The 72,089-nt window shown below is 32.9% G+C and overlaps 2 protein-coding genes and 3 long non-coding RNA genes across 21 annotated transcripts; 2 read left to right on the forward strand and 3 right to left on the reverse strand.

Annotated features, from left to right (window-relative positions):
• Window positions 1-22,246: 22,246 nt before the first annotated feature.
• On the reverse strand, window positions 22,247-24,188 carry LOC128033798 (uncharacterized). The gene is made up of 4 exons (XR_008189870.1): window positions 23,643-24,188; window positions 23,477-23,552; window positions 22,968-23,379; window positions 22,247-22,382 (listed from the first exon to the last, which is right to left on the reverse strand). It is a non-coding gene; the product is annotated as an uncharacterized LOC128033798 (long non-coding RNA).
• Window positions 24,189-29,664: 5,476 nt separating this feature from the next.
• LOC128033797 (uncharacterized) lies at window positions 29,665-33,136 on the reverse strand. Its single transcript, XR_008189869.1, has 5 exons — window positions 32,518-33,136; window positions 31,336-31,446; window positions 31,170-31,245; window positions 30,663-31,072; window positions 29,665-30,082 (listed from the first exon to the last, which is right to left on the reverse strand). It is a non-coding gene; the product is annotated as an uncharacterized LOC128033797 (long non-coding RNA).
• Window positions 33,137-33,469: 333 nt separating this feature from the next.
• Window positions 33,470-35,682, reverse strand: LOC105778367 (transcription factor FAMA). Of its 2 annotated transcripts, XM_012602053.2 has the most exons (5): window positions 35,415-35,682; window positions 35,185-35,293; window positions 34,416-35,075; window positions 33,882-34,328; window positions 33,470-33,782 (listed from the first exon to the last, which is right to left on the reverse strand). In XM_012602053.2, the coding sequence occupies exons 2-5, from the start codon at window positions 35,206-35,208 to the stop codon at window positions 33,693-33,695; spliced, it is 1,221 nt and encodes a 406-aa protein (XP_012457507.2). In that variant the 5' UTR covers window positions 35,209-35,293; window positions 35,415-35,682; the 3' UTR covers window positions 33,470-33,692. The 2 variants fall into 2 exon arrangements, with proteins under 2 accessions (XP_012457507.2, XP_012457506.2); XM_012602052.2 differs by lacking the exon at window positions 35,415-35,682 and having other exon boundaries at window positions 34,416-35,292.
• Window positions 35,683-51,216: 15,534 nt separating this feature from the next.
• Window positions 51,217-53,089, forward strand: LOC105777210 (putative lysine-specific demethylase JMJ16). Of its 10 annotated transcripts, none has more exons than XR_008190015.1 (4): window positions 51,217-51,543; window positions 51,916-52,288; window positions 52,376-52,936; window positions 53,078-53,089. XR_008190015.1 is itself a non-coding variant. In XM_012600333.2 (4 exons), the coding sequence occupies exons 1-3, from the start codon at window positions 51,498-51,500 to the stop codon at window positions 52,558-52,560; spliced, it is 450 nt and encodes a 149-aa protein (XP_012455787.1). In that variant the 5' UTR covers window positions 51,219-51,497; the 3' UTR covers window positions 52,561-52,936; window positions 53,078-53,089. The 10 variants fall into 10 exon arrangements, 1 of the variants encoding a protein (XP_012455787.1); XR_008190014.1 differs by having other exon boundaries at window positions 51,217-51,534; XR_008190007.1 differs by having other exon boundaries at window positions 51,218-52,131; window positions 52,214-52,288.
• A 42-nt stretch (window positions 53,090-53,131) lies between these two features.
• On the forward strand, window positions 53,132-56,850 carry LOC105777211 (uncharacterized). Of its 7 annotated transcripts, none has more exons than XR_008190019.1 (7): window positions 53,132-53,826; window positions 53,973-54,051; window positions 54,215-54,366; window positions 54,980-55,594; window positions 55,710-55,787; window positions 56,194-56,346; window positions 56,579-56,850. It is a non-coding gene; the product is annotated as an uncharacterized LOC105777211 (long non-coding RNA). The 7 variants fall into 7 exon arrangements; XR_008190021.1 differs by having other exon boundaries at window positions 55,549-55,594; XR_008190022.1 differs by having other exon boundaries at window positions 55,549-55,589.
• The last annotated feature ends 15,239 nt before the right edge of the window (window positions 56,851-72,089 follow it).

The following is a 72,089-nucleotide window of genomic DNA, read 5'->3' on the forward strand; positions in this document are numbered from 1 at the left end:
GTTAATTTTGTCACTACCATTAAAAAAATTGATCAAACTAGTCACTCCACTGTTAAATGGTAACGAAATGATGACATGGAATTTTCACTTCTTTATTTTTCAATTTTCTTTAGTTTTTCTTTTTTATAATTCTTTTTAATTTTCATTATTTATTCTTCTCGCTTTCTCTTCTTTCTTCTTCTCTTCCCACAAACCCTAGTAGCTGCCCCTTTTATTGTTGCTATTGCTAGATTTTTATAGCCTAATTCCCTAGCCAATACTATCGCTCATCCCTTTTTCTCACTCTTGTCTTTCTCTTTTGTTTTTATTTCCTTCCTTTTTAATTAAACCCTCTAGTCGCCACTCATTTTTTTCTTATTGCTACAATTTCTTCATTCGTTGCTTTTTTCCATTTGACATCTTTAATTTCTTCTTCATATGTTATTGGATCACGTTCTGTCATTAAATAGAATAAGGAATAATCAAGTGTTGTTTCTATGGGTTCTTTGATATCATAAATATCGTGTAAACTACACATTTTTACAGGTGTGTCCTATGAGCAACTGCTAATACTGCTATTTGGTGATGACACTGTTGTAGGAGTTTTTGCAACATGACTCGGTGGAGGGCTTTAATGATCACTTTGTTCATCTTAATTGATGAAGTCATCATATTTATCATCACTGAAAATTAATCCTTCAATTTTCTTTTCACCTTCACTCCATCTCCAGTAATCAACTTCATTGAATTCAACATCTCTTGAAATAATAACTTTTTTGGTAAGAGGGTTGTCTAGTCTATATTCCTTGCTTATTTTATCATAACTAATGAAAATGCAATTCACTCTATTTCTATTGAGCTTCTTTCTTGTCTATTCAGGAACATGAGCATATGTGAGGCATCCAAAAATCTTGAGGTGTCCATCTCCTGGCTTTTGACTGCTCCAGGCTTCATTTGGCGTCTTGTACTTCACACTTTTTATTGGACTCCGGTTCAACAAATAAACAACACATTGAACAACTTCAAGCTAGAAAGTTTTTCGTAAATGCTTAACTTTAACCATACTTCTTATCATATCAAGAATAATATGGTTCTTTCTTTTAGCAACTCCATTTTGTTGTGGCATGTATGCAACTATCAACAAATGAATGATTTTGTGCTGCTTGTAGAAATTTCAAATAGTTTTGACGTATACTCACCTCCTCTATCAAATCTGAGTGTCTTAATATAATTTTCACTCTATTTTTCTACTATAGCTTTGAACTTGATAAACTTGTCAAGTGCTTTTGATTTTGTTTTAAGAAGATATATCCAACTTTTTTCTACTAAAATCATCAATAAAAGTAAGATAGTACCTATTTTTGCCAAGTGATGGTATATTAAAAGGACTGTTATGTCAAAGTGCACAATCTCTAATGGTCTCTTGGCTCATCGAGATTTTCCAACTTCAAAACTTTGTCTGTCTTGTTTTCCTTTAGTGCAAGCTTCACACAGTTGATTAGAAGGATTAATTTCTGGCAACCCATTCACCATCTTTGCTTTTGACAATAGCTTCAGGCCAGAAAATCCAATATGTTCGAACCTTAAATTCCACAACCATGAATTATCTTTGATCGCATTCTTCATACACTTCACTTCTTCATATTCAATGTCAATAGTGAACAGACGATTACATGTCATATCAACTTGGGAAATTAATTGACCACTATTATTTTTTAAGGTAAGCGTGCGATCCTTCATATGTAATTCATATCCTTTTTCTAGAAGCTGTCTGAGGCTGATGATGTTACTTTTCAAAGCTGGTACATAATAAACATCTGATATGTACTTCTTCTCTTCATTCTTTTGTATAATTGTAACTTTGCTTTACCTCTGATTGTGGCATGCAATTCATCTCTAGACATTACCTGTCCATGAATGTTCTCGTCCAACTCTGAAAACAAGTCTTTTCGGCCACACATGTGATTGTTGGCATAATTATCAAAACATCAAATATTTTTCTTTGATTTTTCACTTTCTTTTGTAAGAAATGAATACACTGCTACATGATTTCTCTCCTCTAACCTTGGGAGTTGATCTACACTCAGCTAAAATAACCATATTTATTGTAATTATTATAACACCCCATACTCGGTTCGTTGCCGAACCCGAGTTATGGAATGCCACATTAACCACTGAAGTGACTCTGCATTAACACCCAATCTAACATCCAACACACCACAAGTCAAAACATAAAGCATATGTAAATATAAGGAAACACAAATTTGCGAACTCGCCTTGCTTGATTCATGATATGCAGCAGAAATATTTTGTGAACCTACTTCGCTTGAAAATACTAAGATTTCTCTTTACCTAAAGTAATAAATATTTGGAGAAAGGAATTAAAAACATGCAAACCCTAAATTTTGCAAATCAAAGTACCTAACGGAGCACAGTGGTTCTGACATAGGGATTCGCACCCCTACTATCCTGCACAATCTAAGACCCTCATGGAGTAAGTTTTTATGACAGAGTAGATCTCACAAATTGCCCATAGTTCATAGAGTTTCTCGTGTTTTAAAAGTTATTAGGGGTTCGCAAATACCAATTCACCAAATGCAAGTTTCGCATTTAGTATAATTCGTAACCCTATTACTTCGTAGCAATTTTGGCGTACTCTACATAGATTATAAGTTTGAATACTTCATGTTATTGCTTGTGGCGAACACTATGTTATAAATTAATACATAAGAGTGGACTTGTATGTGTAAGAGAACATCAAACAAACTTTGGACTATATTTAAAATTCAAATGTGATTATAAAACATTACCAGTTTGCAATTATAAACATAAAGAAAAACATAAGAAAGCATAGAAAACTAAGTCCTAAACATTCGACGAAGTCAATAGAATTATGCCACTAAGACCAAGTAGAATTCCTACATTTCCTTTAATCCAAAGTTCACTTGTACTATTTTTACAGCATGCATACTTCATCTGGATCACTCACCTTGCCACTGCGCACGTTGTAATCTAGCTATTTGTAGTGAATGGAAGGGAGTGGGTGAGTTCTTGCGAACTCATTGAATATACAAGAAAGAATAACCACATAGAAAAAACATAAGTTAAACAAAATCTTTGGCAAAGTTACAGAACTTGCGAACACAGTTCGTCATACTTACGCAAAGTCTGGTTTGCGAATACTTACTATCAGATAGCTTAAAAATAGTAAAACACGTTATTTTAGAAAACATAAATTTATTTTCCTATTAGATAAGCGAGTCTCCTTATAATGTCTCAGAATGACTCAATGAGTCTCAACATGTCCCATAAATGTAGCATGAAGCTAAACACTCTCCAGCACACCAATATGTCTTAGTGAATGGAGCTTAGCTCGACGTTCCCTTATCTCTCCAACTTATTCCAAGACCTCTCACCCAAATCAAAATCACAATTATATGGCATGTCATTATATCCAACGGTTTTAGAAAAACATATTTCTCAAAACATATACTTAAAACATAGAGCTTGTACATTATGAGGAGCTCGCAGAGTATTGTTTATGTTGAGCTCCCAATAAGGAGTTCGCATGTCAATGTTCATAAAAACACCTATTCATAACTTAAACACAAAATCAGGGTTCTAGAGAAGGCTTATCCTAAGAACTTAGGTTAAAACTAAGGGTGAGCAAAATTCGATTCGATTCGAAAAAATCGAAAAAAATTTTAAATTTTGAATTATTCGAATCAAGTTAATCGAGTTATCGAATCAACTCAAATTTTTTTCGAATTTCGAGTTCGAGTCGAGTTGAATTTTCGAATTCGAATAACTCAAATAATTCGAATAAATCGAATATAAACTATATTTTTTTAATTTTTTAATAGGCTTTTACTTAATTACTTTTAAGTCTTTAACCCAATTGCCAAATTCCCCCAAGCCCGTCTGCCCATGCCCCAAAGATTTATTTTCCCAATTCCCAATTCCCAATTCCTCCCCCCAAATCCCCAGCAAATTCCATCGTCCAAACCCCTATTTATTTTTCTTTTTCTCTCTGTTTCCATTCCATTCAAAGTTCAAACCCTAAAATTTATTTTTCTCAAAAACCCCTAAAATAAACCCTTCTTCCTTCCTTCCTTCTTCTTCTTCTTAAAATAAACATTCAAATCAAAATCCTTACCTCCAAATCGAGTTGTTGTTCCTTCTGATCGAGGCAGTCTGTTCTCTTCTATTGTAAGCTCGAATTTTTTGCATCTTTAAAGTTTGTATTGAAATATATTTGAATTATTGAATGATTTTAGCTCTATTTGTATCTGTTTCGCTCTATTGAATGATTTTCTCTCTATTTTCCTTCTCCACTTACTTGTTTGTTGTTTTAGAACGGGGCACACTGGCACAGCACAATCATCATCGGGCTAATTTTTTAAAATGAAAGAATTTAACTTATTTTATTTGAGACTTTAAGTGCAGCTGCTGGAATCTCTTAGTAAAGCCATTTTTGGCTTTAAAATAATTATAAATGATACCTCCCCACTCAAATGAAACCTTTAGTTACATTGTTAAAATAATTAAAAATGAAACCTTTAATTGCTGTTTGTCTTTTTTTGTTTTGGAAGATGTAAAATTCTTTTTTTATTATTAATAACTAAGCAGGAAGCACAACCTAATATAAATATATAATATTAGTAATAATGTAATATTAATAGAGAAAAATGTTAGCCAATTAATTTCTCAAAGTAATAATGTAATATTAGTAATAATATAATATAAAATGTACTTCTTTTTAAAGGATTTTGCACTTGCTAATACAATTCGATAAAATAACATTAAATGATGAATAAAATATTGGATTATCATATTTAAATTAGAAATAAAATTAAAATATTAAATATTAAATACCGGACCTTATAAATAAAATAACACTCCACCAGACTTTTTTAAATACCATGTTAACTAATTTTAAAGTTTAAACTGTAGTTTAATAGACACTTAAATCTTTTAATAATAAATCTTTTGGCAAGTTAGATATAAAGAAAACTAGACTTCAATTAATTAATTTATGTTGTTGTACTATTATATTAATTTAGGCTTCAATTAACTAACTTTAAAGTTTAAACTATGGTTTAACAGACTTTTTTTGTTTAATTTATGCTATTGTACTATTATATTAATTTAGGTTTCAATTAACTAACTTTAAAGTTTAAACTATAGTTTAATATACTTTTTTTGTTTAATTTACCTTCGTTGTACTTGTACTATTATATTAATTTAGGCTTCAATTAACTAACTTTAAAGTTTAAATGATAACTTAACAGACTTTTTTTGTTTAATTTATGCAATTGTACTATTATATTAATTTAGGCTTCAATTAAATAACTTTAAAGTTTAAAATGTAGTTTAACAAACTTTTTTTGTTTAATTTATCATTGCAGTACTATTATATTAATTAATTTTTAATTTAATCGATTTATTAAGTTTGATTTTAAACCAATTTTTGGTCATGGTTAATGATTGTAACAAATGTTTACTTGTAGATGAGTGATCCAAAGTGAGATGGTTCAACTCAAAGTTCACAAAATTCTTTCGCAAGTAAAGATGATCAAACAACAACCAAGGAAAATGTTCGAAAAAAGATTACCCAAGGGTAGCTTGTTGGAACCATTTCACCAATTTTGTGACTGAAGAGGGGGAGAAGAGAGCAAGGTGCAATGCATGTGATGTTACTTACACAATGGAATCAACTTCGGGTTCTACAACGAATTTGAATAACCATTTGAAAGCATCCTAAAAAGACCTCGAAGTAATACTTCTAATCCGAAGCAATCAGAATTAACATTTGTGAAGGTTAGCCAAGAAACAATGGATTTATCAACTTGGGTGTTCGATAAAGATGCTATTAGAAAAGCATTGGTTCGTATGATAATTATGGATGAACTACCTTTTAAAATTGTAGAGGGAGAGGGTTTCAAATACTTTCTTTCTATAGCATGCCCACGGTTTAGTCTTCCATCTCGTTAGACAATTAGAAGGGATTGTCTTGATTTATTTAACTCCATGAAGAGTGTGATGAAGAATTGTTTTCAAAAAGATATAAGTAGAGTTTGTTTGACGAAAGACACTTGGACTTCATTGCAGAGGATATCTTATATGGTTTTAACAACACATTGGGTGGATGATGAGTGGAGGTTGCAAAAAAGGATTATAAATTTTTGCCCAATATTCGCTCATAGAGGTGAAAGCATAGGTCAAGCCATTGAAAAATGTCTTCGAGATTGAGGGATTGAGAGGGTCTTCACTATTACAGTTGATAATGCATCCGCCAATAGTGTAGCCATTGAATATTTGAGAAAAAAATTGAATCATCGAAATGCTTCTGTTACAAATGGAAAATTTATTCATATAAGATGTGTTGCACACATTCTTAATCTCATTGTGCAATACGGTATTAAGGATGCTTCTATGTCTGTGGATCGAGTTAGAGGTGTTGTGAGGTATATAAGAGCATCACCATCGAGGTTGACAAAATTCAACCAACGAGTAAAAGAAGAAATGATAGATAGTAAGACTCAATTGTGTTTAGATGTGCCTACTAGATGGAACTCAACATATATGATGTTAAAGGTGGCCGAAAAATATGAGCGTGCATTTGAATCATATGTACGTGATGACCATAATTTTTTTCTTGACCTTACTGCTAGAGATGGAGTTCCTACATTTGATGATTGGGAAATTGTTCGAAGAGTTATAAAAGTATTAGAGCCTTTTTATCATCTTACATTGAAGGTGTCTGGATCTTTGCATGTTACCTCTCATTCACTTTTTGAAGTATTGACGGATGTGCATTGTCTTTTTTATGGGTGGTAAGATTGTGGAGATCTAGACATAATTTCTATGACTTCCAAAATGAGAGAGATATATAATAAGTATTGCGGTGAAGGAAACAAGATCAACCTGCTAGTTTACTTGGCGGTCATCTTTGATCCGCGATGTAAATTGAGTTTTTTGGACTTTGGGGTCAACTTGCTTTTTCCTAATGTTGCTAATGACATTATGAAAATGATTGATAAATAATTGCATTGATTGTTCAATGAGTATTCTTCTAATGCCGGGATAATTGAATTGTTTGAAGGTAGATCTAATTCTTCAACAAATCTTTGCAGTTCAATGGAAATAGATCAGTCAGAAATGAAAACGGGCTTGGCCAAACAAAAATACCTTAAGAAGAAGAAACAAGTTGGATTAGAAAGCAAATCTGAGTTGGATAGATATTTGGGTGAGGATGAAGAAGTAAACAATTCAAGTTCATTTGATTTACTATTGTGGTGGAAAATGAACAATCCTAGAATCCCTATTCTTGCACAAATAGCTCGAGATATTCTTGCTATTCCTATCTCAATAGTTGCCTCAGAAAGTGCATTTAGCACAGGTGGACGTGTTCTCGATAGTTTTAGAAGTTCTCTAACTCCTCTCATGGTCGAAGCTTTGGTTTGCACACAAGATTGGCTTCGGAAATCTAATGATGCCATCAATCTTGAAGATTATGTTGATGAACTTCAAACCATGGAAGATGGTAATATATAAATTTTAATTTATAAAATAAGCTTTTGTATTCTTTATATTAGTAAGCATTCCCATAATTTAACTAGCACTTTTTTTTTAAAAATTTGCTAGACTTATCCAAAATACCCGAAGATCAAGAAGGTAACATACTTAGCATTAGTTTATAAAGTTAAATGTTTAATTAATTTATTTTTGCAAAATTTTTTTATTATTTAACTAACTCATTCAATACTTTTACTAGATGTTTCAAGATTATCAACGGTGTTTGAAGCACAAGTAAAAACTTAAACGTTTCTATAATGGTTTTTGAACTGATGTGTTATTGTTGTTGGTTAACTGGACTTTTGTTGTGTTCTTTTGGTGTAGGTTTCTATTGTATTTTGGACTTTTGCTCTTTTTTTTAATTATAATGTTGTTGTTTATTTCAACTCATGCTATTTACTTGGACTTTTACTTATGTTTTTATTATAATCTTGTTGTATTATTTTTGTTGTTTATTTGGAATCATGTTGTTTATTTGGGTTGATGTTGTGATGCTTTTATTTATTCACTTATTTACTTCAATTTTTGTTGTATGATCATGTTTAAAAACTTTAAAGAAAATTATTTTTGAAAAATTACATAAAAATAAACAACACTAATTTTAATTTTTTAAATTTAACTCAAACAAATATATTCGATTCGATTCAATTCGAATTTCATCTCACTCGAGTCGATTTGATAAAACTTCAAATAAAATTAGGATGATAAAATGAAAGTCAAAAACTCGATTAACTCAAAAATTTTCGATTCGATTTGATCAAATGCTCACCCCTAGTTAAAACCCTAAGCTCCTGGTTAACACTACAATTCACATATCCAAGTGGCAATCCTTAAACACTCACCAATTTGCTGAAAACTTTAGAAAAATTTTGTCTTTCCCTTGTCCTTGCTTGTAGATGGTTCTGTCAGTTTCTCAATTCTACAAATATACAAAAGTCACTAATAGACAAAACACATGAAAAATCATACATAATTACAAACGATCCTAGGTTCGCACATACCAATCTTTTGGCGAACCTAGTTTCCTTTGTTTGCGAACCTTTCCTTAATTACTTCTAAACATGACAGGGAAACAAAGTCTTACCTTAGATCCTAAGAGTTAAGTGTTGAGTTCTTAAAACTTGATAACAGAATAGTCGATGATGAATTTGAGAGAGTTTTGTTGCTTAAAAAAATATGAAATTTCTAATGGAGAGGGCTTAATTAATAAGCGCTGAGTGGTCTAATGCTCTTAGAATACCCTAGTTGTAGCAGAAGTAGAAAAGAAGTTACGTGCATGAATGATGTTCTAAAATAAGTTGACTTCCTAATTTTGGTATAGTTATCTTTCAACTACTCCTAGTTTTGACTCTCAGCCCAAAATAACTATCACAGTTTGCCAAGCCCACTGGCGATCCCAATTCACTAGGCCTACTGGCGATCCTTGCTTCGCCAAGCCTACTAGAGAACACCTACTCACCAGACTAACTATCGAACACTAGCTCGCCAATCCTATTGGTGTACACCATTACGCCAGTCTTTTTGGTTTAGACCATCTCGCTAGACCTATTGGCGTATACTAGCTCGCCAAGCCTTCTGGCGAACTCTAACTCGCCAAGCCTACTGGCGAACTCCAGCTCGCCAAGCCTACTGGCGATCACAGTTCACCAAATCTACTTGCGAACCCTAGTTCACCAAAGAAGTTGGCGACTTCTGTTCACCAAGCTCAAACTTCTAGGCCCTATATTGGGATGTTACAGCTATAACATTGTATCTGAGATTTATTTCCTTGTTGACATCTGTCTCTACCTCAGCCTCGAACTCCTCGTCCATGACTTGATGTTTGATACTCTTCACTTGTTTGACCTCTACCATATGATTGATTGCCTTGTCCATGTGTTCCTCATCCACCTCTATTTCTGCCTATGTATCTTTCACAGTATCCTACATGATTGCTTCTACCATGTCCAAAACTATTGCTAGCTTAAGTTTTGTTGAAGGACAACTTGCTTTGCAAGACTTACTCCAAATTTCTAGTATCATAATTTTGCTTCATTTTATGCTCATGAGCTTGGAGAGAACCCACAAGTTCGTCGATAGATATTTGTTATAGACCTTTTGATTCTTCGATGGAAACAAGTACATACTCAATTTTGTGTGTTAATGACTGTAAATTCTTTTCATTTTATTTATCACTGCTTTCACTCGAGTGACATAATCATCAATACTTTTTGAAACTTTCATTTTCAACGTCTCAAATTGGACTCTAAGCGCTTGTAAGCGTATTTTTTTGCCTTTTCGACTCATTAAAGGGGTTTTTGCAAAATTCCCCATGTTTCCTTTGATGTCTTCACATCTAAAATTTTTTCAAAGGTTGATCCGTTAACTCCTTGGAAAATAAAGAACAACACCCTTTTATCTTTTTTATGAACTTTTTTTAATGCTCTTTTCTCCTTGTTTGTAAAAGTCGCTTCTACAATTGTATTTTCGAGCTCGGCATAGCCTTTTTCAACAATATCCCAACAATCTTAAAAGTCGAGCAAAGCTTTCATTTGAATGCTCAATTGCCATATTTTGTCTTTGTTAATTTCAAAATCTGCGGTTGAATCATGTTTGTCATTATGATGTCAACACGAACCTAGCTTTGATACCACTTGTTGGAAGTGTGTGGACAATTAATACCTAAAAATAATTTTATCGTACACAAATATTACACAATACAAATAAAATTTCTTTCTCTCTATATCAATTGTTGCTAGTCTTCTATTAGACACACGCTTGTTATTTTCTTTTACTCTCAACACACACACTAATATTTTTTCACTTATATATATTACACTAACCTAAGGCCTTTGAACTTGAACTTGACAAATAGGTCCACTTTGGTACCAGTACTTTTTTTTATCCACTTTGGTCATTGAACTTTACAATTAGATTCATTTTGGTCCTTAAACTTGGATTTTGTTAAAATGAGATGATGTGATTAGTGTTACTGAAACAAGACTAGATCGGATGAATTGAGAATTTATCGATATAACAGTTCGAACAAAATGATGTGACTAGTGTTACTAGAACAAGACCAAATCAGACAGACCGAAAATTAATCGATATAACAATTTGAAAGAAGGGATTGAACCGATTCACTCAAGAACTACTTGAATTTGATAAAAATAAAAAAATTGGGACAAAAATAGATAGTTGAACAAGTTGAACCAGTTTAATAATTTTTTATAAATTTTTAATTATTTAATTAATTATTGTTGGTTCGACGGTCTGACCTGTTTAACCAATGGTCCAGTTATTAAACCATTAAATTTTCAAGTGATAATGTGGCATAATTTCAGAGTGTCTCATCACCAAACTTTTATATTTTTCAAGTTTTGGAATCAAAATGAACCTAATTGTCAAGTTCAAGTGCCAGAGTGGATAAAAAATTATATAGGTATCAAAGTGAATCAAGTTGTCAAATTCGAGGGTCAAAATTTATATCATCCCTATCATTAAATATATACTAGTACAAGATTACAAAAGATCACATTTAGGATTCCACGATTAGATTAATAAATTAATACATTGATCCCTCCCCAATCCAACTATTGAATTTATCAATTACTTGTTATGCATGTAAATTTTCGAATCGATATGATTTTTATCACATCGATTTGAAATATTGTCTTTGTTAATATATATATATATATATATATATATATATATATATATATATATATATATATATATATATATATAAACCAAATAGTTAAGAAATTATAATTTTACTCAAACTTGACATGTATAAATTGACCAATGTGTATTACGATCGATTGATAAAATATTAATTTTACAAAAGTTACACAAATGTGTAAAAGATGAATTGACTTACACTAGTATAAAAGTAAAGTAAATTTACACAATTCAATAAATTTTCATACAATTAGTTTTAACAATCTATTCATTAAACTGATCAACATAATTGTATATGATAATTTTTAATTGCTTAATATAAAATTGCTTCCTAAACTATACATGTTTTCTATTTTGGTACATAAATTTTTTTGGTCAAAAGAGATATAAATTATTTTTTCGAGATTGGTACTTTGGTCAATCAACTATTAGTGAACTATGTCAATGATAATGTGGCCCATTCACCAAGTGACACATGGTAAAAAATAACAATGCCACATCATTAATTTTATAGAATAATTTTAAAAAATAAATTAAAATTAGAAGAAAATATAAAATTTAAATAAAATAAATTTATTGAATTTTTATTATATAATGTATAATTAGAAAATGAAAATAATTATTTTTAATTTTTCTTTCCGTAAATTTTTTCTATTTCTTTTTTTTTACCCTTTCATTTTTTTCACGTTCTCCTTCCCCCCCTTTTTTTTCTTTCTTTCTTTCCCTCTTCTCTCTTTCCCGTCTTTCTCTCTTTTTCTTTTCTTTTTCTTTCTTCTTCTATCAAAAACCCCATCGCCGCCGCCGCCGCTGTTGACATGAGCCGCCACTCTCGTTGTTCTCAAACTTTCATCCATATCAGGAGAGCTGATCAATTGGAGAAATTTTGAAAGTTAGAGAGATAGGACAGAACTGTACAAGGAGACTTTCTAACATTATTTTGGGGGGCTTTTCCCTTCTTCCTTTCTTGGACTAACGATGGAGGAATGGGAATATGGTGGTGAACTCATGGGGCTGAGCATCAGTGTGGAATGGATGAGTGTTCAACAAAGAAAAATTTTATTTAATAGATTTGGGATAGTTCCTAAAATTTTGCAGAATTGACTAAGTGCTCATAAATAAATTTTCTGATTTTGGGGTTCTGATTGAATATTAAGAAAGTTTAATTTTGAGGTTCTGGGTTGTTTGGATAAATGATGGTGATGAAGCGTTTGGATGAATAAATTTCAAAAGAAGATGGTAATGAGACAGAAGTTTAAGGTGCACTAGAGGAGTATGAATTCCTTACCCAAACCTCAACATAAGATGCTATAGGTTTCATTTTGTTAGATAAATCTTAAAATTATATATGAATTTAATTTAGCGTAGACCAGATCATGGGTCAGGTCATTCAGTCTAGTGACTCGGCCCGAAAGCTCGTTTGAAATGTGAGAAGGTTTGGACAAAAATATAGTCCCGAAAAATAGAATTAGACAAAAAAATAAAGCTCGTTTAAAAAACGGGCCGGGCCTTGGATAAGACATTTTTGGCTTGGGTCCGGCTCGGCCCGGCCTGAATTCACTAAAGGACAAAAAGAATTTGCTCTTTTTTAATTTTTGAATGTTATTTTCTTGTTATTTTCTCCCTATTTTGCTATCATTTTACTATTGTTGCTACTATTTTGTTGTTATCGTTTGGATATTATATAAAACTTATTTTATTGTTAATTTTGTTACTATTTTAAAGGCATTTGTTAATTTTGTTATTATTTTAGAGACATTTGCTTGTTAAGTTACATTTATCTTAGTGTTATTTAAGTCTACATATTTTTTAAAATTTATTTTCAATTTGTTGGGAAATATTTATTTTGTTATTTTTAGTATTTTTGATATATTATATATATTTAAAAATTATATAAAAATAATATAAAAAATTAATACGGGCGGGCCGGGTTAGGCCCAGGTTGTAGCATTTTTATCCAGGTTGAGCTTTGGCAAAATTTTAGGCCCATTTTTTGGGCCGGGCCAGTAAATGGGCCTAAAATTTTAGTTGAACCCGGGCTGGCCCATGAGCACCTCTAATTTAGTGTATAATTATAATATATACATAAATTTTAATTTGATGTAATTATACACGTGAAGTTCTAGTTATGGTTCAAATGTATACTTGAAACTTTAATTTTAATTTAATCATACACATTTAAAAAAATAAATACATCAATTTATTTTTATATTAAATAATATAATTATTTATGTATGCAATATATAAATATAAAATAATGTTATATCAATAATTATATTAATAATTTACAAGAATCGAATTAACCAAAATTTCATGTATAAAATTACACAAAATAAAAAATATGTATACAATTACATATTGAATTATAATTCATGTATAGTTATTGATTTATATCCATTCTCTTTAAGAGTTAGAAAAGAAATATATATGATGATGATATTAGAACATAAATAAATAGAAAAATAAAGGAAAGAAAAAATAGTTTTCTTATTTTCTAATTATATATTATATTATAAAAATTTCATAAATTATTTTTTCTATTTTTCTTATTTTGGAATTATTTCATATGAACAATGATTTAACATTGTTTATGCGATTTTTATTATGTGCCACTTGATGATTGGATCATATCAGCATTAATTATAGTTAATTAGGGTTGATTAATGGATGTATTAATTTGAAAAAGAAAATTAATTTAATACCACTTTTAATAAAAAATTATATACTAAAATAAAAATATAGTATAATTTAATGGCAAATTCTATATAAAAAAATGAGGCAGAAGCTCCTAAAAAACCCTTACAATTCATTATTGAGATTAAACAATGACTTCCATAAAACTAATAATTACTTGAACAATTGCTAAAAACTCATGATGGATTGTTTGTCTCAAGTATAATTATATATATGAGAAATAAGATTGAGGAATCACATTATTTACCAACAACATAACTTATACTAATATTATGGTAAAAATATCACAATCATACCATAAATTAAGCAATATATGTGTGTTTAAAGAAGTTTGTCTTTTTGGGAAGTGTTTGTCTGTGGAGTCACGTTGACCTTCAATTACCAACTCTCAAGCTACTCATTTGAAAGACACAGAGATTTGAGGACTTTATTTAGCAAAACCCCACATGCCTAGTCTCATAATAAATTAACTAGCTAGTACAAATTATAAAATTTAAAATTTAAAAACAAAAATGCATGGCCAAATTTAACCTAAAGATTGTGGTTCATACAATCAGTATTGGGATTTTCAACTACTGATATCATTTTTAAATTTCTCCAAATTTCAATTATAAATTTTTAAATAATTTTATAATTTTTAACATTCTTTTAGGGAGGGTAAATACACTCTCAGCCTCCTTAGATTTGTCTCTATTCATTTTTAATATATAAGATGTGTTTTGTGAATAAAATTGTAGGGTTTAATAGAGGTACAAAATACCTTACAAAATGATATTGATTGTGATATTTAATATCATAAATGGATTTTTATTGGTAACCCAAAATTTTATTAAAAATTAGAGGATTAATGCTAGAAGGTAGCAATACAAGAAAAATGGGTTAGTAGCCAAATTTCACAAAGATATTTCATTTGCTGTGTAATACAATAATATTAATGATAGGTTTGGTTATTGGAATTGAATGGAATTGAATAGAACTCTAATTGTATTCTTGTGTTTGGTTGAATGAAATAGATGTTGTAATAGCATTAGGAAAAATTAAAATGACCAAGTATCCTGCAGAATTTTTTAAGTAGATAATTATTGTTATTGTTATTAAATTTTAATAGGATTATTATTAGAATAATTTAATAATAAATAATAAACAATGTAATCATATTTTAATATAATTATTATTAAATATAATTTAATAAAATAATAAAATATAATTTAATTACATTTTAATCTAATTATTTTATATTAAATTATATTTAAATATTTTAAATATTTTGTTTTTATATTTTCTAAGTCAAAATTTTAAAGGACTAATCTGAAATTAATTTTTTTTGTTATTTATGGTTACATGGAATAGCTGTTTTTTGGTGATACCAAAAAATAACTATTACGGGAAGATAAGTAATAAGGATGTAATGGTCACTCCATTGAATGTGTATTACATTCAACCAAACAAATGAATGGTTCACCGTTCAATAAGGGGGGAATGCTATTTCATTCCCCCAACCAAACATGGTGTAAATTAGACTTGATCATGGGTCGGGCCACCCGGCCAAGCCCAAAGGCTCGCTCGAAATGTGGGAGGGTTTGGGCAAAAATATAGGCCCGAAAAATGGGCTTAGACAAAAAAGACCAGTTTAAAAAATGGGCCGAGCCTCGGGTAAGGCATTTTTGGCCTGGGCCTGGCTCGACCCGTCCCGAATTCACTAAAGGACAAAAAAATCTGCTCTTTTTTTTTGTTTTTGAATGTTATTTTCTTATTGTTTTCTCCCTATTTTGCTACAATTTTACTATTATATTGCTACTGTTTTGTTGTTATTGTTTGGATATTGTATAAAACTTATTTTATTATTAATTTTGTTATTATTTTAAAGGCATTTGCTAATTTTGTTATTATTTTAGAGACATTTACTTGTTAAGTTGCATTTATCTTAGTGTTATTTAAATTTACATATATTTTTTAAAAATTTATTTTTAATTTGTTGGGAAATATTTATTTTGATGTTTTTAGTATATTTGATGTATTATATATGTTTAAAAATTATATAAAAATAATATAAAAATTAATACGAGCGGGCCGGGTTGGGCCCGAGTTTTAGCATTTTTATCCAGGTCGGGCTTGAGCAAAATTTTAGGCCTATTTTTTGGGTCGGGGCTGAGCTCGACCTAGTAAATGGGCCTAAAATTTTAGTTGAACCCAGCCCGGCCCATGAGCACCTCTAGTGTAAAATGTTATTGTGTAAAAGTGGATTTGCAATGGTTTTGTTGTTGTTAAATTTAATTTTTAAGATTCTAATCATAACAATTAGGTTTGTTATTGTGAATTTTTAATTTTATACGTAATGATAAAATAAACTATTGCTAAATATTATAATATTAGTGACGACTTTGAAATGTTGGTACATAATTTAATTTTTTGTCTATTAATTGTAACAACACAATTTGTCGTTGCAAAGTTTTAATAAAATCCATAGCGGAAAATAAATTATTGCTAAACATTAAAATATCAGCAACAACCTTATAATATCATTACGTAATTTAGTTTTATGCTTATTCATCGCATACGATTTGTCAATCACAATTCTTAATAAAATTTGTAACAACAAAGTAAGTTGTTGTTAAACCGAAAATATTAACAACCTTAAAATGTCACTACATAATTTATTTTTATACTTATTAATAAATATGACGCGATTTATCGTTGTGAATTATTAATAAAATTTATAATGAAAAAATGAGTTTTGTTAAACATTAAAATATTATCAGCAACCCTAAAATGTCGTTGTATATTTTAATTTTCTGCTTATTGATCACAACAACACAAGTAGTCATTGTGAATTCTTAATAAAGTTTGCAATGATAAAACAAGTTGTTAAACATTAGAATATTAACAACATTAAATTTACCAACAACAAGCTTGTAAGGATTTAGGGAATACCCAACTATCATTGGATGATACGATTCTAATCAAAATATTGCAAAGGCTTGACATTGTTGGAGACACGGTTCCTTCTGAAGTAGCAGAAGAGATACATGCACTGATGAATGTATCAAATTTTGATGAAGAACATGATGAAGAAATGTGACACCCCTTACCCGATCCGATCACCAGGTTCGAGCTACGGAGTATCACATTCGTTGTTGGAGCAACTACGATCAACTATATGCAAATTTCATAATTCAACATTCAAATATGAGCATTTCATGCATAAAACACGATATACAATCATTCCTGGGTCAAATACGAGCTTATGAAAGCTTAATAATATTTAGGGGTCGAATACGGACTAAACTGTAAAGTTTTCAAAATATCTCATATGGGTGTCGCGACTTTAAAGGCAAGTTTTCAAAATATCTCATATGGGTGTCGCGACTTTAAAGGCAGTAGCCAAGCTTCCCAACCTAAGGATCAAGGTATAAAGTTTTCATAACATAATAGAGTCGACTCATGACCTCAAACAGGGGACACCGAGACGTGATAACTTGATGTTGCGATATTTAGGGTGTGAAGTCACAACTCCACGAATAGTCCACTAAGTTCCCATTTCCCTTGACATCAACTTAGCATGAAACAACAATGTTTGGCTTTAAGAACCCATTCAACATTAATAAACATGATCGATATACAATTGTCAAACCATTGTAATCATTTCCATGCATTACCAAATCCATTTTCATATATTCACAACTTATTTACACAAACTTCACCATTTGCAACATTTAATAAGGTAATCTTAGGTATATGCCATTTGATCAAAATGGAAAGAGTTTTACAAACTTAGTTGAGTCGAAAACGACGGCCAGATGTTGACTTCACTTCCCAGTGCTTCGAGGATCACCTATACCACAACACGGGGTAAACAAACCATAGGTTGAGCAATAAAGCTTAACGGTACTTTAATGATTCAAGATATCATATCATACTCATTAGTTATATGACATTATGCACATATTCTCAATATCTACCAATACACATCTCATAATGCAACTCAATTTATCATATTATATAGATTTGAACCTACTTATAAATATGTCAATTCAAACTACTCAATATGGCATCATATTTAACCAATTCAATTGTTTTTCCCATTAGTTTATCATTAAGCTATTTGGCATTTATTATCAATCATGAATACAACATTTATACATACTTATCATTGATATTACATCATCCAAATTCCATGATCAAACCATATAATTCTCCTTTTTACTTACACCATTCAATCATTTTCTAGAGTCTATTGACTTATTCGCACTCGTTTCGGCCCCCAAAGCTTGTTTTTAATTGATTTGCACAATAGATTATATGTTTTCTCTATCTCAATTCACATATGCACACAAGTGAGTCCATATCATTAAACCATTTCATTCTGATACCATTTACCAACTTTACCATTTATAATCCCTGTTAACATGACTTGGATTCGGACGTATACATGGATCGTCCAACCAACACACCAATTGGCACCAAAGTACATCATCAGATAAATCGAAGTTAGGGAAACTAGCACATATAGCACATATTGGCACATAAAGTGCATCCTGACGCACAAAGCGCATACTGGCACACAAAATGCAATCTAGAGCATGAAGTGCATCTTGGCACATGAGATGCATCCTGACGCATAAGTGACTTACTTGTAAATGATGTCTAGGAACTTAACTTGTAAATGATGGTAGATTGTATAAGGGTTTTCAAAGCTTTTCTCTTTAGCTCTTCAATGGTGGACGATATGAATTTGGAGAAGATGATATCTTCTCCACTAACCGTTGGCTTATACAGTATGGTTTAGTTGTAGTTAAACATAATTTATTAGTTTAATCTTAATTAATTAAACACTAATCTTTAATTAACTTAAACTAATGGCATCCACCATCAAACTCCACTATTATTTATTTAAAATTTATTTATTAACTATTTTAGTCATTTGAATAATTGAAATCTAAGTCCTAAAGCCTCTTCCTAACTAAAAATTTATAGCGATTAAAATTTTACAATTTAGTCCCTATGCCTTAATTAACCACATTTTTTACTAAATTACTTAACCAAATTTTAGTATATTAATATAATAAATCCATAAATATCCCTAGTTAATATTTACGGGCTTAGTTATAGAAATGGGGTTCCAAAATCGCATTTTCTGACACCACTAAAAATTGGATCGTTACAATTCCCCATTAAGAAATTTAGTCCTCAAAATTTACCTAGAAAGAGGTGGGGATATCGGGATTCCATTGCTCCTTTCAGTTCCTAGGTCACCTCTTCAGTGCTATGACTATGCCATAGGACTTTCACCAATGACACACGTTTATTTCTCAACTCTTTCACCTCTCCAGCTAAGATGTCAACTAGTTTTTCTTCATATGACAGATCAGACTCAACTTTCCCTTGCAACGAAAGCCTAGGATCTTTTTCCATGGAGAAACCCTCAGGAATACCTTATCACCTATAACATATTTGATATTCTTCTATTTCAGATTAACATAAGATTTCTGTTTATCTGAGGCCACCTTCAATTTGTCTTTGATCAACTTAACCATATCTTCTACTTCCTGAATCAATTTTAGCCCAATGGTATTTTTCTCACTCAATTCAGACTAAGATAAGTGCGTTCTACACCATCGACCATATAATGCTTCATACGAAGCCATTTGAATGCTCGATTGGAAACTATCATTGTTCACAAATTCAACTAATGGTAAATAACGTTCCTAGCCAGATACAATTACAATAACGCAGACTCGTAGCATATCTTCCAACACTTGAATTACTCGCTCTGATTGACCATCAGACTGAGGATCGATTGAAGAGAGAATTCACACAAAGATCCTTGAAAATGTTGAAGCAAATCGAGTAGAACAAAAAGAATGTATTTAGAGGGAAATTAGACAACAAGTAACAAAAGAAATATGACAAATGTTGATGCATTCCCATATGAGTTTTCCTATATTTCATTCAACAGAGTCACAATCTTCAGTAATATTATTTTTAGTATTATTTACAAATTCATAATAAAATTTTAAAATACAATATTTTATTATAAAAATAATATAATATTGATCAAAATTCTAATCTTTATTGTATAATTTTCCAATTATTGGATAAAGTTTAACTAATGAAAAACTAATTGCATGTACATTGGTTCAAATTTCAAACTTTGATACTGTTTAGATGATGTAAACCTTTATTTTTCTTGCAATTAATTTTTATTAATACGTTGTTTGTTAATGATTTTAGTCTAGTTATGTTTTTATTATGATACAATATATATATATATATATATATGTATATAAGTAAACAATTTTCTGACTTTAAATTTTACAGGTTATTTCAGTTTTAGTTGTGGAATTATTTTATTACAATATTTCTTATAAATTTATTTAATTTATGTAAATTTTAATTTAATTTAATTAAAATAAATAATATTGTTTCTAAATAAATTAAGATTGTCGTTGAAAATTAATATTTCACAGTTATATAAATATCATTACGTAAAAGTATTAATAACTATATTATTATTGCATAAATTATTTGACAACCATGTTTTATGATTGTTAAAATAATTTTTTTACAATTGTTGGAAAAATTACATTTTATGGTAACTTTGAGGCGTATTCTCAATAGGTAAAGGTGGACAGTTGAATCATAATTTTATAGTTTCATATTCTACTCCACGAGACCTTTACAACGGTATATCATATGCTCAAAATGGTTGAGTGATGAATGAGAAATTGATGCTCAAAGTAAGCTACTTGGAAATATCGTTGAGGAAAAATAAAAGGCTTAGATCCTATATTGGTTAAATACCAAGTGTGGGATGTGTTTATATATGTAAACTCTTTTAAAAAATAATTGAATGACTAGGCTTGTAATCTTGCCTTATGCACAGGGGGTGCAGGTCTAAACTTAATAAGCTTGGGGTGCGCCTGCACTACGTGGGTGGCCCAAAATGGGCTTGCAAATAATTTAGTAGTCCAACACAAATTTATTTCCTCAGCTTATTTAATGGCAGATTTTGGGGATATTTTTCCATAATTACAATACTCTCCATGCCTATAAAAAGCCATGATTCTGAAGGGTTTTTCTGCACACTCTCATACTCTCTAACAATTTCTCTTGCCGAAATTCTGTTGTTTTCAAAAATCTCCTTTTTCATCTTTCGTGCTTTCTAAATATTCCAGTGATAGAAAAAGACATTGTTCGTTCGATTGATCATGGTAGAGGTGCTACTACTTCAATCACTGCTGTTGTTGTATCCTGGAAGACTTTCGACCAACGTTGCTCCAAGTGCCGTAGGAGCGGCCCGAATCTGTCTTAAGGAAATTGTGTTTCATGGGCCTCAGTGTTTATTATGGTTTTATTTGATTTTCATATTTGATAAATTAACTATAAATAATTTTGTTCATATTTTATTTTATATGTGTTTATTTTTATTTAATTATTTTGTTCGCCAACGTGTTTTGTCCAACAATGATATATAGCCATTTCGTAATGTCATACACAACCAATTAAAATATCATTACTATTTGACAACCAATAGTATTGTTGTTACGTAAACAATTTGGCAACCATATCTTATGATTGTTAAAACAATTTTTTGGAAATGACATTTAGTCGTAATGTAATACACAACCAACTAAAATGTCGTCACAAAGTAATATTCGCAACCATTATATTATATTTACGTAAAAGATTTAACATCTAAATTTACATTGTTATAAACTCTATTTTGCAACCAATATATTTACGAACTCTATTTTGCAACCAATATATTGTCGTCTAATTTTGTAACTGAATATTGTCGTTAATTTATAAATTTCAGAACCAATTTTATTGTAACTAAAACATTTTTATACAAATAAATTAAGTCGTGACTAAAAAAAGTATATTTAAAAATAAAAAAAAAATCAATGATATAATTAAAAACAACATTTTAATTTTCAAAGTTATTACATATACTTTAAATAATACAGATATACACAATAACTGCACTACGACTTTTTATCTGTAACACCCCAAACCCGGCCTGAACGTTACGGCCGAATCTGACAATGTCACAAGATAGTGTATTTGAAAACAGATGCTCGTGTTGAAAAATCGTAACTTTGCTTAAAACATTTTTCATTTAGATCTCGTCGTTATCTTTTATTAATCCTAGAGATTTTTATTCAATCGTTAGTTTGCAAAATGTTATACGTTGCGGAAGATTTTTAAAACAGTTTGTATTCTTGTGGGTATTTTGCTAAAACACATGCATTTCTTTTAAAAACTTTTGTTTTATCTACCTCTAGCAGATATAAAACATAAAGCAGTATAAAATCCAAATTTTAAGCAAAAACCCATAGCAGCTATTATTACAGAAAAATACCCCAAATAAAGCTTTAAAAAATAAACCTAATTAAATACAAAACAGTAAAAAGGAGTTGTGTGGGCACAGCTGAGTCCTTCGCCGCTCCGATCCGCCTAAGTCTGGGGATTACCTGAACAGATGAATTAGAAGGGTGAGTTTACGAAAACTCAGTGTGTAATCCCTGCATAAACAAGCAGACAGTATGAATCATAATTTAGGCCTAAGCCTATTTCGGCAACAATTTCAGTTTCAGTTTCAATTAGGGCCTTAGCCCATTACAATATAGAAGCAGTCATGCATTTAGGCCTTGGCCCATTACAGTATCAATACTCAGTACAGTAACAGATATGCAGTATCAAATCCTACCCAACCAGCCTCTACACTCCAACTCCGTCCAACCTTACACTCCATGTGGGGATATAATCAACCCACCCATCCCTACACTCTAAGTAGCATCGAATGCGGCACTAGACAGTAGTTTGCAGCTGAGCTGCTAGTAATTCAGGCTCGAGGCCTTTCAGTACACTTCCTCCGAACAATATAACCCCACCCTAATGCAATGCAATATACATATATAACATGCTAAAACATAATATCACGCATAAAATCAGGGCATACAGTATCAAACCAGTGAGACATTATCATGCTTAATAACATGCATAATCGTATCAGTCATACAATCACTTCAGTCAATTAGGAGTCTAGGTAAGCTTACCAACCCTACAGTAGGTCCATAGTCGACTCGGGTGACCGTGCAACATTAGCAGTCAAACAGAGAAAATGGGCCCACGGCCTATGTTGCATGCCCATGTGGGCCCACACGGCCCAAAATGACCTTGGTCGTGTGGATCTCACGGCTTGACCCAATATTCCCATACGTCTGTGTGGGGCCCACCCGCTCGTGCAGCTCACACGGCCCAATTCGGCCCAGCCCAAAAATTGAACATGGCCAGCCTTGTCGATCTCACGCCCATGTTCAATCACACGACCTACCACACGAGCGGTCCTATGCTTGTGTGGCGTTGTCAGTCCCATTTTTTAGTTTTTTCACCGACTAGCATTTTCAGTGATATGATTACACACCTGGTCTGTTTCTAACGTAAAAACACTTCCGAGATCCCCAGTACCTATGGTCAACAACCAAACCCCATAATCAGTCCTAATTCCTAGTTAACTCGAAACCAAAATATTAAAAATGATTCGTTCAATCTATGTGTTACTTACCTTCAAAACTGAGCAACCCCCACCTACGAATCCGTACGAGATAGGTCACCACTCCCACAATTCGCTGCTGAAAAATCTGAAAGACCCAATAAGACAACAATTCACATCTTCAAAGCTTAAAAGAATAGAAAAGCTTCCCCTAATTCACCAAACACAATCACCATACCTACTAAACGAGTAACGGTAGAACCACACAGCTCTAATGCTAACCGAATCGTTCTAGTCCTTAACCTTCATCAATGAAATAGTCGACCTATCACCAAAAATCCATAAACCAAATAACACCACAGTTACAAAACTTACCACAAACGCGCAAAGGCAAAATGGAGATGACAAATTGCGGCAACAATGATTTGAGAAGGAAATGGACTCCTAGAAAAACCAATGCAATGAGAGAAGGAAATTTTTAGTAGTAGTCAACAACAAACAAAAAGAGGAGAAAAGAAAGGCCAATGGCACAATTCGCAGAAAGAATAATAGCCAGGAAGAAAAAACTAGAGGAGGAAAAACAGTCGGCTGCAAGGGAGAGAAAAGAATCGACAAAAAAAATGAAGGGGAATGATGAAAAGAGGGAGAAGATTCAGCCAAGGGAGGAAGGGAGACGTTCGCTCACCTTTTTCTCTGAAAAGTAAAAATTTAGGAAGCACAGAATTCCACTCAATCACCACTACCCCCTAAATCCTTTAATTAACTCCCCCTATCCCTAATTTTACTCCCCAACCGTCTACTACAATCCCTTCAACCACCAAATTCAAACCCTACTCAAACTTTTCAAAATTTCGGTCAAACTACAACACCATCATGGCACAAGTAGTAAAAATAAATCCCATGTTTGCGCAAGGACTTGAACTCCAAACCTCTTGATCAATTGCACTCCACTTAACTACCAAACCAGCAGGTCCATTTTAACATATTTTACCAATATTTATTTATAAGCCTACTGACTAGAGATAGAGGTTTATTCATTTAAAAACCAAAATTTGCCCAAGCTAAGGCTTGAACTTGGGACCTCCCAAACACTCCCAGAACACATAACTACTAGAGCTGATAGATATTTGTGTCACAAACATACGAAAATAAATATATAAGGGATTTTTGGGGTGTTACAACTCTACCCACCTAAAAGAAAATTTTGGCTTCGAAATTTTACCTGATCAGAACAGATGAGGATACTGCTATCGCATCACACCCTCAAGCTCCCACGTGGCCTCTTAAGAGCTATGATTTCGCCAAAAAACCTTAACCAGTGGAATGGATTTTCTTTTTAGAACCTTTACATCACGCTTTAAAATCTGAACTGGCTTCTCCTCAAAGGTCAGATCTGGCCTAACCTCGATCTCCTCAACATTAACAATATGCGTGGGATAAGAGCGGTAGTGCCTCAACATATAGATGTGGAACATGTCATGAATCCGATCTAACTTTGGAGGTAACTCCAACTGATAGGCAACCAGTCCCACACGTTTCAGTATACGGTAAGACCCAATAAACCTAGGGCTCAACTTGCCCTTACGACCAAACCTCAATATTCTTCCATGGCGACACCTTGAGAAAAATAAAATCTCCCACAGAATACTTAATCTCTCGACGCTTTAGGTCGGCTTAGAACTTCTGCCTATCAGATGCCACTTTAAGTCAGTCTTGAATTAGTCTAACTTTATCCTTGGTATCAGAAACTAGTTCAGGGCCTAGAACACGCCGCTCGCCCAACTTAATCCAACATAAAGGTGTGCGACACCTACGACCATATAATGCCTCGTAGGGTGCCATCTGAATGCTAGACTGATAATTGTTGTTATAAACGAATTCTGCTAGCAGCAAGTAATCCTCCTAACTGCCTCGGGAGTCAATCACACAACTTCTCAACATATCCTCTAGTGTCTGAATCACCTTTTCTAACTGACCGTCAGTCTGATGATGGAACGCAGTATTGATGTCCAATCTTGTACCCAAAACTTCATGTAGCTTCTTCTAGAATCGAGGCGTGAAGCGAGGATCCCTATCAGATATTATCAAAATTGGTACCCCATGCAGTCTCACTATTTCAGACACATAAAGTTTAGTTAGCTGCTACAGAGAGTAGTTGGTACGAACTGGTATGAAGTGGGCGGACTTGATCAATCTATCCACGATAACCCATACAGAATCATTTTTAGTAGATGTGAGGGGTAACCCACTAACGAAGTCCATAGTCACTCTCTCCCACTTCCAAAGCGGAATTTTGACTGGCTGCAAAAAACCCGAAGGTAACTGATGCTCAGCCTTAACTTGATGGCAAGTCAGACACTTAGCCACAAATTCGGTAACTTCTCGCTTAAGACCTAACCACCAATATAACTAACGAAGGTCACGGTACATCTTATTTTCTCTAGAATACATAGCATAGGGGCTACTATGCGCCTCTCGTAGTATAGACAACCTTAACTCAGTATCTTTCGGTACACAGGTTCTCCCACAGAAACAGAGCACCCCTTTGCTATTCAATCCAAAATCCTCGGTATTCCCACTCTCAACCTATCAGAAACGAAGACTTAACAACTCATCCTTTATCTGTTTACCCTTAATCTGCTCTATCCACGTCGGTTTAACTTGAAGTTCGGACAACAGACTACCATCATCAAATAAACTGAGGCGAGCAAATATCGCCCTCAGGTTAGTCATAGCTCTATGGCTCAGTGCGTCGGCCACCATATTTGCCTTACTAGGGTGGTATTTAATAGTACAATCGTAGTCCTTAAGCAGCTCAATCCATCTACGCTGCCTAAGATTCAACTCCTTCTAAGTGAGAAGGTACTTGAGGCTCTTGTAATCGGTGTAAATGATACACTTCTTACCATACAAAAAATGCCTCCAGATTTTCAGTGCGAATACCACTGCGGCCAACTCATAGTCATGTGTTAGATAATTCGCCTCATTAGTCTTAAGCTGACGAAACGCATACGCTACCACCTTACCCTCTTGCATCAATACACATCCCAAACCGACATGTGATACATCGCTGTACACAGTAAACTCCTTTCCAGACTCTAGCTGTATTAGAATAAGAGCCTCTGTCAGTACAGTCTTGAGCTTCTCAAAGCTCTCTTATGAAGCATCAGTCCAGTTAAACGGCACATCCTTACGTAGTAACTTAGTTAAGGGTATAGCAATTAGAGAAAACCCTTCCACAAATAGTTGATAATACCCTGCCAGTCCTAGAAAACTACGGATCTTAGATACATTCTTAGGCTACTTCCAATCCAAAATAGCCACAATCTTTCGAGGATCGACTCTAATCCCCGCAGCAGAGACTACATGTCCCAAAAACATTACTTTATATAACCAGAACTCACATTTACTAAACTTGACGTACAATTGTTTCTCTCGCAGAATCTGTAGAACCACCTGAGGTGTTCATCATGTTCATCCTCAGTTTTCGAATACACTAGTATATCATCAGTAAATACCACTACGAACCGATCTAGAAAGGGTGGAACACTCGGTTCATCAGATCCACAAAAGCTATTTGTGCATTCATCGGCCCAAATGGCATTATTAAGAACTTGTAATATCCGTATCGAACCCTAAATGCTTTTTTGAATACATCATTCTACTTAACCCTCAACTGATGATACCCTGATCGGAGATCAATCTTGGAGAAAATCAAAGCCCCTTGGAACTGGTCAAACAGATCATCTATCCTCGGTAGGGGATACTTATTCTTGATGGTCAGCTTGTTCAGTTGACGGTAGTCAATACAGATATGCATGGATCCATAATTCTTTTTCACAAATAGTACTGGTGCTCCTCACAGAGACATACTAGGACAGATGAACCCATGATCTAGTAACTCTTGAATCTGGGCCTTAAGCTCCACAAGCTCTTTCGGTGCCATTCTATAAGGGGTGATGGACACCGGAGCTGTACCAGGAAGGAGCTCAATCTCAAATTCTACTTCACGATTCGGAGGTAACCTAGGTAGCTCTTCAGGAAAAACATCTGAAAACTTCTTAACTGTCCTAATATCCTTAACTGAAGAATCCCCTGAATTTGAAACACTGATGTAAGCCAGATACGCCTCACATACCTTACGAACCAACTTTTCAACCCTCAATGCAGAAATCACATTTAATAAGTAGTTCCGATGCTCCCCAATTACGACTACCTCGCTTTCTTCTGCAGTTTTTAGTACAACCCTTTTCGTGGCACAATCTAAGCTCACTCAGTGTTTAACCAACCAGTTTATTCCTAGTATCAGATTAAATTATCTAAAAGGCAGTTCCATCAGATCAGCCAAAAAGATAGCTCATTGAACCTCTAGAGGAACATCTCTAAAAGTTTGTTAACCCTTATTGACTACCCCAACAGACTTAGTACAGTAGCCTCACTCATAGTGCTCTCAACCAGGATACCCAAGTTCTCAGACATAGTATAAGCTATGTAAGAGTGAGTGGATCCTATATCTATCAGTGCAGTATAAGGTACATTATAATAAAGAACGTACCCGTAATGACGTCTAGAGCATCACCATCCTCTCAGTGACACGCAGCATAAACTAGAGCCGGCTACCTCACCTCAGTATGTCCAGTACCTCTGCCCGGTGCTCTCTGACCACTGCCCAAACCATTACCACCTCTGGCTTGACCTCGGCCTCTCAGTGGCTGATGAACTACTATTGGTGGTTATGCAATATTATTACCGAGAACTTGCATCTGATCGGACCTTCATGAACACTCTCTAATACGGTGCTCTAGAGAGCCGCACCTCAAACATGCCCTAGTTATTTTCCAACACTTGCCCTGATGGCGCCTACCACAGCCAGTACGCAACGGCTGTCCAGCACCAGCAATGGGAGCCCTAACTCTGATCAGCCCATCAATTTTAGCCTTTTTCTTAGGCCTCTGAACAGAACTCGAGGGCTCTGAATCCCTCTTATTCCTACCTCTCTCTATCACAATTCTGGCGCTCAGTGCGCTTCACTTTCTCGGCGATATTCGCTTATCAACCAATACAACAAAGTCTCCCTCCTTCTGTGGAGCTATCAGAACCCTCAGATTATCCCTAAGGCCATCATCGAAGCGAACACATCGCTTATACTCAGTCGCCACCATACCTCGCACACAGCGGCTCAATCTTAGAAATTTGGCCTTATACTCGGCCATCGATCTATCCCCCTAAGTCAAATTCAAGAACTCTCTCCTACGGGCATCCACATAACTGGCCCCCACATATTTCCCTTGGAAAGCGATCTTAAGAACTCTCAGGTCAGTCGATTAGGCTGAGTGCCCTCATTAACCGAGAGCTACCACTGATATGCCTTATCTTGTAGCAGCGATACAACACCCTTTAGTTCCTGCTCAGGAGTGCAGTCTAAATCGTCCATAATCCTCTCTGTGACCTCTATCCAGTACTCAGCCACATTAGGGGCAACTCTAGTAATGCCCCTAAAAAGCTCAGCTTCGTTAGATCGGAGTCGTTCTGTAACCAATCCACGGTTTCCAACTCCAGTATTGGGCCCAGCGACCTTCTCTAAAATCCTTAACATTTCTTGGGATAGTGCATCGTCCCTAGTCACACGATCATGAGACCCAGTTTCGATCATAGGTGAAGCCGGTGTCTCACTAGTTTCCAAATTAGGCAGATTGCCAGATGACGAAAACCCAGCTCGAACACCTCTACGGCCTCTACCACGACCTCTTGTACCCCGTCCGCGAGTACTTTTTGTGCTCATTGTCTATTTGCGTTTAATCTGTATTAACAGTTTTATGCATCAATTTACAATTTCAGTATTTATTAAAAAATATCTTATGAGAGGCAGTATTAGAAGTGTAAAGTTTGTTTTCGCCTAACGTAGTGTCTATCAGTGTCTATCGGTTTTACTATACTATTAGTATACACTAACTTGAGTGTTTTCTGTACAATCTACCTATAGTAGTCTCAATTTGTGCTATCTATAGTAGTTTCAGTATCAAGTTAATTTTAGTTTAAAACATATAAAGGTTTCAGAGAACTTACAAGATCGACGCCGGAGACTCGGTGTACCATACATTCAGTAAAAATGTTTCAAATCATTCAAAAATCAGTATTTTAAAAACCAAAATTTAAAACCTAAATCCACAGCCGAGTTTTGCAACCTGACTCTCATACCACTAAATGTAACACCCCAAACTTACGTTATGGCCGAATTTGGCGATGTCACATGATAGTGTGTTTGAAAACCAATGCTCGTGTTGAAAAACCGTAACTTTTCTTAAAATATTTTTTGTTTAGATCTCATCGTTATCTTTTATTAATCCTAAAATAGTGATTTTTATTCAGTCGTTAGTTTGCAAAATGTTATACATTACGGAAGCTTTTTAAAATAGTTTGTGTTCTTGTGGGTATTTTGCTAAAACACATGCATTTATTTTAAAAACCCATATTTTATCTACCTCTAGCAGATACAAAACATAAAGCAGTATTAAATCTAAATTTTACGTAAAAACTCATAGCGACCATTAATAAAGAAAAATACTACAAATAAAGCATTAAAAAAACAAACCTAATTAAATACGAAACAATAAAAAGGAGTCGTGTTGCCATAGCTGAGTCCTCCACCACTCCGATCTGCCTAAGTCTGGGGATTACCTGAACAGATAAATTAGAAGGGTGAGTTTACGAACACTCAGTATGTAATCCCTGCATAAACAAGCAGACAGTATGCAATCATAGTCTGGGCCTAAGCCCATTTCGATAACAGTTTCAGTTTCAGTTAGGGCCTTAACCCATTACAATACAGAAACAGTCATGCATTTAGGCCTTGGGCCATTACAGTACCAATACTCAGTACAGTAACAAATATGCAACATCAAATCCTACCCAGCCAACCTCTAGATTTTAACTCCGTCCAACCCTACATTCCATGTGGGGATATAATCAACCCACCCATTCCTACACTCCAAGTAGCATCGAATGCGGCACTAGACAGTAGTTTGCAGTTGAACTACCAGTAATTCAGGCTTGAGGCCTTTCAGTACACTTCCTTTGAACAATATAACCCAACCCCAATGAAATGCAATATACATATATGACATGCTAAAACATAATATCATGCATAAAATGAGGGCATATAGTACCAAACCAGTGGGATATTATCATGCTTAATAACATCCATAATCGTATCAGTCATACAGTCACTTCAGTCAATTAGGAGTTTAGGTAAGCTTACCAACCCTACAGTAGGTCCACAGTCGACTCCGGTGACCCGTGCAACAATAGCAGTCAAACAGTGAAAATGAGCCCACGACCCATGTTGAATGCCCATGTGAGCCCACACGTCCGTGTGGCCCACACGGCTTGGCCCAATATTTCCACATGCCTATGTGGTTCACCCGTATGGGCCACATGGGCATGTGGGCCCCATACGACCCAATTCGACCCGGCCCATGAATTGCACATGGCTAGCCTTGTCGATCACATGCCCATGTTCAATCACACGGTCTATCACACGAGCGGTCCCACGCTCGTGTGGCGTCATCAATCCTATTTTTTGGCTTTTTTTTCCGACTAACGTTTTCAGTGATGTGATTACACACCTGGTTTGTTTGAGATGTAAAACAATTCCGAGATCCCCAACACCTATGGTCAACAACCAAACCCCACAATCAGTCCTAATTCCTAGTTAACTCGAAACTAAAATATTGACAATGATTCGTTCAATCCATTCGTTACTTACCTTCAAAACTGAGCAACCCCCAACTACGGATCCAAACGAGATAGGTCACCACTCCCACAATTCGCTGCTAACAAATCTGAAAGACCCAATAAGACAACAATTCACATCTTCAAAGCTTAAAAGAATAGAAAAGCTTCCCCTAATTCACCAAACACAATCACCTTACCTGCTAAACGAGTAACGACAGAACCACACCGCTCTAATGCTAACCAAATCGTTCTAGTCCTTAACCTTCATCAATGAAACAGTCTTAACCTTCATCAATGAAATAGTCAACCTATCACCAAAAATCCATAAACCAAATAACACCACAGTTACAAAACTTACCACCAAAGCGCAAAGGCAAAACGAAGATGACAAATTGCGGCAATAAGGATTTGAGAAGGAAATGGACTACTAGAAAAACCAAAGCAGGGAGAGAAGAAAATTTTCAGTAGTAGTCGACAACAAACAAAAAAAGGAGAAAAGAAAGGCCCGACGACACAATCCCCAACCGTCCACCATAATCCCCTCAACCATCGAATTCAAACCTCACTCAAACTCTTCGGTCAAACTACAACACCCTCATGGCACAAGCAGTAAAAATAAATCCCATGTTTGCGCAAGGACTCAAACTCCAAACTTCCTGCTCAATTGCACTTCACTTAACTACCAAACCAACAGATCCATTCTAACATATTTTACTAATATTTATTTATAAGCCTATTGACTAGACTTGAACTTAAGACCTCCCAAACACTCCCAGAACACATAACCACTAGAGCTAACAAATATTTATGTCATAAATATACAAAAATAAATATATAAGGGATTTTTGGGACGTTACATTATCGGTACAATAAAATTTTAGCAGCAGTACTATAATATTTAGTAACAACTTTTAACATTGATAATACCCATTTTTGTTCTAGTGTAACAAAAGAAAACTAGCAAGAAAACAAGGCACACCGGACTATATGCCATTGAAAGTTACGAGTTATCCCTAAATGAAAGAAGATGTTATCACCTTAAAGAAAAAACATGAATCTAACATTAATCCCATATAAAGTACTAAATTTATGCGCAAAATTATAAGTTTGAAGTCAGTTTAAAAAGGTAAAAAGAAAATCAAAATTTAAGAAGAAAAAACAAAAGAAAAAAAGGGATGGAATAGGTGATATGAACCTTTCAGAAAACCAGATAGATAAAAAAAAAAGAAATTAGAAAGGTGAGGGACCCGAGAAGGGAATGGCAATAAGTGATGAATGTAATCAGTCCAATAATACAACAAAATCTTGATTTCTGACAAGTCAACCCAGTAAGTACTAGAATACAACAAAGGTAGGGGACCCCTCGTTGACCTTCTCACCTCTTAATCATCCTTCATATACACCATTACACATTATATGTGCACATCAACCATTGCCAAACATTTTAATTTCAACTCAGAATCTGTCTCACTTTTCCTCTATCTTCTTTCCCTTTCCACAACAACAGCTCCATGCATCCCTACATATATCACATGCCTTCATCAAAATCATAACCATAATCCATAATGCTTCCAATGCTCATCATTACCAATACCCAAACTTCTTTCTTAGTAAATTTCAAGTCTTCTATTATTGAAAACCAACAATATTTTTTAGATTATTATTATCGCTTTCTTTTCTTTTCATTCGTCCCTTGTCTTTTAGATTTGTTATGCTTGATACCATCCTATTAGATTTTTGCTAATAAACTAATGATTTAAACTTTGCATAAAGTCGTTAATTTTTATATTTTTGTCAATTTAATTTTTATTTTTATTTTGTTAAATTTTGATTCTTAACCTTTTAAAAGAGTTTAATTTGACTATCAACTTTTAAAAAAATCAAATTGTTGTTTTAAATTGAAATACGAGATAAAAACATTAAACTTTTACACAGATGCCCACATGACAATTCATGATTACTCCATGCTATTTAAAAAAAACAATTATGAAATTTTTATATTTTTGAAAATTGAATTTATTTTATTTTTGTATATTTTTTATAAATTTTAAATTATTTGTTGACGTGTCGTATAAAACAAATACTATCATGTCAACATAAAATGCAATGTGGACTACTATGAGATTACCATGCCAATATTATTAAAAAAATGTTTTAGTCAACATTTCCATTAAAAAGTTACCATTTAACTTTTTTGAAAAATTAATAGCCAAATTTATCTAAAATAAATGTATGAGCTAAATTGACAAAAAAATTATCATTATGCATTTAAATTTTAAAAACTCCGAAATGAAATCGTAATAATATAAAAAAATTGAAAATAAGCAAATCTTCAAATAAAAGACTTGTTAATTATAAAAGTTAATTTTACTTTTACAAGGGAAATTAAATATCAAAAGTAGTAAATTATGCTGAAAGTTTGCTGACAACTATTTTACATGTTTCTATTGCAAATCTAATATATAAATCCGTTGAAAAAAAAGGTTATTCAAATTTGAAAAGATCCAACAGAGAACTCATTTCCCTTCAACTTATCTTCTTGGGTTTCATTACATTACATGCTGCTATTTGCATGAATGAAACTGAATATTTGTTGAACTGAGCTCGCAATGTCTTCAGCGCTGAACCCAGATTCACTCGTAACCTGCATATCCACATAATTCTCTTTATTCTCTCTCCTCTTTTCTTTTCTTTTTTTTTTTGATAAAAATTAAGAAAGATAAAGATATGATCAATTGTATACCTTAACGTTGAAGGAATATAGAACTGTTTGTTCAATGGTGGTGATGTTGGTATGAAGGATATTGAGCTGCAAATCTTCGAGAGCTGCTATGGTTTTAACCAGTTGGCCTGGTCTTCTCCTACACAAGATCTTGATCATTGCATCAAACCCTAAAAGCTTCACTTCAACATCCGCCAAGCATGATTTGTTTTCGGCCGTTTCTTCGCGGAGTCCGGTTTCGTACTCCATTACCTTCATTTGATCGTTCGGGAGAGTAGACATCGGAGGAAACACCGGCTGTTGTTGTTGTTGCTGCTGCTGCTGAATAGCCGCCATTGATGTATCTCCCATCTGCCGTGAAGCTTCTCCATACAATCTTCTTCTTTTCTGAGATTCTAGACATTGAAGGAGTTGCTCTAATTCTCTCACAAACTCTATGGCTCCACCAATAATGGAGGCTTGATCTCCCTGAATTAATATTTTACCTCAACATCAATGGAAGAAAAGTACTAGAGATTGATTGATATGAAATAAAGGATTTGAGTTTGAGATTACCCTTTGAACGTAAGAGCCAGGCATGAGGGATCTCAACACTCGAAGATGCTCGTTCATTTGCTTCCTTCGATTCCTTTCAACAGCTATGTGAGTCATCCTCTGGCTTTCAACTTCTTCACTGGTTTTGATCGTTCTTGGCCTCTTTCGCTTGTTCTTAGCAGGATCTGTAGGTGCTATGGGGTTTCTGTTATGAACATCATCTTCTCCAAAGAAACGAAGTTGCGCCGCAGCATTATCAGAAACCCTAGCTTCATCTTCGCCATGCTTATCTTCCACCAATTCCTCAACGTTTTCAATCCCAGATGGAGGAACCATTAAAGACTCAGCCTCTAACTTGTCGTTTAAAACAGGAAACCTTAGGAAATAACCAGAAGGATCGATCCCAGTCTCGTCTTCAGGGATCCTTGTTTGGTTTAAAGCTAATTTAGGACCGAAATCTGCAAACTGCATCACATCAGCGAAGCTCAGTTTATCGAAAGATGCTGGAGTAGTGTAAAACCCTGATGAAGATGATATATGCTGGTGTTGTTGAGGATTATTCAACATATAATCAACCATCCCATTGTTGTTATCACCACAAGATTCACCAATCCGAGGCTGCTGATGTTGATGATGATGCTGATGATGGTCTAAAGAATAATCTGGCCCCACAAAATTTGCCTGAAGGAAATCAAGTTTGTAGCAGAATAACATGGCGATTGGTAATAAATCTAAAGGTTTTGAAAAAGAAAAAGAAAAAAGAAGATAAGAGTATATGTGCTGTTGGTACCGCGTAGTTTTCTTCTTTCTCCATTATTACTGTATATATATAGCGATAACCCTAAGTGAGGTCAATTCGTGTAAAGACAAACTCGACCCTAGTCAATATATCATTGAACCTGAAACACAGAGACAAAACCTTGTCAAGTTACGGCCATTAAACAAAATCATTTTGCATTTATGCATAAATAAAACAAGGAAACCGCCTTTGAAACATGTAATTAACATAAAAATTAATACCATAATAACGACATAAAACTTGCATCTATCTTAACATGTAGCCCTTGGAAATGATAAAGCTGATGATGATGGGATGGATATTGAACTCAGAGAGAAACAAAAAGGTAATAAGACAAAGAGTGAAACTTTTGGATGAGAGGTGGGGTAAGCATGGAAAAAGAGATGGATCGAGTGGTGTAAATGGGGCCAGCGGCAGGGAGCAGGGTTTGGCCTCTTAAGAGCTGGCTTTTGACTTGTGAATCGGTGGTGCTAAGGAAGAGAGAGGACGAAGAAGGAGCCTGTGGGGATTTATATATATATATATAAATATAATGTAAAGCTCATCACACAGTTGCACCTCCTTGATATTTATGGATTTCACAGGCTAACCCCAACGCTCTTCCCCTTGCTTTTTTTACCACCTCTTTTCATGACTCTAATTAAGTACGCTCTCAAACCCTTTCAAGTTTCATCTTTTGAACTTTCAACTTTTTTAAATATATTTTTATGTAGTTTTCTTTTAAATCTTATTAAATTATTTTGAAGCAATTTATATATAATTTAAAAATTCACTAATAATAAAAAAAAAACCCCAACTCTTCTAGAGATGTTAATTTTATACTTAAATTCGAATATGCACGTACTAGCATAAATATGTACGCTATTGGTAGATTTTAGTAGATTATGGATTTACAAGGGTTTAGATGCGTAATATTGGGTTAAGGAAGAATATATATATATATATATATATATATATATAAATGAAATGGATAAGACTCAATTAACTAATTGCATCGTTAAGATATTTTCCCGAACTATTTAATTACTAATATTATTTTGGTTAAAATTTATTGTTATTCTCTATACTTTGACAAAATTTGAGGTTTAGTTCCTATACTTTTATTTTTAAAATTTAGTCCTTTTACTTTTGATTTCAAAATTCATATCAAACTGTTAAGATTGTTAATTTTTTTGTTAAATTTATTGTATAGAATTTTGAAATTAAAAAGTACTCACTTGATAGCCATGTAATTAAAAATGACATTGTAATTAACTTGAATTTAACAAAAAATTTAAATGTGTTAATAGTTGAATATGAATTTTGAAATTTTAAAATTAGAGGGATTAAATTCTTGGAAATAAAATTATAGGGACTAAATATCAAATTCTGTTAAAGTACAAAGATTAGTAACATATCTTAACCTACTATTTTGGGTTTGTATTTGATTTTTTTTTTGTTCTCAGCCAGCATAAATGCATTAAAAAAGGAAAACTATTGGGAAAGAGAACCAATAGCCACCACAAGTTCAATTACAATAGCAAGGAACAAAATAGAAGAGCCATTTAACACTTCATCAATACAAGAGAGAGATGAATGGAAGTAGCAAAGATAGAATGTTCAAACAAAGATAATGTTGGTAAATGTGCTCATATTTTAGTAAACATGTAACTGTTTTCTATTTATTTGAATGATGAATAAATAAATAAATTTAATTTCACATTTCACTATTATGTCTTTTGTATTTTTTGTCTTTCATATTTTGCATGTGTAGCGAAATTGTAAGAAACAAATATTAGCTCATTGGTTGTCTAAGTTCAAAATGAAGATAAGTGGCATTGTAAGAGCGTTTACATTGCGAGAAAGACAACTTACTTCAGTAGATAATCTAAATGAATCTGTAATCCCGTAAAAGAATCAAAGTGAACATTTGATTCAAATATTGAGAAGGATTATTATGTCATTTTCAAATGGGGAGATGACTAGTCTTGGCTATCAGAACAATTGACTCCACGGGTAGAGACATAGATGTATTCATTGGTAGAATGATACATTAGACTGGACCGAAGATGAATTAATTCTGAATCATTTTTTGTATTAATTCACTTATGACGTTCATGGTGTGATTTACCTAAATCCTGAGTTAGTCATTGATCATGCATACACAACTCATGTGCTTTGATATAAGTAGAGGTTTATGCTCTAAAGATGATCAAGTCCATAGCCGGTATGTTGGGTACATGACTTGTGTATGGCATGACTTTACTAGCAACAGCGGAATTCATAACTCAATTAAAGAGATAATGATATCCTCTCATTGGCATTGTGTGGATTGATAAATAAGGAACGTGATCATAGGTTGCTTGTTCTCGAATGAGTAATTTATCATAGTCATTTCTTGATAGTGATCATATTAATCATTAAGAAGACACAATGGTGACAATGAGATAAAATAAGATTGTATTGAGTGAACGAATTTAACTCAAAGGAATTAAGGATATCATATGAGGGTAGCACACATATGACAAGGCCGTTGGACAAAACAGTTGGATGAATTGCTTTCCTAAAGAGTATACAATAAAGAGTTTTCAATCATGGTACTTCTTGTGGACTGACTCCATGATTAAGTAATTGCGAATTATCGGAATGATACTTTTGGACATAATTGCAATTACTAGAGCCTAATTGTATATGTTTGATTGGTCCCTCTGCTAGCTCAACAAAAGCTAGATCGGACTGCATTTGAATTAAAAGAAAATCCTATGACTTTGGAAATAATTTAATTGAGTTGATTTATTCAATGTGGAATTAAATTAGGTGGTCGTGAGAATTGTTCAACTAGAGAATTTTCTTGAAAAATTAATTTCAAAAATCTAAGTGATTTTTTGTAAAAATTAATTTTGATCAAATAAAATTAAATTAATCAAGTTAATTAAAATTAATATAATATTTTTAGAAATTAATTTTCAAGTCAGACAATTGGCCCAATGAGTAATTGAACTTGAAAATAGGACTTGAGATTGTAAATTGGGTCTAGAAGCCCAAAACTGAGGCCAAGACCTAAAAACTAGTTGAACCGGACCCGATATGTGAAATCGGCCTGATGGTCCAACTGGTGACTAAACCAAACCAGTCGAGTCGTCACTAATCCGGACCGAACTGGCAGCAGTCAAACTGGCCCAGGGTGCCGTAAGGGTGTTGCACCTGCATGACTGGACACAGCGGTGTCAGTGGCTGCGACAGTGGCGTTCTGGTGGCCGGCGATAGTTGGTCTTTGGTGGTTGAGCAGTGGAAGAGTTACATTCCTACTAGGACTCTACTAGAGAGTTTGATTTTAGATTAACTATTTCAAAAATAATATTATTTTAATAGTTTAATATTAAATTTAATTTAATACTTACCTTAATAGTATTTTATTAATTTAATATTAAAGTGATTAAGTTTAATCAGAGTTGAACTCATTAAACTCTCCCTATATAAAAAGAGCCTTGGGTCATTATTTTACACACACTTGAATTCAAGAGAAAGTTGTAGAGAGAAAATTCTCTGAAGAGATTATTTCAGAAAATTTCTAGAGATATTTTTCTGATTTACAACTTGACCTAAAAGTTTAGAGAAATTAAGAAATTACCCCACTGATAATTTTTGTGAAATTTTTTTTATTCGAAGCGAGCCCACACTTGGTAGACGTGAGCTGGAGGATAGTGGAGAAGACTACTCGATCGAAGCGCTCATCCTAGATGAATCGAAAAGGTACAATTTTGATTAAGTGTTTATTACTTTAGATATCACAACCAAGATCTTGTTTTGAAAATATTTTTAAAACTCCATTTTCCTAAATTTATTTTCCGTCGCATTTTCCAAATCTGATTATCCAACAAATAACATTAGGAAGAATGCACCAAAGAACGCAAAAAAAAAAATGTAAGAGATAAAAAAAAAGCTTTTCTTCAAATTGAAACCTGTCACTATCATACTTGGAATCTATACACATTATATTTGATGTACTTTTTACTTATACTGTTGAACAACTTTGCTTTTGGTCTAGATAAACATGGTGGTTAGAGGGTGTATCGGTGGTGGTTCAAGTGAGGATCAATGAACAAGATTCAGGGGACTCTGAATTCTTCTCAATGGAGTTTGATGATGAAGAGACGAGATGTGCAATGGAATATAATGGATGTAAATGGTTTTCATAATGGATAAATGAGTATTAATCACAACCATCATATTCCAAGGCTGAAGATAGGGAGATTGAATTCAATGTGTCTCTTTATGAAAATTACTTTTAGAGGAGTAACTTCATTATAGTGTACCATGGTATCTTTGGATTGCAAAATTGAATACTCGTTAGTGTCCATAATAGTTAAGTTGCCATTGTCACTAGTAGGGTGGAAATAATTTATGAGATGATTGAATTGAAGTGTGTAAAATTGATGGTCTTGATTAGGGTCTTTGAAAGTTTTAATCTAGTAATTATAGAATGCTAGGTGAGATAGAAGTTAAAATGTTTACCTTCAGAGGAAGATGGTAAACTATTGTCAGCTTCTAGTAGTGTAGCATCAAAAGAAGATAAGAAATCAAGCCAAGAAGAAGCTTATAGGACTAGATCAAGTGAAGTTGTTAAAGAAATAAGGTGTATAAATGAGATTGAGATGTGTAAGATTGATATTGGTTGAGGGGTAGATATGTCAAATTGGGTTTTATTAGGCCATGGAAGAAATGAGAATGTTTGATTGTAGAAAGGTTTGTCAGGAAAAAGAAGCTATATGAAATACCTAAAGAAATTATGACAATGATGATACAATCGGTGAAGAGAGTATCGTTTTGGAGAGTGTTGATAGGAATATATGGTTTGAGTTTAAGCTAGGGTTAGCATCCTAATATGGTTAAAGGGACAAATTTGGGTGAGGATAAGGTGGCAAATGGGTTAGAATTTGTTGGAACTATCAAGTCTCATGAGCTTAATGAAAATAGATAAGTTGAGCCACTAAATGATAATGCGGGTGGTTTGGCGTTGGGAAATTGTAACATTAATGAAATGATGAGTGCTGAAAAAAGAAAAAAAAGGGTGTTAAGTCAATTTTTGAAATTGAAAAATAATGCTAGGAGAAACTTGAGGAAAATTAAAAGAGTGGTATTAAAGGGAGAAAGTGGAGACAAACAAGGAGTTTTAAGCCAACACTCATTAGGGGGTAAAGATAACGGATAGGCTCCAAATGGCTCACTATCAGTGATGGCTTTTAAAATAGAAAATTGGTGGATTTAGAGAATTGGAGACCCATGAACTCTTATTGAGGTGACTTCATCTTTTCTTAATTTTTCATTAGTAGTTTTTTGGAGTATAGGGGTAAATATTTTGTCTTGAAAATTAGAAGGCTTGGTTGGGATGTGAAAAAAGGCTTAGTAAGAAGATTAGTTAGCCAATTTCAGTTATATATGATATACTCATTCAAAAGACAAAAATGAAGAGTTTATATGATAAAATGATGTTCTCGATTCAATATGGTGAAAATTATGAAAGAGAATGGGTTGCCTTAGTGTGTAAGTTGGGCGACTTGTTGATTATATGGAATATTGATTGCTTTAATCTATTAGGGTGTAGGAGCATCAAAACTTTTTATTAGTTGAGGGTTGTTGGGAGAAACATGAATTTAGCGTGGTGATTTGTAATGTATATGCACCATGTGAGGCTAATAAGAGTTAGGAGATCCAGAGTGACATTTTGATATCATGGCTAGTGTTAAGTCAAATTGGTGCATAGTTCGAGGATTTTAACACTATAAAATCTAACACTAGAAGGAGAGGTTGTTGTGGATCAAGGACTGGTGCAAGAGAGTTTAATGAGTTTGATAATGACGGTTACTTGTTGATCTTCCTTTATAGGGTAAAAATTTTAAATGGTTTTAGGGAAAGGAGTAATAGGACTTGCCCAGACTAATTTTAATCTTAGAAGAGTGGATTTTAAAGTTCAGGAATTTTGAGTAGATAAGGTATTAGATGTAATGTTTTGGATCATACATCGATTCTTCTAGTGGTAAGAGCTGCTAATTAGGGAGTTAAACCCTTTTATTTAATCAATTATTGGCTAAAACATAGGAATTTAATAAAGGATATTAGAGAGCAGTGGTGATGCTAGCATGGAAAGGTTAAATGTATTAAATTATTTTCACCAAAGTTAATGCTTTTCAAGTTTAGAACATCAGTCAACTTGCAACACATTTTTCGATGGGATCTAGATATTTTTGGGTGAGTTGTCATCATAGAGATCAAAAAACCGTCTCTTAGTTTCACAACGCACTTTGAAATGTCTTATTTTAAGTTCGAGAGCTCAAGTTGTGGCCATTTTAGTGTAGACTATGCAAACAAAAATTTTGAACATGATTAAAATGAGAATTGCGAGTTATGGACTTTTAATTAGTGCTTAAATCATATTGTGTTCAATTTTAAAGCTTAATTTTTATTATTTATAAGCTCAATAATGTATTTAATAAGTTAAATTTTAAGGATTTATTTATTACGAATTTTAGAGTATGTTTTTAGATTACTTCCTTTACATGAACAGGCTTTGTACAATCCGTTCTTTTTAGGACTTTTATTCAACTTAGAAATTTCAGAGTTTATGCCTATTTAAAGATGGCATATTCACCATTAGGAGGTAAAAGGTACTTTGATTTCATTCGTTAATAAAATAACTCTAATGAAGTTTTCGTTAATAAAAACTAGTTTTCCTGATGGGTTTTTAATAGTAATTTCTTCTTCAAATCTTCAAAAGTTATTTGAGAGAGTTCATCACACTTTAACTTGCCTAGTTTTCTTAAAGTAGGAGGGTTAATTAAAGGTCTTTAGAGTTCTTTGTTGAGGTACCATGATCATCACATTAAAGGAGACTTCGATCCAACTTAATTTGGCATCAATCTTTCATATTCATTAATTTAGTTTCATCAATCATTTCTTACCATTTTTTATTTAATTTAATTCTGGATTTTTTGTTCCAAATGTAATCATATTCTTATTGAAATTCTAACTTTTTTTTCAAGATTGTTTGGTTATATCATAACTTGCTTAGAGTTCAAAAAATAAGGATTTTTTTTGTTACTTTAAGTTGACTGTTTAGGCTTGAAAATTCAATCATAGGCTTCCCTTATCATTTGGTATTAGATTCAAGCATTCTTCGGTGTTCTAATCTCGTACTTAATTCATATATTGCTCATATGTTCAATATTGATAGCCTTATAAGCTTGTTTTTATCAAAATTGAATTAGTTTGCTTTCCATTCAAGAGAATTTTGAAATTTCTTCTTTCCCAAGTTTGTTTGTTGACTTTTCTTAATTAGCATTTAAGTTTATATCGTATTAAATATCGAAAAATAAAAATAAAATAAAATCTTAATTCTTTGAATTTCTTGCTCAAACTTTCTAGATCTTATTATTTATATTTACGAAGCAAATCTGCAATTTTTTTTATTTTTATCAAATCTAGAACACTTAGAATTAATGTTTCAAGATTAGTAGATAATTTTTCTTCGATTTGTCGAAGTTGCCTATTTCTTTGATTCTAGAGTTAGGGGGTCTTCTGATTTAGCTTTTGTTGATTCCAATATGCGTTCTAACACATTCTCTTTTTTTGTGTTATTAGGTTCGAAGAAGTTGCATTTTCCTTCCTACATGCGGCTTAATTCATTGAGTTTGTGCTTCCTTGGCCTCTTAGAGCTTTAGTTGCTTTTGTTTGTGAACAAACACCACATAATTTTAATTAAATTGAGGTAGAATATACTTTTAACTTTAACAAGTTACAGATTCTCAATTTATTTCTTTGATATTGGAGTGTTTATTTCTTTTTTAGAGCGTTAATAGTGAGAATTTCTTAACTTTTCTTTGCTATTTGAGTGTTATGAATTTCAAATTCTTAAATGGGGATTATCTATATGTTTCTTTTGCCCCAAACCAACTCTCAAGTAGTTTTTATGATGTCAATCAATTTTTTATTGCTTTATAGATTGCCAAAAGATACAGTGCAAAGCTGAGCATAAGATCAAGTTCCTGTAACACCTTTTACTTGGTCTAGAGGCTCAATCAGACAAGAAGCATTACATTGGCTGCTGAAACGGCAATGTTCAATCTATATTTTAAAAAATTCATATCTAAACATGAATTTTAATCATACAACATCATTCCAACCATCCATAAATCAATACAAATGAAAACTAGGTAAAAACAGTTAAAAACATCATTCGAATGCCTTTTAGGCAAACAACCAAGCATCAACCTAAGATGACATCTTTAGAGGATTATGAGAAGCACCAACAAGAAAAAAAAAACAAATTTCTAGTGATGGATCAAGTGGCCATACTCAGGCAAGAGGCGAAACAAATTAGGGAGTGCCTATTCCCTCATGCCCTATTTTGGCATTAAAAGCTGGCGAGTCTCAAGAACAATCTAAAATCATTCTTGCTAATGTTCTTGGTCCATCCAACTTTCAAGAGAATCATGTACCCCTAGAATCCACAATCCAAGAATCATCTCAAAATGCTCCCTCTAGAAGTGGCCTAAAATCCTTTCTCTAAAACCCTTTACTAAAAATTTGTCCCCTTCTCTAAATCTTGATTCTGTCTAAAAACAAAGGATTGGCTCTCTTATCCAAGCACTGACCAATTAAAAAGAAGAAGTCACCTCTCAAAATCCCACATTAGTTCTTTATGACACTTTTAAACCCTCATTCGCCGACTTAAGGAAATTTGATAATTTTACCACTAGCATCCTTGAACCAGCACTAGAAGAAGAAAAGATGTCTGAACAAGAGAAGAGTATGTATGAAGAATAAGCTACCGAAGTTCTTGATAATAAGACCTTGTTTGATATGGTCATGGTGACAAGAGAAGTGCTCACTCCCCCTAACACTATCTAATCCAGAAGGGTTAGAACAATGTCCATCATGACCAAAGAAATCAAATCTTTTACAAAGTCCAGAAAAGACAAAGACAGAGCTCTTATGTTTGAGAAGCCAAGCAGAAAAAAGATCTTAGTGAATAGTTCAACAGAGTCAGAGTCTTATTCAAGTAATTTCTCTTTCTCTAGGAATTTAGCACTATATGCAATGTTATAGCCAAGGATGAAGCAACCCAATGTTCCAAACTCAACTGCAAAATGAAATAAAAGACTAAAGAATGTGGGAGTCCTCAAGTTGTTATCTGAGGCTGCTAAATCATTGAGAAAACAAGAAGAGAGAATTGATGCTCAAAAAAAGAAAATGTTCTTGAATCTTGGTCGTTCTAAGAGATACTACAAGTTTATCTTAAAAGGTTTCATTCCTGATCAGAATATTAATGATATTTCTTTTGCTGATAATGGAAATGATGAAGTTTTGAAGAATGTCAGAGTTTTCGGTTCAATATGTCATGTGTAACCTTTTGTAAAAAGGGTAATTTATGAATTTTATTCCAATCTCAATCGAGGCATCACTGTTGAAACCAGAAAGTACTACCACAAGGTGTTTGAACGTGGTAAATGGTTTAAATTTGGACTTGAGCATATCTATAAGTTATTGGTTGTCTCACCACCAACAATTTTGAGTTGAATGAGTCTATAGGTGTTACTATTGCTACTTTGACCAATCATCTACATCTAACATGGTCAAAAAAAGGTAATCTTCGAGCCTCTTCTTTAAATCTAATGTATGCTACTCTTTTTGCTATTGCTACTAGGAACTGGGTTCCAAACAGCCAAAGAGATTTAGTAACTAAGAAAGTGGTTATGCGTTTGAGGAAAATAGTTGATATGGTGGAATTCGATTTAGGGTGGTTTATTTTTAATGAAATTTCTAAATTTGCTAAAGTTGACTATAAGAATTATCTGTTGCCCTATTTGTTCCTTTTCTTTCGAGTTCTCTTCTCCCAAGACTCAGAACTTGTTAGGTCTAAGGAGACCTACGAGAAGACTGTTTTTAAATTAAAATTTTATTGTAAATGGCTGGAGGGAAAACATGTTAACAATGAAATATACAAATTTCAATCCTATGGGACAAGATTGCTGAAGAAGAAGTAGGCGGTCTAGAAATGCCCTCTCCTGCAGGCACCATTCCTTTCACAAAGGGAATGAAGACTAGAGCTGTTGTAGACCTTCAAGCCTCAGTTGAATTTCTTCAGAAACATTGTGATAAGCTCGGGGTATAAGCCAAAGTTGTGAAAAAATAATCGATAGATAAAAGGCTTTGATTGTGTATCTTCAAGCTTTTGATGATGCAGTTTAGTTTAAAAATCTTGTGGAAAAAAGAGAGGGAGAGAGGATATCGATGATGTTGTTGTTGTAGTTTTTGTCTGCTTAATCGTTGGATTATTCTCGTGAGGGGGAGATGGTTTTAAACTTCTTTTGAACTTCTTTTATTTTAAGGTTTTTTGCATAACTATATGATGATATTGTTGCTACTTTGTTTTGCTAGTTTGTTATATTTGTTGTTTGTGATGAACTTGGAGTTCTTTTAGCTATGATATGAATTTCTTTTGATTTCTTAACTTGCGTAGTTATAATTATTGTTAGTTAGTTGATGATGCAAATTATCTTAGCATTGATGATTAATTATTTACTCATTTTCCAAGTTAAGTTAGGCTTCATTAATGTGTATATGTTGAGGGAGAGCTAATGTTGTTGATTGATTAAAGCTTCCTAGATTGTGTGTTTTGTTCAATAAATTACCAAAAGTGGAGAATGTTGAAAAATATGAAACTGGCAAATTGGTGCTAGGGGGAGTGCCCACTCCTTTGCCTACCAAATCTGTATGGAGATAGTGTTCATATGTGTTGACAATTTATTGAACCTTATTTTTGGGCTATGCTGATTACATGGTGAATATCTAGTCCATTACGGAAGATCATATTGCTTGGGAATTCAAATATTGGTGATTGATTTGGTTCAACATTTCCCAAAGTAATCCCTTGGATCATGGACTTTAGATTGGATCATGATTCTATTAGATGAGTAGTCAAGAGTCCATATTTACCTTATATGTTATTGTAATGTATTATTATGGTATTTTTATTTTAATGAGATTATATTAGATCTTTATTTTTAAGCAAGTTTCAGAGACTTGTTTAGGTAAATGTACTGAGAGTTAAGGACTTAATCTGTTCTTGTGAGAATAATTTTTTAAGAGTGTTATTTTGATAGTAAAACCTTTTGTTGTGGTTTTACTTACTATGTTTAGAAGGAGTGAATATAATGGTGAGAGTATTGTATCTTCAAAGTGCAAGGGTGAGGGAAAATGATCATGGTATGTGCGCTTGAGTAGATTCACATTGTAATTGTTGAAGAGAGTGCATATTTTTCATTGAGCTAGGCTCCGTAGGCGTAGGGAAAGCGAACTGTGTAATCCACTTCTTTTGTGTAGTGTGTTTGTTATTTTCCACTTAGTGTCTAGAGGACTGCCTACCATCTCAGGAACCAATTCAATAGTGCAGATTGTTTCTTAGAAATAACTTTTTCTTTTCAGTTGCTAATATTAAATAACAACGTTATGCCGAGGTTGGAAGTTTTTGATTTTTTCAAGGATCATTTCGAGAGTGTTGTGAATGTGAGATAGTGTAGATCTAATTTGGGACTAAGAATAATTGATGCTTTGGTGGATGAAAGGCTTGAAAAATTGTTTACTATTGAAGAATTAAAAGGGGTTATGTGGAATTGTGATAACTTCAAAGCTCTTGGGCCCGATGGTTTCAGTCTTAGTTTCTTCAAGGCTGTCTAGTAGTCGTTGAAAGAAAATATATGGATTTTTTTAATAATTTCCATAGAAGTGAGAAACTTGATGTTAGGTTTTATTCTTTCTTCTTGGTATTGATTCTGAAAAAGTGAAAATTTACTTGGTTTGAAGGAATATCACCTTATTGGCTCAATGAATTTTATTTATATACGATTTTGGTTAAACTTTTTGTTAGAAGGCTAAAGACAATATTAGCAATACATATACAACATTTGCTTTTAATTGTCAAATCCTTGATGGCATATTGATCACTAATGAGGTGATTCACTTGATTAAAAAATGAATAGCAGCAATGGGTTATAGATCTTGCTACTAAACTTTGAGAAGGCGTATGATAACAATAATTTGGTATTCATGATAATGTTATGGAGCCTATTGGTTCGAGGAGAAATGGAAAAATATAGATGAAAGAGTGCACATCTACTATAAGATTATTATTTTGGTTAATAGGCCACTTACTCCGGAGTTTTCGATGAGAAAAGGGTCGTAGGTAGGTGAACCCTGTCACATTTTTAATTATATTGGTGGTTAAGGCTTTGCATAGGATTATGAGGAAGGTAATCTTAATTTTATTGTGAGTATCAAATTTTTCAGTGATGGAAAGCCTATTACCCATCTGCAATTCGCAGATGATTCATTCATCTTTCTCGAACCTAAAAGGGAAATGGTGTGAATGGTGAAGTGAATTTTGAAGTGCTTTGAATTGTTTTCGAGTTTATGGATTAACTTTCAAAAGTTGAAGATTTATGTATTTGGATTTGAGGGGATAAGTGCTACTATAGGTTTGTAGATATCTTCGAATATTAAGTGGAGAAACTTTCAATTAATTATCTCAATGAGCTTGAGAAAAAAAAGTTGTGGAAGCCAATTATTAAAATGTTTGAAAAAAAATTGTCGAAATGGAAAAGGAAATCCTTATCTATTGGAGGAATGATTGTGTTGATCACTTAGACGACAACTTGTGTGTTCTCTTAAGTAGATTAAGATTTTGGGAGTAATTGATCTAAAAAACGTAATACAACTTTATTGGTGAAATAGTGGTGGAGGTTCGCTAATGAACCACTCTCTATGGAATAGAATTATTGTTTCAAAGTATGGAGAATGCGACCAAGAGTGGTTGTCAACCAATTAGAATATGAATAACCAATTAGGTCACTTTATTTTGGTGGGATAAGTGTTGAAGGATATGTTGGCATTAGATACACACATGAAAGTTTTCGAGTATTCTTTCAATGATAGTTTCAATCATTAGGTGCGGGGCAAAAATTTAGAAGAAACTTGTTCTCATGGGAAGGGGAATTATTTAAGAAGATGATTGATGAGATTGTTGGTTGCATTACATGGAAATTTGATTCAAAGGCAAGTTTTCTGTTAAAAAGGCAAAGAACATACTAAATAAATTTTCTATGGGGATTCTAAATTTTTAATTTGGGTAACTTGTTGGAAAAATTGTAATATTTTGGAAAATTTGAGGCATATTCTCTATTGGTAAAGGTGGAGAGTTGAATCATAAAATTATCGTTTCATATTCTACTTTATCAGACCTTTACAACGGTATATCATATGCTCAAAATGGTTGAGTGATGAATGAGAAATTGATGCTCAAAGTAAGCTGCTTGTGAATATTTGTTGAGGAAAAGAAAAGCTTAGATCCCACATTGGTTAAATACCAAGTGTGAGATGTGTATATATATGAGAACCCACTTAAAAGGTGATTGAATGAACAAACTTGAAACCTTGTCTCGCGCGTTGGAGGTGTAGATCCAAACTCATTGGTATTGGGGTGCACCTGCGCGACGAGGGCAACACAAAATGTTTGCACCGGTCGGGCCTAAAACGGGCCTATGGATATTTTAGCCTAACACAATAATATTCAAATTGATTTAGCTACTCCTTAATGCAGATTTTGTATCCTTATTCATGGATTTTTTAGACAATAACACTCTCACACATCGAGTTTATTTAGTTGATCACTATAGAGGTGCGATTGCTTCTATCATTGTGTTGTTGCATCATGGGAGACAGTCGACCAACATTTCTCGAAGTACTGTAGGAGTGGCTGAATCTGTCTTCAGGAAACTGTGTAAAACATGCCTCAACATCTAGTAAAACTTGATTTTTCTTTTCTATTTCTGGTTTTCGTTATGTTATTTATTAGTTTTTCATATTTGATAATTTAAATATAAATTATTCAATTTTATATTTTATTTTATATATAAATATTTATTTATTTATATTTATATATTTGTTCGCTAACATGTTTTGTCCAACATAATTTTAGAACATGAAACTCCCCCGACACCGAAGAACAAGCTTAGCTTGTGGTGTTGGATAGTGTTCCCACTAAACTTTTCTTAAAGAGGAGAGGGATTCTAGTGGTTGATGACTTCTGCTTATACTGATGCTGCAATTTAGAGGCAGAACATTTGAACACTACACCAAAACAGGCTTTTAGCGGCATTTTTAGTGGCGTTTAGGTAAAAAACGCCGTTAAAAATCGAGCATTAGCGGCGCTTTACATAAAACGCCGCTAAAGATCGACCATTCAGGGCTTTAGCGGCGTTTTTTAGAAAAAGCGCCGCTAATGCTTAGGGTTTTAGCGGTGTTTTTAGAAAAGCGCCGCTAATGCTCTGGTCTTTAGCGGCGTTTTTGGGGAAGCGCCGATAATGCTCTGGTCTTTAGCGGCGTTTTTGGAAAAGCGCCGCTAATGCTCTGGTCTTTAGCGGCGTTTTTGGGGAAGCGCCGCTAATGCTCTGGTCTTTAGCGGCGTTTTTGGGAAAGCGCCGCTAATGCTTTGGTCTTTAGCGGCGTTTTTGGAGAAGCGTCGCTAATGCTCTGGTCTTTAGCGGCGTTTTTGGAAAAGCGCCGCTAATGCTCTGGTCTTTAGCGGCGTTTTTGAGAAAGCGCCACAAAAACATTTTATCTGTCTAATTACTATTTAATTTGTTTATTTATATTAATTAAAATTCAATTTATTTTAATTGAATATTTGTTAAAAATGGATAAATTTGAAATAATGACACGTAGAAATAATTTGAAATAAAAAAATAGAAAAATATTTGTTAAAAATGAAAAAATTAAAATACTATTATTTAAAATAATTTTAAAGTTTTTTGGGTACATTACTGAGTGTTTTTTAATTTACATATTAAATAATTTCTTATATAATCGTAAAAGAGATAGTATTAATTTTAAAATATTGAATTAATTGTCTCTATAGTTTAAGGTTTTTTGTTTAGGGTATATGATTTAGAGTTTAAGGTTTAGAAGTTACTATTTTAAGGTTTATGGATTATGAGTTTAGAGGTTATGGTTTACAGTTTATGGTTTAAGATTTAGGGTTTAAGGGTTACGATTTATGGTTTAAAGGTATAGATTAAGGGTTGGGGTTTAAAGTTTAGGGGTTAAGGGTTAGGGGTTGAGGGTTAAGAGTTAAGAGTTAGGGGTTTAAGATTTAGGGTTTAGATTAATTAGTTTTTTAATTTATATATTAAATAATTTCTTATATAATTGTAAAAGAGATAATATTAAATTGATATATTAAAATTATGATTATAGTTTAAATTATTTATAAATAATTTATATATTAAATAATTTAATATATTAAAATAATGATTATAGTGTTCTTGGTACATGACTGATTGTTTTTAATTTATATAATCGTAAGATAGATAGTATTAATTTTAAAATATTGAATTAATTATGATTATAGTTTAGGTATATGGTTTAGGGTTTAAAGTTTAAGAGTTACTATTTTAAGGTTTATGGATTATGGGTTTAGGAATTACGGTTTATGGTTTATTGTTTAAGGGTTGGGATTTAAAGTTTAGGGTTAGGGTTTAGGATTTTAATTATATTTTATGATTTATGGTTTAGGGATAAGGGTTTAGGGTTTAGATTAATTAGTATTTTTAATTTATATATTAAATAATTTCTTATATAATTGTGAAAGATATAATATTAATTTTAATATATTAAAATTATGATTATAGTTTAAATTATTTAAGAGATAATCGATAAACTTTATATATATTAAATGGTTTAGGATTTAAGGTTTATTTGAGATTTGTTAAATGAAAAATTTTATACAATCAATTAATGCTTTTATATTTAAAATTTTTAATCTAAACCATTTGAAATATTTAAATATTAGATTTTAAAAATTAATAAATAAATAAAATCACTTAATTAATAATTTTAACAAATAAAATAAAAATTTTAACAAAGCAAAACGACATCGTTGTTTTCAAAAAAAAGCAGTAACGGCGTTTTTATAAAAACACCACAAAATTTATTTTACTTGAAAGAATTCGCGCTGATTTTTTCCCAAATTTCCCCCCTAAAACCCCTAACTTTATCATTTTTCTTCTTTCCTCTAGTACACGGGGCTTTGCACACGACGAACACCGTGAAACATCGACGGAGACGCTCCACCATTAAATCCATGTTTGGCAAACATCGAGCTTCGATAATTTTCAAATCAAGGTCGCCATGCAAAAATACAACAGGATCCGAAGCATCTTCCCCCATTGAATCAAATCGAGAAATAAAGAAAAATTATTCAAAGACGGTCAATGAGAAAAATGAAGATGATAAATAGCAATGTAAAAGGTAGGCAAGGTAGGTTATAGCAGCTTGAAAATAAAATTGTTTTTGTTTTTAGTAATTAATTAGTGTTCATATTGGTGTTGGCAATAACCGGAGAACAACAAAGTCACTGCCATGTAGGGACGTTGTTTTCGAAACATCAGAATCCCAGTTTGTTTTCTCCGACTAAAGTCAACGTCCATAACCGAAGGCTGTAACAGGGAGCGAAATTCCAGAAGTTTACGGTTTTGTTTCTTTTTGGCTAATGTGGTTCTGTTTATCATTCTTTGCCTTTGCCGGCTACTCTCTCAATTCTTCTTTATCATTCTTGTTTTGGGTTTTCATTTTTTTTCTAAATGACTGACAGCTTCGATGCGCCATTTTTTTGAACTATTCTTTTTGCAGCGATTGGGTTTAATGTAGAGGCTCTACAATACAACAACATCAAGTTTCAAGTTTCAAGTACGAGAGCCATGAGTAGCTAGTTCTCTATTTCCTTACTTGGAGATTGTAGTTCTTAGAGGAAAGAAAGATTGAAAAAGCTGTTTGATATTTGTTCAATTTTGACAATTTTGATAAACTGGTTTTCTTATGTTGTTAGATTAGGCTCTGGCTTTTAAGGTGGGTCTCTTTTGTATTAATTTGTTATCTATTCCTCGTGCAAAATTTAGTTTTTTGAATTGTCATCCATTGTCTTGTGTAGTAATACGGATAGGGATGGAACTTGTGAGAGTTTGTCTTGAAGAAAAGAATGATGATATTTCATCAGTTCCACCAGGTTTCGAGCCTCGTGCATTGTTTACCTTAAAGAGTAAGGCACAGGATACTAAAAGACATGAGCGTGATAATTTGATCTGTTGTTCAGCCTCTACTAGAGCCATTCTAGTTGAAAAGGGAACTGGGTTGGCCAATGATGAAAGTTCAAAGATTACAAGGTCAATGTCTATGAGGCGTCGACCTTGGATAAACTATGGTCAATATGATAACAGTTCAGAAGATGAACCCGATCATGGAAAGCTCAATCAAGTTAGTTTCTTCTTTCCTTGTTAAGTCGTTTGTTTTATCATTGTATAGCTGCAGCATCTTAAATGCATGAAATGACTTAGAAGTCCCTTATAGTTAAGGTTTTTTTGGTAGGATAACTTCATGTTTATTTTGTATTGTAGAGTTGCGTAATTCAGTGACTATAAAGTATATGGACTATGCTTTCTAGAATGTATAATTGATATGATGTTTTACTTTATTAACCATTGTCTTCAAATGTTACTTCTGAAAAATTTACATGAAGTTGAACAAGAGAATAGGACAAGCAAGCAAAGTTTTTGAAGTGGAACAAGTGTTGAAACAGGTAACTGCAAGATGGCGTCTAGAAGAGGCATGTCGGCCAGATATTGAGGATGTACCTGTGTTCTACCCAACAGACGAGGTACTTAATGTTGCTTACAATATTTTGAGTTGTTTAATTTTCTGAATTTTTCGTGCCATGCTTGTTACTTTTGCTTGTAAAATCTAGAGTTCTACTTTATAGAATTGAAGTATCTTAACTGGTTTCATTTTGTTTCTCCAGGAGTTTGAAGATACTTTGAAGTATATAGCCAGCATAAGACCAAGAGCAGAATAATATGGAATCTGTCGCATTGTTCCTCCATCTTCTAAAGTGAACAAAGAATGTGATACGATACTTGTTAATGAAGAATCCTACTTATGGCATCATAGTGCTTGTGAATTACAGTGTTTATAGTGATTAACACTTTTCTGCTCCACTGTTTTATCAGCATGCTGATCGGTTTAGCATCTGCACATCTGCTTGTTTACTTTGCCTGGTACAATTGTCAGCAGAGTTGAGTGGTTTTTAGTTTATTCATATAGAGAGTGGGCAATATTAGATGAAAAAATAACTTAATCACAACATAAAATATGACACGACATTGAACAATAACATGAATATGACTCAATTACAAAATTCATAGTAATATAAAATACCTTAAACAAGATTACGACACGGATACAAAAATTTCCGGGTCTATATGTATAGAAAATTTTACTTCAATTTGGGTCTGCGAAGAAATGAAATATATGCTTGAAGTAGAGGTCGTGAAGTACATATATTCCTGTAACTTGCTTCAATTTAATGGAGAAGGAATTCAATATCTCTAGTATTATGTTTCCTTTGATTTTGTATTTATCTATGCAGCATACTTATAATCTTTGACATTGCTTTTTATAGCTCAACTGCTGGGAACAACTCAAGATCACTTGCAAATATTTAACATAGAGATGAAAGCAAAAATGAAGTCACATCAAATGCCTGAACAGGTCAAATTCATTTGTTTTCTCAAATTTTCTTTGTAATGGTTCTATTACATTCTGCCATTAGCTTTTGGGTTCTCGACCTTTATTGTTTTCCTTGATGGTAAAGTTGATTGCATGAGCTTATCAAACCATCCTGGGGTCTTGTCCAGGTTGTATTTTGGAAATGGATTTCCCCAAAAATGCTTGGCCTAGTCACACAAACTTCTATGTATCATTGGTCAATTGAAGGTAAGGTGTTATTTTACAAGTCCAGAAACTTTGTTTTATTCATTGTGGATTAATTCCTTTTGATGCTTGCATACATGTATGCACTCCTTTGTGCTTTATTCTATTTTTGTTCTTAGATCTATTAAATCTAACTTAATTTTCATGCATTCTGTTGTGCAAGTAGATCATTCTTCTCTTATGTAGAAGCCATTCATTAGTATATTTCAAGGCTGCCAGATTCATTCCAGATAAAGTTTTCATGAAGCAAAAGAAATGGGCAGTTCTGAGAAGAAATTTGCTCGTAAACTCAGTGAGATCAACGTCGTTGATGAACAGGTATTTTGCCTCATTGAATCCCCATCTGGAAAAAAGCTTTTGTTTTTTTTATTCTTTTAAATTTTGTTGTTTTAAAATTGCTGGAACTTAGAGAAGCTTCAGCTAATATTGAACCAAAGCATCAAAACGACGTTGCAGATTTAATAAATAGTTACAAAAGTTTATACCCAAAATGGGTTTTTGATCTCAAGTAATTTAAAACTCTTATTTACTTAATGGTGTAATTTTGAATTTCATTGGAAACTTTAATTTTTTAGAATTTGATCCTCTTAATTTGCAAAAATTGGAAATTTGATCCTGTTTTTGGTGCATACATGCACTTGAACAGTTGGTTTTTGCTAATTTGTTTTGATCTCCGATAGTTTAAAACTCTTATTTACTTAATGGTGTAAGTCTGAATTTCATTGGAAACTTTAATTTGTTAGACTTCCATCCTCTTATTTTATAAAAATTGAAAATTTCATTGGTAAATACATGAACTTGAACCATTGATTTTTGTTAATTTGTTGCATATAAATCGTTATAGAAATCAAAGATTTAGCCCTATTGCCGGTAAATATATGAACTATAAATCGTTAATTTTAATTTATTTACTAACCTTGTGTTCGATTAGGTGAGGAAACCAAGTAGTTCATTTACAAGGCGTGGTTCAATGATATACACCAAGACCCCTTCAAGGGAATCCTTATCTGGAAATGCGAGATTATAATATATATACATTTGTTTCAATTTATTCTGTTGAGTTTACTTGAAAATTTGTGGAATTATGTATTACTTGCTTTATTTTTTTAATAGCTTATACTGTTAGTGAATTAGATAGATTTACTCCCTATTATACCTATATCTAAGTTGAAATTATATATGCCTTTGCATTCCAAATATGAAAAATTGGAAATTAGGCATAGCCTATTGAAATTGGTGTTTTGATATGAATGTGTTATGCTTCTGTTTGTGCAAATTTGTATCGTACCATGGTAGGATATTCAACATTTGAGTTTGTGTTGAACAAATATGCAATGGAAGTGTTTTGCAGGATTATCAAAGGAATTCATTTTTGAGATGGTTATAATGGGGGTTTTATTCTACCAATCAGTTGATGGGTCTTTTTTTTTGTCCTTTTTCATTTTCTGCTTTTTTTCTGGTTTTGTAATGGTGAATGCAGTATGGTTGATGGTTTTGCAGGGGAAGAAGTTCTATTAATGGGTATTTACAATTGAAGAGTGGTAAGGTTTGGAGCAAGTCATTTTACTAAGAGAGCAAGGGTTTTTATTATGAATTTATGATATATTTGTTTAGGTTTGTTGAAAAGAGTTTTAGATTCTGAAATCATGTTGTTATACCAGGATGGTAAGTCCCATGAAAGGAGTGGACAAGAGACAAATCAACAGATGTGAAATTATAAATACCAGCTTGAGCAAGAAGTAAGAGGATTCTAATTCTATTTCATTATTTGTTTTGGCGTATTTGTTCGAAAATCAGTTTCTCTAGAAAATTTTCCCTTTATTATGTTTTTGTCCCCCCAAAACGATAGAGATTGCAAGAAGTAAGGGTTTTTGAACTCATTTTTAGTCTACGAATCTACATCACTCTCACTCCTCGTCTTTATAAATCTTAAGCTTATCGAGGGTTGATTTGATGTATTCTACTAGGAAGCAAAGAAGCATCGGCATAACAGTAGACTTTTAAGGGGAGACATATGAAAACATGAAACAATTGTTTACTCGTTCAGAATTAACGGTTTTGCTAATGAATGACATGCCGTTATCATGATATACATGTTTTGATTTTCTTTTTTTTTTCTTACCGGTAACAGCCATCTTTGTGCAGGATTTATATCTCATTCTCATGCAACATGCTACCACTTGGGTGATACAGGTTAAAAAGTTGCAGGAAGAGACCGATTTGCACTTAGCTCTAGCAAGTGCTATTGAACATTGTGGTTCACCTTCTTCTAGTTCTCCAGGCAAGCTTCCGGATAAGGTCAGTCTCCTTCCGTGGGATTTCTGTTATTTTTTTATGTTCTTTTCTCAATTTCTGAAACTTGGATTTCCGGATAGTTGTTCTCGAGATTACCGTAGCAAAGTTAGATCAGGAATTTGTTTATAAATTTTCCCATCAAACATACCTTATTGAGGCACTTAAAATTTTTTATAGATTTCTGAAGAAATGTTCCTTATTTTTGGGTTTTTACTTGTTTTTTATTTGTTTACAGCAAGCATTACACCAGGGACTGTGTTGATTTTGTTGGCTGGAAGGTTTATGGGGAAGAGAGTTGTTTTCTTGAAGCAACTTACTTCTGGGCTCTTTTTGGTCACCGGTGGGCATTACATATTTTACTGCTATCCTTGTTTCGTCATTGATTTGCTTACTGCTTTAAAATATTGGATGTATGATATATGTTATTCAATTGCGAGCTGGATATATGAACATGTTTGTTAAAACCCTTGTTATTGATTTCTGCAGTATTACTTCCATAGTTTCTCACTTGGTTTATTTTCTAGAAGCATTATGCTGCTTTTATCTTATAGATAAGATTTGATGGTAGCAAACCAATTTAACATTTAATATGCCCGAGATTTAGTGATGCTATCTTGAAATTTAATGCTTCAGAAAAGGATAAACGTGGTGAAAAATATCGATTCACTATAAAATTGATTTGATTAAAAGTATATTAATTTAAATAATATTTTTTATTTATCCTTAAAAGTATATTTAAAGTTTAAATTTAACAAATAAAACATAATATAATATTTATTATAAAAAAATTATTTGATTAAAATAACTTTTTTTAAATGTTATGTTTTTAGTGGCGTTTTTGCAAGAAGCGTCACTAAAGGTTTGTTCTATAGCGGCGTTTGTGGTAAAAGCGCTGCTAAAGGTCTTTAGCTATAGCGGCGTTTGTGGGAAAAGTGCCGCTAAAGATCCTGCTCTATAGCGGCGTTTCTCGTAAAAGTGTCACTAAAGGTCAAGGTCTTTAGCGGCGTTTGTTGGAGAAGCGCCGCTAAAGATTAGGATTTTTAGCGGCGTTTTTGGAAAAGCGCCGCTAAAGGTCATAGCCTTTAGCGGCGTTTTTGGGAAAAGCGCCGCTAAAGGTCATGGTCTTTAGCGGTGTTTATTTCTAAAAACGCCGCTAAAGTTAGCGACGCTGTCATTAGCGGCATTTTTTGAGACGCTTTTCAAAGCGCCACAAATTCTTTTAGCGGCGCTTAAAGGCCTAAAAAAGCGCCGCTAAAAGCCTGTTTTGGTGTAGTGGAACTATGCACTATTTGGTGGGAGAGACTAGGGAAATAATTTTTATTATAAATTAATAAATAATTTTAAAGATAATTAAATATAGATATAATTATTATATTTTTATGAATGACTTTTTGTGGGATTTAATTTGTGATTTTTTTGAAAGATAATATATAAATTTAGGGAGGAATTTACTTACATTGATGTAAAACTTACGTGGTTTTACACCATTTTATAATTTTTATACCTTTAATATTTTAACAATCCAACTGTCATATTTCATATTTCAATTATGTAGATCATGTGTGTCAAGTTTAGCATAAATTAAAAATTTTAACTATTCATTTTATGTAAAAGCTTTCAACCGTTAAATATATATTAGCGTAGACAATATTTTAGACCGCATGATAGAAATATTAGATAAATTCAAAATTTACATGTATGACATGTATAAATATTTTGATAAATTTAATGGTTGAATTGTTAAAATATTTAACGATAAAAATTAAGAAAAATGTAAAACCATTTAAATTTTACACTAATATAAATAGATTCTTTCCGATAATTTTATATCAAATGTCTATTTATATGGTGAGCAACAAGATGGTGCCATTATTTATTTATATAATTTTTTGAGAATATATAGCATATTTATAAGCTGAATGTTTTAATTTTGTAATAATTTATAGATATTAAAGAAAAGAGGTAGAACTCAAACTTATGAAAATCAACCAGATTATCATTATTATGCGTCACTTCCAATAAAAAAACTAATTTGCCTTATGTCCTTCAATAATTTTGTTAAGGTAAATTCATATCGATGACATGTAGTTTTAAAATTTTACATTTTTTTAAAATTCTCTGTTCAATATATTTAATTAGCTTTGATTCTTGACCATGTTTTCTGTTTATATTTGCAAGGGTCAATATCTGTTAAACAACAATTTTAACTTTTGTTTTTGTTGAATAGAGGAAAGCTAACTACATGGCATATGTAATTCTAGAAGTAGTGTCTAACAAATCAACGAGTTCAGCTTTAAAAATTAATATGTATATTTTTAAATATTTTATTATATTCTATAAGACACTTGTAATCTTTTAATCTTTTTGTGAAGTCTAAAATTCTAATAATAGTGTATCAAATAATTTTTCAATAAATAATGTTAGGAGTAAATTACTTGTTTGGTTTAATCATTTAATTTTAAGCTATTATTATAAGATTAGGTTGGTTATACCAAAATTAAATGAGAATGAAAAATTAATTAATTTGGATTGAGAATTGAGTTTTAATTCAATGTTTGAAAATCAAAGGTAAGGAATTCACATGATACAAGTGATCCCTTTTAACTCACAACCGGAGGAGCTTATCAAACTTGTCTTCTATTTTATATCCCTATACCAAAAGAGGAAGACCAAGTAATGAGCATTACGTAAATAGTTTGATTAATCGAGTTTTTAAAATTATATTACAGGTGTTTTATTTGTTTTATCATTTAAATATACTCCCATTCAAGTTGAATGTGATATTTAAGTAAATTCTTTTAATAATATCGACTTTAAAACTTAAATTTGGTTCAAATGTTTTAATTTTTTAAAATCTTACTAATAAGAGTTATGCTGGTTTAGCTCTAAAACTATTAAAAGTGATTGGCTAAAATATATTTTTATATAAAAAATTAATTTTATTAAAACAATTCAAAATTTTTATATATAAAAATATTAAAATTTTAATTTAATATTTTAATGACTGAACTCCTTATATTATTAAACTACTTAAAGATCTATTTCATACTCTAAGACTATTAAAAGTGATTGACTAAAATATCCTTTTAAACAAAATAATAATTTTATTAAAATATTTCAAACTTTTTATATAAAAATTCTCTATTAAAATTTTATTGATTGAACTCCTTATGTTATTAAACTATTTAAAATAATCGATTTTCTATCCAATGGCGATCTAAAAATATGACATAGAGGGTAGGGTGAAGTCAAAATTTTTTAAGTCGAATTAAATTGTATATTTTATGATTCTAAAATACAATTTTACCATTTTAATAGCCTATATTTTTATAATTTTAGAGAATTAAATCAAATTTTTATCATTTTTGGAGCTAAAGTGTAATTTTATCATTATTAATTTAAAATTTTATAAACTATAAAGGACTTAAATAGAAAATTTTCTATCTTAAGGAGTGAACCTGCCAGCCCCTAGATCCACCTCTTTTCCTATTTTTCCATTGATATATAAAAATATTTTAAAAAATAATTTTATAAATTTTTAAAATTTTGATATACAAAAAGTTCTCTATTAAAAATTTAATTTAATATTTTAATTATTGAAACCCTTATGTTATTAAACCACTTAAAATAATTTATTTCCTATCTATCAACCAACTCTTCCATTACGTTTTCTTTGATTTTTTTAATTAATAAAATATTTTAAAACCTAATATAAACAAATTTCTCTATTAAAATTTAAAATTCAATTTAAAAATGAAAACCTAATAACTAATTCATCATAAAGTAGTAAATTATGGTAGATAACACAATAATTATAAATTTCATTATTAAAATTTTAAAATTTGATTATTAATATGAAATATTAGAATGTGAGATACTGAGAAAATACATTTCTATCTTACTTACAATTACAATCTGATCGTCAACACTTATACACAATAAATGGATCACTAACAAAATAGACAACTATCATAAACTACTTAACTAACAATGAACTGCTCATAACTATTTTACATCACTTAGTTACTGCTAATATTCCCCCTGCAGACTCGCTTTGAAAAATATTAGCAGCAAGGACATTCATCCTGTCACGACAAGATAAAAAAACACCCATGGTTAACGGTTTAGTAAGCACATCAACAACTTGATTAGTTCCAGGAACGTAATTAACCTGAAGTTGACCATTAAGCACCTTGTCACGCGCAAAATGTAAATCTAGCTCAATGTGCTTAACTCGAGCATGTAACACTGGATTTGTTGCCAAAGATACAGCGCTAGAGTTATCACAACAAATCACTGGTGTACCCTTAGGCCTTAACCTTCACACCTATTTCGTCCATAAGAGACCGAAACCATGTTACTTCAGATGTTGCATAAGCTAAACTTCGATACTCAGCTTTTGAAGTGGATCGAGATACTACACTTTGCTTCTTAGAGGTCCATCCATTGAGGTTGTTGCCAAGATACACACAAAACCCTGATGTTGACTTACGATCCTCAAGAGAACTAGCCCAATCAGCATCGGAAAAAAATTGTTAAGGAGACACTAGAAGGCTGAAACACCAGATCATGAGTCAGTGTACCACGAATATACCGTAGGATTCGTTTTATAGCTGTCCAATGAACATCATGTGGATGATGCATATACTGACTAACTTTGTTAACAACAAACGCTATGTCAGGTCGAGTCAGACACAAATACTGCAAACTACCAATAACCTGCCAATATTCAATGCCATCGTCAAGTTGTGAACCAGTTAATGAGGTGAGTGTAGTGGATTTGACCATAGGTGTATGTACTGGTTTAGCATTAGCCATATGAGCACGCTCCAAAATTTCTCGAGTATACTTCTGCTGAGACACATGCAAACAATCACCATTTCTATTCACTTCAAGACCAAGAAAGAAATTCAACTCTCCTAAATCCTTTAAGGAGAATGTCTGATTCAAACACAGAATCACTTCATCTAGGTCAAAGCATATATCACCTGTCACTATTATATCACCGACATATACAAGAAGAAAAATAGAACCATATATAGTTTGTTTGAAAAATAATGAGGAACCGGCTCGGGAAACCTGAAAATTCAGTTGTTGAACTAACAATTCCCTTAATTTTTCAAACCATGCTCTCAGAGCCAGCTTAAGACCATAGAGAGCTTTGTTTAGGCGACAAGCTAAAGGCTTCCCATTGACCTCCATGACCTCAAAACCAGGTGGTTGTCTCATGTATATATCTTCAGTCAAATCCCCATTTGGAAAAGCATTATTGACATCAACTTGTCGTAGTTTCCACTTTCTCGACACAGCTAGCGCCAGAATCATTCGAATCGTGTTTGCTTTGACCATTGGACTGAATGTCTCATGATAATCCAAACCTGCAGCTTGAGGAAAACCTTGAGCAACCAAACGAACTTTGTTTCGAGCCACACTGCCATCTGGGTTCTTTTTTACCTTAAACAACCATTTGAAACCCACAAGACATCGATCAGCTGGTGCTGGCACTAAATACCAAGTATTATTTTTGACAAGAGCTTGTAGTTCATCATGAATCCAATCCTTCCATTCTGGAATGGCCATAGCTTCATGAATATCAACTGGCTCAACAGGGCTAAGAGAAGCAGTGTAAACTCTTGGCTTGTAAACCCTAGCTTTACTCCGACTAACCATAGGATGAATATTGCTTTGAGTGGAACCTGGCAGCTCTGAATTGACAGGAGGAATTATACTCTGAGTACGCTGATTGTCCTCTAATTTAGTTATGGACAAGCCTGAAGTAATAGAGTACTGTGGAGGAGACGGTATAGAAGACTCAGAAGACAGTAATACAAAACCCACAAGATGAGGACTTACATATGAGGTCCTTATAGGTGAAGGAACCATAACTACTGGAAGCGTAGTACTAGTAGCGGGACTATCAGAAGTTGCAGCAGGCTTCGAGCTCAAACCATTGGCAAATGGGAAAACCCCTTCATCGAATCGAACATGACGAGAAATATACACTCGACCAGTCTTATCCAAACACTTATAACCTTTGTGATTTGGTGCATAGCCCAGGAATGTGCAAGGCGTGGACCTATATTGTAACTTGTGACGGTTGTATGGTCTCAGCAAAGGATAGCATAAACACCCAAACACACTAAGCACCTTATACTCAGGCTTCTGACCAAGAAGTTTTTCCATTAGAGAAATTCCACCTAACACCTTTGTAGGAAGCAAATTCGTGAGATACACAGTAGAATAAAAATCATCAAACCAATAAGACAAAGGTAATGATGCCTGAGCAAGCAGAACCAAACCAGTTTCCACAATTTGCCGATGACACCTTTCCACCATCCCATTTTGCTCAGACGTGTGCGAATACGTGAGTCGATAAGCTATACCACACCCATTAAGATATTAATCAAAGGTGCGAAACTCACCTCCCCCATCTGTCTGAAGTTGTTTGATCTTGACACCAAGTTGAAGTTCAACATGAGTTTTGAAGGTCAAAAACATTTGTAGTGCATTAGATTTCTTGCGAAGAAAATATATCAATGTGTGCCATGAAAAAGCATATACAAACGAAATGTAATATTGATAACCAGAAGAGTAGTAAGGTGCAAGACCCCATAAATCAACAACAAGAAGTTCAAGAGGAGCAGAATATACTGAATTAGTAGCCACAAATGGCAGGTTATGACTTTTAATTACCAAGAACACAAGCATTACATAAAGAAGGTGACTTATTTGTAGGAATTGAAACATTACAAGACACCAACACTTCTTTTATAACAGCAAAAGATGGATGACCAAGTCGTTGATGCCACCGAGTGAACCTGTAATCTGGACTAGAATTCTGACACACCTCATCAGCAGCCGTGTTTTCAACAGTCAATGCATGTTTGGGAGAAACAGAGGAAAACTGATACAATCCATTTTCCTCAGTGCCGCGAAGTGGTATCCAGCGTGATTCCAGATCCTTGATAAAGCAGGAAGTTGGATAAAATTTAAAAAACACACTGTTATCCTTAATAAACTTGGAAATAGAAAGATTTTTGTGGATGTCTGGAACATATAATAAATCTTTAAGAAGCAACAGATCAGACCCATGAGATAAATCAGACTCACCAATGCAAGAAATAGGAATAGATTGACCATTACTGAGAACAACTTTACCTGAGCCATTGTACAACTGACAGTCATTGAACTTGGTAGAGTCATTTGTCATGTGTGTCGTAGCTCCACTGTCAGGATACCACTAAATGACGAGCCCAATCTTCTAAACCCAGAGGAGTTCGATTGCCCAGACCTAACATTAGGGTTTAGGACATCATTATCATACGCCGAATCATATTTGTGATAACAGCGCCGGGCGACATGACCAACCTTGCCACAGATTTGACATTGAAGGCGCGTTCCACCATTAGATTGTCCACGCCCCCGACCGCGAAACTCGGTTGCTCGATTGGACCGAAACACTTGAGGTGGTGGTTGTCCAACATATGTAGGCATGACCATAGCAGACTGAGAACCCGACGACAACGATTTGTTCTCTATCGCAAGATATGCAGAAAACGTGACCTAAGACAGATGCACTTATTGGTGAGCTTCAACATCTAACAGCGCCGTCGTAATGCCTTATAAAGCAAAATGCGCTCGACTCGTCATTATTATAGAAACGACATGATCATATTCCAGAGGAAGACCATTAAGAATGGCTGATTGATCTCCGGAATATGATCATATTGAAAATCATGTCGTTTCTATAATAACAGCCAGATTTTAAATAGAGAGACCATCGACCCCAACAATTTCTTTTGGTGGTATACGAACCGTTCCATCAATAAAGAACTGCAATCTGTGAGTTTTGATGACCAGTAAAACAAATTACTCTGATACCATATTAGAATGTGAGAAATTGAGAAAATACATTTCTATCTCACTTGCAATTACAATATGATCTTCAACACTTATACACCAGCAATGGATTACTAACAGAATAGACAACTATCCTGAACTACTTAACTAACAATGAACTGCCCATAACTATTTTATTTCACTTAGTTACTGCTAATATGAAATTTTTTAATACATTTATAAATATCATCACTATTGTAATCTTAAGATTTTAGATTATATCAAAATTTCAAGTTACTCATATCTAAATTAAAATTAGACTAAATCAGGAGGTTGAACTGGTAGTTTAACCAGTTCCACTAGTGACATTGGGATAATAAATCGACAGTTAAATCAGTTTATTAAATTTTTAGTATTTTACTAATATTTTATAAATTTCAGTTGTGGTTGAACCGGTTGAATCGAAAACGGATGATTTGATTGGTTCGACCCAATTTTTAAAACATTTGTTTCATATAAATATAAGTATAGATAATTTAACCGCATGTTTCTAAAATTACAAACCTTTTGAAAATAAAATTATTTCTTCAATTTTTTATAATTAGAAATTAATAGAAAAAACGACTATTCATAGTAAATTTCAACATATAAAGATTAGTAATTATAAAATAATAATGCATAACGAATAAGAATAGTAGCAAATAGTGATATATGAAAATTTCTCAGTTAAAATTTAAAATTTAAATTTAAAATAATGAAAAACGTAATAGTTTATTCATAACAAAATAATAAATTATGATAGATAAACAATAATTATAAAATTCATCATTAAAATTTTAAAATTTGCATAAGCAATTAATATAAATAAAAGTTTTTGTACATTTACAAATATTAACATTATTATAACATAAAATTTATATTTTAAATTATATCAAAATTTCAAATTACTCAAAATGATATCTAAACTAAATCAAACTGACAAGTTGAATCAGTGGTTTAATCGATTCCATAACTGACATTGGGATAAAAAATTGACTGTTGAGCTGGTTTATAAATTTTTAATTGTGTATTCAATTTTTATTGAACTGAGGTCAAATTCGTTAAATCGAAAACTAATAATCTAATTAACTGGACTAATGATCCAATTTTGAAAACATTCATTATTGATAAGTATAGATCATTAAATTACATGTTTCTAAAATTACAAATCTTTCGAAAACAAAATTATTACTTCTGTTTTGATAATTTACAGTTAATAGAAAACGATTATTCATAGTAATTTTCATAATATAACGGTTAATAATTGTAAAGTAATAATGCATAATGAATAATAGTAGCAAATCATTTATTAAATAGTTATATATAATTGATAAAAAGATAAAATATAAATATGTTCACCCATTATTTAAAATGATTTATTTTACTATCCAACTTAAAAACAATAATAAAATTTTACTTTCAGTCACTCAATTTTTAAAATTGTATTTAGTTAACTTCATAAATTATAGATTAGAAACTTATATTTGAAAATGATGAATATTTTATCTTTACACTATGGAAATCTTTATATTCCATTTATAATTTCTTGATTAACTTTAATATATATTATATAAATAAGGTCTTAATTTATTATATTTATTTCTCAAGAATTTAAATTTAAATGTTATAATGTTTAAAAAACTTGAGTCTGCTTTGATAGCACGTTATCATTTGCTCAATTGGCAAGTCCAAATTTTTTTTCTTAGGGTTTGCTTTAGCTGACAAGAACTTTTCTATATTCAAGAAAATCAGGAGACTACAAATCGATAATAGAAAAGATTGTGATTTTGTCTGTTCTACAACCAAGTCGGTGAAAAGAAAGAAGTTGGCGTGCGAAGGAGTTTCGTCAATGGAGAAAGATATGGCGCATTTATGCCTCGACGATGAGGAAAAAGAAGTCGTGAAATTTGGGGTGGAGCCTAATCTGCAAAAATTAGGCTATGATCTTTGTTTGGTAGGGTGTTGTCTTACAGTAAGCGTGGTCCACTTCCTTGCCATGAAAAATACTATGGCTAATTTGTGGCATATATTGGGAGGAATTTAGATATCAGATTTCGGAGAAAAACACTATTTTTTTGTTTCTTCCACGAAGTTGATGTGGAATGTGGAATGTGGAATGTGGAATGTGTTATGTTCCTCTAGTGTTCACGGACTTTTGGGTACAAGTGCATGATCTTTCGCCAGGTTTTTTCTCAGATAATGTGGCAAAACAACTTGAGAATTTTGTGGGTAAATTCCTGGAATATGATACAAGACAATTAAATCAGAGTTATAAAAATTTTATACGTAGTAGGGTTTAGTTGGATGTACGAAAATCGCTAAAAAGGAGGGAAAATTTATGGCATCACAATCAAATTTTGTTTACGTTAAATTTAGATATGAAAAATTCTCTATTTTGTTTCTTGTGTGGTTGTTTAAGGCATGGGGATAGATTATGTCGAAAAAGAATAAATATTGGGATGATGGAAGTAAAGTGTAGGTAGGACTTGTCTCTGAAGGCACAACCAAGAAGAGCGACGATTACACTTAGTGTTTGGCTGAGGGAGGATAATAATGGGGATAATTTTGGGTAATCTATCGGAAAACAAAATGAAGGAAGGAGTGGAAGGTCGGTAGGAAATTTTGACCTACGACAAAACCACAACTTCATGAGATCTATTTTAAGTTTCAATTTGGAAGGAGGGACTCAAGATAAAGGGAAATGAATCAAAACTTCTGAAAGGATGGGGAGAGCAGATATGGAGGATGATAGGGAAGAGCTTCCACTAGTGAATAGCGAGGGAAAAATAAGGCCTAGGTTAGATAAACAAATTCTAGAGAGATCTTTTTGTACACTCATGGCTGAAGGGAGTGAGAGATGTGAGGAAATTTGCAAAAAATAGATATCAGCGCATGCCAATAGGTAAGCCAACCTGATGTAATAAAAATATTAACCTAGAATGTGCGTGGATTAGGGAGTCTATAGAGCGTTAGGAGGCTTCAGCTCATGCAGAAGCAACGTAACCCCCTTGCCTTCCTCATGGAGACAAAGTTGGGCATTAAGCGAATGGAGAGAGTGCGACGACAATGTGGGTTCCATAATGGTATTGATGTGTTAGATTTATTCTGTAAGCTTAAGAATTTATTCTATCAACCATATTGATGTTAATATCGAAGAAGATGAAGGTGGTGAAAAGTGGTGGTTGACTAGTTTCTATGGGGCCCTAAAAGCCCGAGGAAGGAATAGAGCATGCGACCTTTTAAGAAGGTTAGGAAGAGAGCAGATTAACCCATGACTGGTTTGTGGGGATTTTAATGAGATTCGTTAATCTTTTAAAAAAGCAGGTTTGCCAAGGGAAGAAGGACGCATGGAGGAATTTAGGGCAATTCTAGAAGACTGTCATCTTGAAGACATAGGGTATACAGGGCGTTGGTTTACGTGGGAAAAGGGGACCTTTCCGGAGACAAATACCAAAGAACATATTGACAGAGGGGTGGTGAATTTGGAATGAATTAATTTATTTCCTGAATACACAATTCGACACTTGTCACATTATTTTTCTGATCATTTCCCTTTATTGGTTAAAACCAAATTTGAAAAGGTGATCGTGAAAAGGTCTAACTTTAGATTTGAAGCATGATGAGCTATGAAAGATTCTTGTGAAGAGGAGGTGAAACGAATATGGGAGCAAATTAGGGGGAGTATGGTGGAGTGATCAGCAGTTTTAGGGAAAGGTTTACAAAGATGGGCAATGGGAATTAAAAAAAATTAATAAAGGAGTTATCAATGAGATTGCTCACGAAATTAGAAGAACTTGATGGGTTGGAAAGAACAGATGAAAATTTAGCAGATTTAATTGACATAAATATACAATTAAATTTGGAAATTGAAAACGAAGAAATATATTGGGAGCAAAGGGCTAGGGTAAATAGGTTAAAGATGGGATGATACATGCACGGATTTGGTGAAATTTATAAAATTTCATTTATCGAAGCTGCCAATTTTAAAGTTTCGTAAATTAGAAGACTTACGATGACATTTTGGATGGGATCCAAACATTTTTAGGTTGAGATGTCTCTTAGCGTTCGAAGATCTATCTCTTAGCTTTTAAACTCACTTTGAATCACTGAATTTTAAGTTCAGGAGCTCAAGTTATGATCATTTAGCAAAGACCATGCGAGCAGAATTTCTGGAGAGGATTATAATGGGAATTACAAGTTTCGGGCTTTTAATTCGAGTTTAAATCATATTGGGTTCGGTTTTTTGGCTAAATTTTTATTATATATGAGCACAATATTATATTTATCAGCTCTTATTATTTTATTATTCCAAATTTTTAAGAATTATTAAGTAGTTTAAGTTATTTAAGAGTTTTATGTCAACAAGAAAATTTAGATGAAAACTACTTGTTTGGATTAATTAGTATTCTAGTATACTTAAAGAGTTTTATTTAGATTTGTTTAGTTAGTCTATATATAGGCCTTTACATTGTACACAAATCAATCAATTCATTATTATTCAACTTCTCTTTTGAGTCAATAAATTCTCTTTGAGTTTTCTTTTCAAGAATTTCTCTTTAGTTTCTTTTAGAAAAATTTTAACAATCTTTTTAGAGCCGTTTGAAGGGGGTTGTGTAACACCTCTAACCCTTATCCGTCACCGGAACAAGGTTACAAAGCATTACCGAACTTTACGAATTAAATACGTGCATTTCACAAACTTTGTTACACATTTTAAGAATCAATCATATAACACTCACATTGTCCCTTAGATGGGCCCTAGAGGCCCAATATACATTTTAGAAATGAATAGGGACTAAATTGGATATTCAGGGAACTTTTCCCAAAATCTCAAAAATTTTCTTAGGAGCAAGGGACATACACACCTGTGTGGCTCACACGGTTAGGATACACACCCGTGTCTTAGGCTGTGTGGGCATTCGATATGAGGCACACGGCCATGTCCCAGCCCGTGTCCTTACCCGTGTAACTCTCCGACTTGGGTCACACGGCCAACCACACGCCCGTGTGCTAGGTCGTGTACAAGGTGCAGGGGTTACACGGCCAAGCCACACACCTGTGTGCTAGGCCGTGTGTAAAATCTTGGGCATTCTGTTTTGAAATTTTAAGGTGCAGGGGACACACGGCCAGGCCACACGTCCATGTGTCAGGCCATGTGTCACACACGGCTGAGACACACGCTCGTGTCTCTGCTCGTGTGGACAAAAATAGGCCATTTTAAGGCCACTTTTCTCATCCTTTTTTATACCAACCTATACACGACATTTCAATACATCAAATAGCCCAAATCAAACAATCAACACAAGCCAAAAATCATGTTTTAAACATAATATATCATCACAAAACTCAATTGCCTAAACTTACCAAAGTAACTCCATTGATTTACCAAAATCTACTACTAAATACATGCATACTAACATATATATATGTCATTCACAACCATACTTCAAATTTAGCTCTTTTCCAATCCAGCCCTATACATGACATATAAACTATAAAATGTATAACAAAATCTATCGGAGCAAACTAAATAGTGTGGCTCGATGTGTTGATCTGATCCTTCGAACTTCTTAAAAATCTACAAAGAACATTAAACGAAACAGTAAGCTTAATGAAGCTTAGTAAGTTAGCTTTAAATATAAATCTTACCTAACATACTATAATAATTCATTTAGGTAAATCATTTCACAAACATTTCCTGCCAATCACAACTTCGATTGATGAATTCACTTATTTGAGCTCAATATCAATAATAACTTAAATTCTTCCACATTAATTCCATATGGCACTTACCAATCATTGTCAAATCAGAGAACGTCTTACGGATTTGAGTACATCGTAAACAAAAGCCTAAAGTCTACACTAAAGTACATAAGTGCTAAACGGAAACCCGTAAAGGTTAAATGAAAGCTCATAGGAGCTAAACGAAAACCTATAAGGGTTAATCTGAAGCTCAGAAGAGCTAAACTGAAACCCATTAGGGTTAAACTGAAGCTCAAAAGAGCTGAACTGAAACCTAGAAGAGTTAAACTGAAACTCATATGAGTTAACTGAAGCTCATGAGAGCTAAACGGAAAGAAAAAATGGAAGTTAGCAACAAATGCTGAACCCTGATTTACTTGGGTAATTTGCCGTCAATTCCTCTTTTGCACTGAACGATTGTACTCAATTTCGCGTTCTGTTCACTTCATATATTCAATTCAATTTTCATAACTTTAACATTAATTTTATTTTCACAAATGATGTGAATAAATTTATAATACCATTCATTAATTTAACATATAACATTTAAAATTTAACCAGACGAACTTACCTAGGTTAAATTGTAAGTTTGTAGTAGTTAGGGACTATTCTGCTAATTTTCCTTTTTCTCGTTGATCTACCGGCTCTTGATCTAAAATATAAAATTATTCATTCATTAGCATATTTTTCAATGCTAATTCACTTCACAATTAATAGCCTTAAATTTTTGAAATTACACAATTACCCTAACTTTTACACTTTTTACAATTTAGTCCCTTACCAATTATCCTATCAATTGAGTAAATTTTCTCAATTGACAATTTATCTAACTATTCTAGGCTATCTTACAGCCTTTGATAAACTGAATCTAATATCAAACCCTAAGATTTAATCTTTTCACAATTTAGTCCTAAAATCAACTTCTATTAAAATTGCTTGATAAAATCATCATATAACAAAATTAAAGCTTCAATTCCATGTTAGTTCATCATAAACATCCAGCACCCATCATTGGTAACTTTCAAAATTACCCATAAAATCAAAAACTAATGAATATAGTTAGACCTAATTACAAAAGTCTTAAAAACACAAAAAATTCAAGAAAAGAGCAAGAATTGAACTCACATGTAGCAAAATATGAAAACCAGCTTCTTAAGGGTTCTTCAATGGTGTTTTTGGCTGAGAATTGTGAAGAAATGTCTAGATATTCAATTAAATCCTATTTTAACTATTAAGTTTTTTTCATTTCCAATTTTACCCCTTGTTCACACTAATTTCATAATTTTCCTACACTCATGCCGTCCAGCCTCTTATTTTAGGCTTATTTACCCTTCAAGTCCTTCCTCATTTAACATTTAGGCTATTTTATCACTCTGGCAAGTTTTGCACCTTTTTCAATTTAGTCTTTTTTAATTAATTAACTATCAAAACGTTAAAATTTTCTAACGAAACTTTAATACTAACTTAATGAAACTCCGTAAATATTTATAAAAATATTTACAGCTCGGTTTTTGAAACCGAGGTCTTGATACCTCATTTTCGGAACCACTTAACCTGATAGATTTTTTTAAAACACAAATCACAAATCACAAATTACTAATTCAAAAATCTTTCTAAAATCACACTTAACTTATAAATAATAAATAATAAAATTTTCAAACTCACTCATCGGATTAGTGGTCTCGAACCATTGTTTTCGACACGACCGAAAATTGGGCTGTTACAGGTTGTGGATTCTTCATGTTTCCAAGGCTTCTTAGGGCTTTTACATATCACGGTCTATCTTTTTCATCTATCTTCTTTATTTTCTTCTTTATTGTTCCAATATTTGATTTATTGTTCTATTTATTTATCCTATTTATTTATTTATTTAACTTGGATTTGATTGTGTTTTAGGTTGTGAAAAAAATCCATGTTTCTTTTCGAACATTGTAACATGTGGTTTGTGTAAGTGTACATAGTTGTTTCAAGTAATAAGTAAAAGAGTTACTGTCTCCAGAGGCACTGTGCATGTTAATCAATTAATTTTAAAATTAAAACTAACAATTTGGTAAGAAAACACAATATTTTGGAGGTGGTTGATTGTTAAATTAAATTGAATAATGTAAATGCAAAGTGATCCCTAA

Source organism: Gossypium raimondii, chromosome 10, assembly GCF_025698545.1.
Source record: "Gossypium raimondii isolate GPD5lz chromosome 10, ASM2569854v1, whole genome shotgun sequence".
Taxonomy (NCBI): domain Eukaryota; kingdom Viridiplantae; phylum Streptophyta; class Magnoliopsida; order Malvales; family Malvaceae; genus Gossypium; species Gossypium raimondii.

Coding starts and splice junctions, on each gene's coding strand:
- LOC105777210 (XM_012600333.2), top strand. CDS start 51,498: ATGAGAAAAATGAAGATGATAAATAGCAATGTAAAAGGTAGGCAAG. Junction 51,544..51,915: donor CAATGTAAAAGGTAGGCAAG/GTAGGTTATAGC, acceptor TTCTTTTTGCAG/CGATTGGGTTTAATGTAGAG. Junction 51,973..52,213: donor CATCAAGTTTCAAGTTTCAA/GTACGAGAGCCA, acceptor TGTCTTGTGTAG/TAATACGGATAGGGATGGAA.
- LOC105778367 (XM_012602052.2), bottom strand. CDS start 35,108: ATGTTATTCTGCTACAAACTTGATTTCCTTCAGGCAAATTTTGTGGGG. Junction 34,329..34,415: donor CTGGCTCTTACGTTCAAAGG/GTAATCTCAAAC, acceptor ATATTAATTCAG/GGAGATCAAGCCTCCATTAT. Junction 33,783..33,881: donor TATATTCCTTCAACGTTAAG/GTATACAATTGA, acceptor GTGGATATGCAG/GTTACGAGTGAATCTGGGTT.